The sequence below is a fragment of the Dendrobium catenatum genome, unplaced genomic scaffold (genome assembly GCF_001605985.2).
Source record: "Dendrobium catenatum unplaced genomic scaffold, ASM160598v2 fragScaff_scaffold_1427, whole genome shotgun sequence".
NCBI classification, from domain to species: Eukaryota; Viridiplantae; Streptophyta; class Magnoliopsida; order Asparagales; family Orchidaceae; genus Dendrobium; species Dendrobium catenatum.
Window position 1 is genome coordinate 1,239,138 of NW_021319889.1, and position 62,825 is coordinate 1,301,962.

Sequence of the window (62,825 nt, forward strand, 5' to 3'; positions counted from 1 at the left end):
CAGAGCTTGTGGAGAAGTAGCTGCTTTCTTTATTGCAATGGGGTAGAGACCCTGTTTACATGGACCGGTGAGAAGAACTTTGTTGTTCTGCAAATCCTTAAAAGTGAAACCATCAGGAGTAAAAGTAATAGAAATTTGATTATCAGAAACAAGATTGGATATGGATAGAAGGTTATGAGATATGGAAGGTATATGAAGTAATTTGGATAAAATTAACTTACGATCTGGTGTTGGGAGCAGACCCGTACCCGAGTGAGCGATCGGGATGGATCGTCCGTCCCCAACCATCACCTGATCAGAGCCATGGTAGCTTGAACCTTGACTGAGTTGATCGTTCCGATTCGTCATGTGCGCTGACACGCCTGAATCCAAATATCAGTCTGTGGATGTGGCCTCTGTTGAGGCAAGCAGCGCGTTGTTTGTGTCATTGTTGTTTCTTGGTGTAGTGTAGTTTGGATCATGACGATGCCAGCACGCATCCGCAGTGTGACCTCTTTTGAGGCATATTTGGCATTGAGTTGAGGATTTCGATCCTTGTTTTGGTGTTGTACCAGAGAAAGATTGATTACGACCCCTGCCCCTACAACCGCGACCTCGGTTTGCATATAACGCAGTTGTGGGTTCTTGCTAAATTGCTAGACGCAGTGTGTCCGTTTGAATGTGAATTTCCTCGCTGATTAACATTGCATACAGGTTATCAAGCTTGAGAGGGGTCTGTAGTGTCCGGATAGCCGTTTTAAACGATTGATATGCAGGTGGAAGCCCATTCAGAATATGGAGGATGATATCCTCAGTGTCAATTGTGGAGCCAGCAGAGGCAATGTTGTCCATGATCTTCTTTATCTCGGTAAGATAGGTTTGCATAGTCATGTTTTTCATGGCTATGTTGTGTAACTCATTCTTGAGTTGCATGACCTTGTATCTGATCAAGGGCGATAGTGATGCAACTCAATTTGAACCTGCCACAACTACCAAAGATATGAATGGTCACCAACAGCTAAAGCAGGAATAATTTTGTGATGAGCAAGTCAACTTTTCTCCAACCAGTTTTTTCTGCTACATCATATTCTTGAGCTTCTCTTGAATGAAGGCACTATCGATGGAGCAGCATTTAGCCTGGATTATTTTTCATCTGAATTTAGGGTTTAGGGTATGCATAAGTGAGGCCCATAGTATTGATTCTTTTTTATGTAAATTTCTAGCAAGTACTGTATTTTAGTTTGTTCATTGTTTCAACGAATGATAATTAATTTTCAAGCAAGTTGCATCCCTTTTTCCCTTTTTGTGAGTTATTTTCATCATTCAAGATTTCTTCTTATGAAGCTCATAAAAATTTCCTATAACATTACCGTTTTGATAGGTTGCTCATGTGTATATAAGATTACAGTAGACAGTGGACATTAAGGTTCTGTATTTAAAAAAAAATTATAAACGTTTGTGATGGTTATAACGGTCACAATATTTCAAAATTGTAGTGGTTATAACCACCACAATCCTAGAAATCAATTTATTTGTGATGTATTTATCCACCACAATTCTGAAATATTGTGAGAGTTATAACTACTGCTACATCCGCTACTTCCTCAAATATTCCCCGTTGGTCTTTAAACTACTGTGAATGTCGTTGCAGCGCATTGCAATTACAACGGGGGTGCTTCAGTTTTAAAACCTTCGGGAATGCAATATGAGAACAAGGGTCATTTCATGTCATCTTTGGGTCTTCGGGTAAACCCGTCGGGTAAACCCGAATCCAACCCGATTTTTAAAATGGGTCAAAATCTCAAACTCGAACCCTACCATATGACAAATGGGTTGACCCGAATCCAAAATTTTCTGGGTCAAGTCTAGATCAAGTTTTGTGTCGAGTCAAATATTGTCACCCCTAGTTAAAACATTATTAAATTGGATCAAGGCGGAGATTATTTGTATTTGGTCCAGTTTTAGCTATTATGTTTCTTTGGTTTATCTTACCCTACTATTAAATTTTTAACTATTTGATAGTGTTATAAGTAGAGGTTAGAGTTTTCCGTAAAGAATGGGAAAAAACAATAATATTCAGTTCTGTTTTTACTGTAAATTATATTCTCCATCTCTCCCTTCCCTTTCTCTCTCTCTCTCTCTCAAGGTGGAAGAAACAAGAAGTAGAATTTTCCTCTAATGTTTTCACAACATAAGCTAATAGAGAACATGTTGCTTGGAATTAGCAAGGCTGATGTGCTTGCAAATGATGGAATTTCAGAGTGCCCGGCAACTTGATTTTGTGCAAGAAAACATCCAGAGGTTGGAGAAAGCCTTAGTTGGTAAGCTTATAGGCAAACGGCTCCCACAATTTCTTCTACATAACGAGCTCAAGAAGAGATGGTCCCATTTGGGTAAATTTGAATCTATTTCCATTGTGTCGAATTATTTTATTTATCTATTTGAGAAGGTTGAAGTGAGGGATGCTATCCTCTTGGGAGGCCCTTGGATCATTTCTAGACACATTATAGGCTTCGACAAATGGTCGCCATCTTTTTCACCAAATTCAATGCAAGAATTACATTCACCAATTTGAATCTGGTTTCTACACTTGCCACTCATGTGTGGGGATCATTTAAATATCACTCGTATTGCTGCCAAGGTCGATGGATGCGTCGACTACTTTGTGTGCTAGATGTGCATATGTAAGGGTTTGTGTTTGAGTTGACCTCGCACAGAGACTGCAACAAAGAGTTTGGATCATCGGCATTCGAGGTAATTTTTTTTCAAAAAGTGGAGTATGAGGGCTCTCTCATATTTTCTTCAATTGTGGGTTCATTCGTCGAAAGGTTGACTTGTGCTCAACCATAAAGCAACCCTAACCCGCCTCTATGCCATCACCACATCAATCTGCTCTCAATATTCATCCTGGTGATGGGAAATTCAACCCCATTTGCGCCCAAACAGCTCTTAATGCTAAAGGTATCAGCTATGAGCAAAAGCCTCAACCACCAACTTCACAAATACCTCTCCATAGTGTATAAACACTATCCAAACAGCAACATGCTGCCCTTCCTAGCCATTCTCCCAAGCACCATTTCAATATCAACTCTCCAATTCTCAGTGGGGAGACAGGCAAACATCTAGACAACATCATTGGCGGTAGGGGTGTCAATATTTGACACGACATGAAAACCCGATCCGGAAAATCCGGGTTGGACCCGATCCGATTTCAAAATGGGTCGGGTTCGGGTTGACCCGACGGGTTGGGTCCAGTCCGAGTTTCCAACCCGTTTATATACCCGGGTCGGATTAGGGTCGACCCGTTTGAACCCGGGTCAGTTCCGGATTCGACCAGAATCCGACATGTGACCCGAAATTGACACCCCTAATTGGTGGGGTCGTGCTCCCCTTAGGTGTGCAATGAGTTCCTTTTATTTCATTTGTATTGCGCCCCACAAACTAGCCAGATTTCTAATTAATGCAACACTCAACTTTCAAAGCAAAAAACCTCTGCAACAAAAAAAACCACACTATGCGATCCTGCAAGATCTTTTCTAGTGTTTTATACTGCTACAAAAGCTAAAAAATAAAAATAAATGTTGTGAAAGCCTATATATTTCTGGTACTTATGCGAAATTATTATGTGTGGTCATCGGATATTATCTGGAGGTCAATCAGAATGCGACACATCACCAATACGTCACTAATATGATGTGTATCGTTATTGTGTACCGTTGTGTATTGGGTGATGTGGCGCATCCTGATTGACCTCTAGAAAGTCCAGTAACCTCACGTAATAATCTCTGGGTACTTAGACTACACATATAATTTTACCAAAATTTTATTTTCTTATTATCGAATTAGATCTATATAGAATTAGTTATATATTATCTTAATTATACATAATTACTATATATTATCTTATTCTTTACAATTTTAAAGTAAAACTTATAGACTTTATATATTTGACTTAAAGAAAATAGAAAATAAAGCATTTATTAAAATTCATTCTATTTCCTTAAATTCAAAGCATTTTCACTCATTTAGCTCATCCTCATATATATTAATTTTATAAGAAAAATCCATGATACCAATATTTTTTTCTGCAGCTCATTCTGATAATTAAGAGATAAGGAAGCAATGGTCCTTTAAGTTATGCCCTTAGAGCCCAAACCAAAAACTTTTTCTTTTTCTTTACTTCTACTATTCAGCTCCACGCCTCAACACCCTAAAATAGGATGACTTTAGGTCAATTCCAACCGAATGTCAAATGACTGAAGGTCAGATTAAACGGTATTTTGCGCCAGGTGAACATTGCGACTCTATTGGTGTCAAACTATTCACGAACATCAATTTTTATTCGTCATTTTGTTTGTTTGGAGTTTCGTTTGAGAAAGGATATATCTGATATATTCTTTTTTGACATTAAGAAATGGAGTACGGTTAGAGATCAGTTATTATCTTTTGGAGTGTGAAATGAGTATTTTGGTTGGAAACGGACTAAGACGATACACCTAAGGGCTCATCTCCTGTGATGTCTAACTCAACATATCTCTTAGATCTATTTACTTATCGTACGAAAGATTAATATTATTAATAGCCGTATAATGTTCAATTATTAGTATTTTTATTATGATATATTTATACTAATACAAACGCATTGTGATCTACTATTGACCACTTTTGTCTTTCATGTTTTTTTAATATTGCTATTTGTTTTAAAAATAAGCAATCAAATAGTCTCTAAATGTAAAAACTATAATCGTTTGAGACAACCTTCACATTATGTTAATTTTTAAATATTAATCATAATTTTATTTAGCAATTGCTTTCTCAAAAATTTTTACAGTTAAAATTACTATTTGCAATAGAGTAGCTAAATTATTTTGCTCATAACAAATTTACAACTAACTTTATAAAATGTTACGGTCGTCCCAAATAAACTCTAAAGTAAGGCTCATCGACCTCAATTAGAGGCACTATCGAGAATGCAAAAGCACTAGTTAGAAGAAAGCTGTCTTTCAAATATTTCGGGGTTGAGTCAAACACTACTACTTCGGATTAAGACTTGAAATGTAAACAATTAAAAGTTACATGATAACACCATAAACTGACCCGTAGTCTTTGATTCTATCTATTGTTGGGCATGAGACATCAATGGGAGCAATTATTAGGTCCTTTCACTGGATGTAGAGGAAGGTTCGGTTTTAGGCAAAAATAGGTCAAAAAGTGCAAATACCGAGTTTTTCAAAAAACTCGGTATTTTTTCAAAAATCTCGGTATTTGCACTTTTTTAGGCAAAACCGAACCTTCCTCTAGGTCCTTGCACCGGACCAAATAAAAATCCCATCAATGGAGGTTGAATAGAAAACAGCAGGCTTCAACATGCTTGATTCGGCTTTTTTTGTCTATATATGACATACCTTAAAGGTTGCATATTAAAGCAAGAAGGGATCAAAAAAAAAAATTTCTTTTGGACATTTTGGCCAATTAAGATAGAATCACACATGCATCGTATACATAAGATTTGAACCCAAAATCACTTTGTTGGTAGCATAAACTCTCAACCAACAGATCGAACTAAGTTGCGTCAAAGGCATCAAAATTATTTAACCCTATAGACTCTTACAATATATTATCTTTCATCGACGACAAAGTCCTTGCATAAAGTCTAGAGACACTTAAGCACTCCACATTATTTATTTATAACTATAACAACAATAAAAATTTTGTCTTTATACATCGAACAACTATAATTTTATCATCAAATGGCTATCAAAAAAGAAAAATTAAGGAGCATTTTACTGATTGACAACACATCTTTTGTTGTCTTCTTACGATATAATATTCCTAGCTAGCTCTTCTAGATGCAACTTTGCCTGTGCTACATGGTAATTATTTATTGTCAGAAATCACGAGAAATTTCTTATCAAAATTTTAATAAAAAATTTCTTGACTTCAATTATTGTTACATGGATATAAAATTAAGAAACTAATACATCTCAATGTAGAATAAAGAGATGATATAAAATAAGTTATTTCTGAGAATTTCTATGCAAGAATGAAAGTTTTTGTCCCTTACTACTTATGTTGGCTATCTAACACATAGTTAATTGCATCCTGCAATCCCTTCCATGAAGACCCTCCTTCCTCCATAGCCATTCTAGCCTTCTCCTTGAGCTCCTTTGCCCTCTCCCTCATCTCATCCCCTTCCTCTCCTCCCCCCATCAGCCTCTCCAAAACCTTCTCGACCTCCCCCCTCGTCACTTTCACCGCAACCTCATTATCATCTCCTACACCAAACAATTTCGGCTTTTCGACGCCAACTGCTACCCCAATTTTGAGAACATCCACCACTAATTGCTCATTTAAAAATTGGTCAAAGAAGTGTGGCCATGTAGCCATTACCACCCCTGTCGCTATTGCCTCCAGTGTTGAATTCCAACCACAATGTGTCACAAAGCCCCCTACCGCTACATGCCCCAACATCAGTATTTGTGGTCCCCAACCCTTTATCACCATTCCTCTTCCCTCCACCCTCTTCTCAAACTCTGTTATCCACTCCTCCACCCCTGGAACTTGCCTCTCAGCAACTTCAGTCACAACCCAAATAAATGGTCGACTCGAAGCTTCCAACCCGTAGCCCAACTCCATGAGCTGGGCTATGGTGTTGCGTACAATGCTTCCAAAGCTAACGAGCACCACTGAACCGGCCTTTTGGTTGTCTAACCACCGGAAGAGGAGCTTATTGTCAATAGACGAAACTTTCCCGCGTGTCGCCTTGGCATCAAGCTCTTCCTTATAAAGTGAGAGTGGCCCAATAGGCCACACTGGCTTGCCTGTCACTTCGTGATATCTCTCAAAGTACCAAGGCTCAAGCTCGACAAAGCTATTGACAAGCACACCATCGGCCGATTCTTCTGCCACCCTGACGGATTCCATGTATTTGGACCAGTTAGGGTCCGAGCGCATGACCGAGGTTAACTCGTGCTTGTTGACCCGAACAGGATGTGGGAGACCTGGAAGCAAGATAGGCCCGCTTGATGTTTCCTCCATCGCAACCTCAAGCTCAACCCTATGTTGTTTGATGAGGAGTCCACATAAGAGGAAAAAACATGATGGGCCATGAAAGATGAAACGGGGGACATCAAGGGTGCGGGCAACATCGGCTGTCCAATGTTGAAGGTTGTCAGAGATAAGACATGTTGGCTTTGGCCATCGAGCTAGGTCAGGGCTATGCAGGTAGGTCTCAAGCGGTTTGCGGAGGAGAGATAGAGCATTCATGAATGTGAGGAACAAATCAGCGGACGGAACGAGTTCGGCGCTCTCACAACCATCGGGAAGACCGACATCCATAGCTGGGAAGTAGAGCTCGACAAAGCGGATCGGAAGGGCAGAGGCGGCTGCCCCATCAATAATGGGTTGAATGCGGGCCAAGTTGATCGGAGTAGTGGCAAAGGTAACAAAGGCGCCACAGGCCGCGAGGAGCCTAGCTAGGTCGACCATGGGGATCATGTGGCCCTGTGCCATGAGAGGCACGAAAAGAAAGTGGAGGGATTTTGTGTTTGAACCATAGACATCGGCTTCGAAGCTCATGGTGGGCGGTGCCTATGTGGCTGAGGGGAAGATGATATGCTCTGGTATCCTGTGGTGGGAAGTTGAAAAGAAGCTGCTGAACTTTATAGCCAATGGAGATTAAGCTTTTTCAAATAATTTAAATGAAGGATTATCTGACTAGAACTCTCAACATAGAGGTTGAGTGCTTGACACTTCTAGGGAGAAACTTCACAATTTAGAGTAAAAAAAACTCGTTCAAATACGCCGGCGGACAAAAGAGACGCCGACGACACTTTTGCTTGGCCACAAAGCTCTCTCAATACAGTGACGGCTGCGTATTCCTACGCACCGTTGTCCAGCCTTTTTGCTGTTTGATTTATCAAGTGAAGAAAATTAAAATTTTACTTCTTATATTTTCTTAAAATGCAAAAAAATAAGAAGCTTCGCCATCATTAAATTTTAAGTGCTTTTATATTATATATTACGTTGAAAATTAGGTTACAAATCAAGATGTTTTTATTCATTATGTAGCACGAAGAAATATTTGTATAACCTGTGGTGTAAGTGCAGCTGGTGGCTGGCTAGGGAATTTTTATCGCCTCAGGTTATCTGATGTAATTTTACGTTCGGCATAGACTAATCAAGCGCCACGTAGCAGACGTGAGGGAGAGGGAGGAGGCAAAGGCCTAACTTAGATTGTTGAGTAAACTCTTTAATGTTTTTGTTTGTCATGTAGTGTGAAGAAATATCTGTGGAATTAATGGTTGAAGCTAGGGTGGCTAGGGAGACGCTCCACCAATTTTTTTTTTATTTTTTTTGTGTGGAGTCCTGATGCATTTGTGTTGGGTAAGATGAGTAGGAGCAAACACCACAATAAAGAAATAAATAAGAAAATAAAAGCAGCGGAAAAGTAAAGAACAATAAGGTTTAATATGGAAAAACTGAAAATAAGAAGAAAAAAAAACCATAGAGTCATACCATGTCAAGAAATTTATACACACTGAAAATTGGAAGAAATAATTATATATCTCTCTTCTCTCTTGCTCCATCCTTGTTTATCTTCTCACATGCACAATTTTCAATGTCTATGCACTCAAAATACAAGAGAAAACCAAGTAAAATAATCTCAAGGGATGCAATCCTTCAGAAAAATGAGAAAACCTTACAATCGGTCTCGCAGTGTTGCGGCGCCATTTTGGGGCGCTATGCCGCTCAAGCCTCTATCTTGCACCACTGCAGCACCATATCTATACATCTGCGGTGCTCTGCTCTCTGTTGTTCAGCATTAGGGCGCTAGGAAACACTGCTCTTGGGGCTTGGGAACACAGCATCAGGGCGTTCAGGTACATAGTGTCGGAATGATGTATGAGAAAAAAAATCTCAAACCCAAGTAGAGGTGTAAACCCCCCGCACCTCAAGCATACACAATAAACTTTGAGATCTTAGACAATATAATAACCAGATTGATCAACACAAACATATTCCACAAATAAAAATTTGGACTCCAATTAAAATTGGTCATGTCGCTTGTACACATGATGTGTATCATACACATCATGTATAAACAAGGTTGTGCATATGCTATGTAGATACTACATTACCTATTTTGATTGAAGATCAAACACAAGCTAGGTCGTGTCGGGACTCCGCACATAATAATTTCTCCCACCACCACTATTTTTTGAATAAGCTCTTTAATTTTATATAGTACATTAAAATATCTATCAATCATCAAACCAACTATCCATTAGTTTCACAAATTAATTCAAATAAACAATGCGTAATAACAATTTTTTGAAAGGGAAAGCAGGATTTCAAAAAATATGTAAAAAATGGCAAAAAGAAGTCTAGAAGATCGTGCAAATTTGGAATTTTGATGGGTATCAAGTACAAGAAATTATTTCATACGGACGCCGAACACCGTCCGGAGGCCAACTAGAATGCATCACATCACCTCTTCGCTCGATACCGCGACTCGATACCGCTAGCATGACTGCACTTAATTCACCTCTGAACATAAAACTAAGTCGACCTCCGTATAGAATAATTTCTCATCAAGTACTGAAAAAGTTTCTCACAAGAGTTTCGCTATAAATATTTATTGTCCTAGAAGCTATAGAAAGACAACATGCTAAAAAGCAGTCATATTTACAAAAAATTATTAGGTGTGGAGTGCACACCACCCGCACAAGTTCTGGGTACCTAGCGGTACCCAGCAGTACCTAGGGGTACCGAGTGCGGGTACCGCTAGGTACCCAATACTTATGCGGACGGCTCTACCCGTCCGAACTCTACACCTAATAATCTCTCCAAATTTACACCGCTCCGTCAACTAAGAGATAAAAGACACTCTGTTTCCTTTAGGTGGGGGTGTGGCTAGCATCCATATGGTACCAACATCTGGATCTAACTCTAATAGCTTATATGTCTATCACAACATCATTTTCTAAAGTTGTAATATCATTCTCAACGATATATATTGTTGTAATTCGGGAGCCATCATATATTTCGATCATTATAAATATTATTGGATTTTATTTGCTTATTCTTGTAATATATATTGATTTTTTTTTTTTTATATATGTAGTGCTAACAATTTTAGGTAAACATATATGATCAAAGACTGAAGAATCGACTCAAAACAGTGTAGCGTCAATATAAAATCAGAATGTATGTTACATAGTCTGTATTTTTTTTTTATTGAGTCTATTTATGTATTAGATGTATGTTGGCTTAACGGCTGTGTACACATATACAAGAGAGATTAAAATTAAATATTTTAATTTTTCTATTAATAATATTATGCGATTAAGATCGTACTGTATGAACTATTCAAACATAAATTAATTAAAAATATCTAATTAAATGAGATTAATTAAAATTGAAGTATAACTAATTGAAATCCTACCATGAGTATCAATGTTGCGAAAATGACATTCTTATAATAAAAGGGAGATTTACATACATACCATCCTATATTATTCTATTTACATATTTAACATCTAAAACTTTAATATTACATACATACCATCAATAGTTCATTTTCATATAAAATATGAGTAGTAGAAATGAAATATATGAGTGATAGGAAGGAAATATGAGTGGTATATTTGATATTAAACTAATATAGAGTGGTATGTATGTAATATTAAAATTTTGGATATTAGATATATAAATAGAAAGATATAAAGTGGTATATATGTATGTAAATTTTCCACAGTTCATAATATAAGAAATTAGAGGAACGAAAGAAATAAGAAATTTCAACAAAGTTGGGCAGACTTAACAGACGCTAATGCATCTGGAAGATGAAGAATGGACTTAGACAGATGGCTTCCTATACATGTTCAGTGTGTGCATTTGAAACATTTTGGATGATTTTATTTATGAATTAATTAAAATAATTAATTTTATATTATAAAATTTTAAAAAAATGAAGCGATTAATTAATTTCTACACCAAATTAAAGTAAATCAACATTTTGGTGTAGAAACAAATTTTGATGATTTACCTGTTGACCCTAGATTAAGAAAAAAAATGTTGATTATAATCCAAATCGATAGAGATACAATGAGAAGAACTTACTAGAGGACTTTATTAGTCTCGGGATCATGAATTCTCGCGTATACAATTTAGAAATAAATTACGTAAGTGTAATCTTGCGTGATGTAATGAGTACAAAGCTTGCGAGGGTGATTTAAGCATTATTCTCAAGCAACCATAAACTAACATTATTAAAAAAAAAATTGAGTTATTTTATTCAATTATAAATATACAATTTAAAGAGCTCAGTAATAAATTTTTATGAGATAAATATTGAGTTGGTTATGTGTGTGACATGTTTGAATTCAAGTAATTCATATTTAACATTTGACAAAAAAGATTGATAAGTATGAAAAAATTTATCCATCATATTTTTCAGATATAGATTTCATTATATTAGAATATACAACTTAAAACTTTTATCATTGATATGAAATCTCGTGATGCATTTAACAATTTAAGAGGCACCGGAGAACTTGCACAAAAAATGATGGAGAGTGCTTAAACAAATGATATTTATCTTTTGACATTCTTCCTTGTAAAGTTTGATTTAATATTGTCAATTGCTACATCAACGATCGAATGAGTATTCTCTGGAAACTCTGCTATGAAGATTGTAAAGAATCAGTTACACAATCATATGGGAGACTTTTGGATAAATAATTGCTTGATTATTTGAATAGTATTGATAATGAAGTAATTGTATAATAGTGTAATAAAATATAAAAACTTGAAGGGAGAATTTATATGTCATGTAAGAAGAATATGAAACGTTGTTGTTTTTTTTTTTTTTTAATGAACAGTATGTGACCTTGAATGTAAGTTTTTATTATTATATAATTTATCTTTTTTGATAATAAGTCTAACAAATGTCAATGTCGTTCTAGCTCAAAACTGGATGAAAAAGGTTAAAGATATTTTTAAGATTCAAACTTTGTACTCCCACCGCAAAATTTTTTGACTTCGCCACTAATTATAACCATTGCAAAATATCAATGCAGCTTCTCTAGCAACAAGGTTGATTACAAACACTTGCGAATGCAAGTACAATCAAATTGTGCATCATGACAACAATCTACAAGTATAAAAATATACCAAAGAAAAAGAAGGAACTAAAAAAATTCCACATTGACACTACAACAAGCAAATGACAATAATGTTTCTTTGGCCAAAGAAAGTACAAAAAAATAGTATATACATGTGTAATAAGTAGTTTATTTATTTTATTCTATTTTTAACTTGTTTTGGATAGATCCATTCTATATTATAAATTTGGTCTACCCAATTATTTTAAATACATCTCCTATTGTAAGAAAAAGGTTATAGAATGAATTGTTTTTGGCTTTCTCCCTCTCTAAACTCCTACACAAAAAGTGAGTTTCCCTTCTTGATGTGGATCAAGAAGCATATCATAGGGTGAGAAGAGGGAAAGAAGAATGGTGAAAAGTTAAGAGGAAATGCATTGAAAGGCCAACATTTTATGTGATCAAATCATCTAAGATGACTCTCTCTAATCTTATCTACTCCAACCTTTTCACGTATATAATCGTTCTGCATTTTGTCTCAAGAGTAAATCCCCTCAGCCACCTGAGCATCCCCATATAAGGTGACTCTATCTTCTCAATTATTTGATTATGTTTTGTCTGGCAAGAGTCATCGATGGAGGCTGAACGGGCTTCAACATGGCTTATTCGACTTTTCTTGTCTATGGTTTCATTTGGGATAATTTTCTTACTGCTTCTTAAAGCAGCTTTTTAGTACAATAACTAAAAAGCTGCTTTAAGAAGCAGTAAGAAAGCCGTCTCAAACAAAGCCTATAACACCTTAAAGATTGGATATTAAAGTAGGAAGCCATCACAACTATTTAGCCCTTTTGACTTTTATGATATATAATCTTCATTGAAAACACAATCCTTGAATAAACTTATTGATATATATATCAAAACATTGAACGTTCTTTTTTTGTTATAACAATCTCAATTTTATTTATATGTTCATCAACAACTATAATTTTATTATGAAACGGCTATCAAAAAGATAAATTAAGTAGCAATTAACTGATTGACAACACATCTTTTGTTCCTTAGCACTTCCAGATGCACTTTGCTTTTGTCCCATGAAAATTATTTCCTTTCATAAATCACAAGAAATCTCTTACAAAAATTTTCTTCGCATCAATTATTTTTACATTGAGATAAAATTAAGAAACTAATAAATCTCAATCTAGAAAAAGGAATGATAAGAAGTTACTTATAAGAATTTCTATGCATGAATGAAAGTTTTTGTTCATTGGTACTTCTGTCGGCTCTCTAACACATAGCTGATTGCATCGTGTAATCCCTTCCATGAAGACCCTCCTTCCTCCATAGCCATTCTGGCCTTCTCCTTTAGCTCCTTTGCCCTCTCCCTCCTCTCATTCCCTTCCTCTCCTCCCCCCATCAGCCTCTCCAAAACCTTCTCAACTTCTCCCCTCTTCACTTTCACCGCCATCTCATTATCATCCCATAAGTCATGTAATTTCGGCTCTTCAATGCCCACTGCCACCCCGATTTTGAGTACATCCACCACCAATTGCTCATTTAAAAATTGATCATATAAGTGTGGCCATGTTGCCATCACCACCCCTGCTGCTATCGCTTCCAATGTTGAATTCCAACCACAATGTGTTACAAAGCCCCCAACCGCTACATGCCCTAGAATCAATGTCTGTGGCGCCCACCCCCTTATCACCATTCCCCTCCCCTTCATCCTCTTCTCAAAATTTTTCATCCACTCCACCACCCCCAAAACTTGCCTCTCCTCTACTTCCTTCACTACCCAAATAAATGGTCGACCCGAAGCTTCGAGCCCGTAACCTAGCTCCATGAGTTGGGCTATGGTGTTACGTACTATGCTTCCAAAACTTACGAGCACCACTGACCCAACCTTTTGTTTGTCTAGCCACTGGAAGAGGAACTTGCTGTCAATAGATGAAACATGCCCACGTGTTGCCTTGGCATTAAGCTCTTCTTTATAAAGAGAGAGCGGCCCAATAGACCACACTGGCTTGCCCGTCACTTGTTGATATCTCTCGAAATACAAGGGCTCAAGCTCAACAAAGCTATTGACAAGCACACCATCAGCGGATTCTTCAGCCACCCGGACGGATTCCATGTATTTGGACCAGCTAGGGTCTGAGCCCATAACTGAGGTTACTTCATGCTTGTTGATCCGAATGGGATGCGTGATTTCTGGAAGCATGAAGGATCCGCTCAATTTTGCTTCCAATGCTACCTCAAGTTCAACCCTATGCCGGTTGATGAGGAGGTCACATAAGAGGAAGAAGCATGATGGACCATGGAAGATGAGACGTGGGATGTTAAGAGTGCGGGCAACATCAGCTGTCCAATGTTGAAGGTTGTCAGAGATAAGGCAAGCTGGCTTTGGCCATTGAGTCAATTCAAGGTCTTGAAAGTGGGCCTCGAGCGGCCTACGGAGGAGGGATAGAGCATTCATAAATGGGACAAACAATTCTGCTGACGGGATGAGATCGGCGTTCTCACAACCATCCGGAAGGCCAACATCTATAGTTGGGAATTGGAGCTCAACAAAACGGATCGGAAGTGCAGAGGCGGCAACCCCATCGATAGTAGTTTGAATGCGGGCTAAATTGACCGGAGTAGTGGCAAAGGTGACAAGGGCGCCACGGGCCGCGAGGAGCTTGGCTAGGTCGACCATGGGGATCATGTGACCCTGTGCCATCATAGGGACAAGAAGAAAGTGGAGGGACTTTGTGTTTGAGCCAAAGTCATCTGCTTCCGAGCTCATGGTGGGCGATGCCTATGAGGCTGATGAGGGGAAGATGAGATATGCTCTGTTATCCAGTGGTGGGAAATTGAAAAGGAGCAGCTGAAATTTATAGCCAAAATAGAATGAGCTTTTTCAAATTATTTAAATGATGGATTAACACTTCTCTTTAGAAACTTCACAATTTAGAGAAAATAAGAACTCTTTCAACAAAGTTGGCGGACTAAAGAGACGCCTTTGACACTTTTGCTTGGCCGCCAAGTTCCCTAAGTACAGAGACGGCTGCGTATTCGTAAACAGTACTGATGTCTAGCCTATTTGCTGCACGTTTGTTTTACCTAGAGAAGAAAATTAAATTTTTATTATTTTTAAATAAGAAAAAAAAAAACTAAACCCTAAACTTTGGTGACACTTAGCTTAGCTAACCAACTTCAGTTTAAAAAAAAATTAAAAAAAAAAAAAAAAGCTAACCAACTTTAGTTTTCTATCACTTGTTTATTAACAGTGCATGAGTTTAAAGTATTTAATATTTTGAAGAAATTAATACAATTTGAGTTTAGGTTTAATTCATACAAAAATAAAAAAAATCAAATTAATAACAAAAATAAAAATATATTAAAATTATAAACAATAATTAAAAAACAAATTTAATTATTTTTATTTTAAATAATATATATTAAGAAGAATGTTAAATAATATTTTCCAAAATTTATAAACTTTATATGTCAAATAAATAATATATATGTTGATTTTTCTATTGCTTGTTTATTAACCATTAACATCCATCATATTTTTTTGGAGCATCATATCTACCATATTATAAGGAGAACAATCAAGTTGACTGCTTGATGTTAATGCGCGCTTATCTTCATGTTCGCCTTATCTTCACTCAGATTAGGAGAACCAACAAGCTAAATGCATGGCATTGTTTGGTCTCTAATGTTCCTCAGATATCGTTGTCATGAAATTAGTTCATCTCCAACGGAACTCAAAATGCATGTATGCAGTTCGCCAAATGCTCCAATCGAAAGCCAAAAGTCACTCTCAATTTCTGACGTGAACAGTGAGACGCTAATATTGGCATCACATTATTCACCAATGCAATTTTTGTTTTTTGAAAAATTCTAAAAATTCAGTTATTAATTCTAGATTATTAAGTCTAGATCTTTATTGTTAATAATTAAGAATTAATAATTTATAAATGCAATATTTTTTAGAGTTTAAAATATTTTTACGTAATTACTTTATTTAAATTAGGTTACTCCTATTTATGTGTTCTAATGTAATAAATATTTATTTTATTAAATGCATATTTATATTCCGAATTAATTTTTCGAGGAAGATTTGTTTTTATTAAAAAATTTATATGTAGTTCTAATTTGAAAAATTGATAAATATAAAAATATGATTAAAAATAAATATAAAAATAATATGAGAAAGAAAATAAGTACACGTAATATTTTTGTTGTTGTTAAGAAATAGAATTTGATTGGAGACGAGTTAGATCATTTTCAACCGAAAAACTCATTTTCCACTCCAAAATGTGATAATTCATCTCCAACCGAACTATATTTCTTAACACAAAAAAAGAATATGCTGTGTATATTCTTTCTCAACCACACGTGCTAGCCATTTTCCCCTCCGCTTTCTCTATTTCCGCTGAAAATGAGATTGTGATTAATGCGACATCAATATTGGCATCGCACTATGCACGAACCAGATAATGGAGCACCTTTTGTCGTTCGATTGAAGAAGTTCTCAAACGCCAAACATGGGTATAGAGTTCAGTTGGAGATGTCTTTACTACTTTTAGGACTATTACTATATGTTGGAGTTAAAAATGAGCTTTTTGGTTGGAGATGGCCTTACAAATAACAGAAGTCTAACGTTTGTTTTCATTATTGCTTGATCTCACCTTCTATAAGTAGGACCGAGTTAGCTTCTAATTGTCTCTCGACCTTTAATGTTCCTTGTTGACAAATGCCAAGGATTAATGTTTGGCTCTTGTTAGCTAGCACTGACTATCAATGCTCACCCTCAACTGATCGCCATTGCCTAATGACAACTTAAACATTTACCAACTCTAGAGCTATCATACATGTTAACTCATTATCCAACTACCAGGAATGACCATTTGTATTCTGCAACTTAGGCTTCGTTTGGAATGGCTTTCTAAGCAAAATTTTTATGCAACTTTTTAGCATAAAAATTTTGCTTTTTAAACTAAAAAATCGTTTTAAGAAGCAATAAAAAAATCGTCCCAAACGAAACCTTAGACTAGTTGAATCATTTCATAGGCTAGCGAATATGATTTTTCTCTTATTCTTTCATGTAAAAATCCTCATATTTCCTGAAATGTGCAAGATTTTTACTTTTTTAAAAGGTATGAATGTATGATGATAAACACTTCCTCTAACTCTATGAATATTCCAGCATAGGATAGTTAAGACGATGTTTGCAAATAGAATTTTGTTGGAATCTTTACATTAGCATTCTTGGAATGATTGAACTAGTTATTTTTCTCTATCATTCATTGATGTACCAAGGCAACCTTACTTCTCTCAAAAAAACTACACAAAATGCTCGAATGGTTATCCCTACTAATAAAAAAAGTTGGCTCCTAATTAGAACAAAAATGTCATCATGAGGGATGTCTGCATTAATGTCTATAAAGTTGTTATAATTGAGAGTGAATCATGATCTAACTTTCAGCTCTTTAGGGCTTTCTACATGTAAGAGAATTTTCACAAGAAAATTTTACAATAATCTAATCTTTACATATAATCCATAAGAGGGCTTAATAATCTCTTAAAAAAAATCAAAGGGTTTCCAATTTAGGTGCCCGAAGTAATACATAGTTGTTGTGTGTCGGAACATTCGTGATGGAAGAGAGATATAGAGTGTTTAACGTCCTAACCTTTTACAAAGATCTAGCACACACACAAATAAGAGAGAGGTGCAAGAGTTATAAGAGATACCAAAATTTTTACTTAGAAAAACCTTAAAAGGGGAAAATCATGAGGTCTGACACAGTTAAAATAGTTTTACTAGTGTTTGTCGTTGATTACAAATGATGTCTCTCATCAGGAGAAAGTGTTGGCACAATATATTAAATATACATTGTGTATAACACATTATATGGTTAGAGTTGAAAGAATCCAATAACAATGGAGTTATTCTAAAGGGAACGTTGGCTTGTTCATTTAGTTGGTGTGAGCATAATAGGGAATATCAGAATAGCCCTCAAGCTTCAAAGTTTTTTTTATCACATAATAGATAACAACATCCCTTCTCTCCGCCAAAGAATCTCTTATCTCCTCCAACTGAATTTCACATTTCAATCAAATAAACACATATTCAAATGCATTACATTAAATAAGATATAATTGAAGTAAATTCAGAACTTGTTAAAGTGCCTTCAAAGTAGGCAACATAAAACCCTACTAAGATGAAATTTGCATTTTCAAAAATTAACCAAATTATCAGATATCATGTATAATAACATTCTGATTTTAACTAAAGTGCTACTTTTAAATGTCAAGAAAAATTTGAATTGATAAAAATAGCTATTTTTTAAAATCACATTATAAAAAATCTCAAATAAATATTTAAAACAACCAGAACAGTCATACTGATAACATATCAAAAGTTATAATGATAAAAGTTACTAGAATCTAATAAAATTGAATTTTTGTAAAAACCAATTTATAAAATATTTCAAAAGATCAAAATTGACCGAAAAAAAAATCCCAAAACACCAAATTAGTGAAAATTGATATAGACAAAACATAACCAATCATGATTTGAGCAACTTTTAAAATGGGGTCGATGCCTGAAAATGACCCAAAGTGACTCAAATTGGAATTTCTCTCTCCTAAAACCCTCTATATGTCTCTCTAATTCTAATTCAGCTACCCAAAGAAACAAAATAGAATGAATAGTAGATTTGAATATTTTTTTATATTAAAATTTGTTCTAGCATTGCAGTGACCTATGGTGCTGGCGACGACACCACCCTATAAAATTCACCTCATCGCCTCCCATAATGGGGGTCGGAGCATTGAATTAAACACAAATTTTCTCAAGACTTCAGTGTCAGTGCGCTAGAAACACAGTGCCGGAGCGCTCTAAAAAAATTTCAATTTTCTCCAATGCATTCAGATCTATGGAACTCACTCCAGAACACATGCACACCCTTTTTATACATGTATCGTTATCTCATTCTCAAACACGTACAAAAGTGTTCAAATTATAAAAGTTCAAATATTTGTATTTTTTTTCATTTCGGGTTAGAATAGGTTCAACTAAATAGAATCTATAGATACCACACCACAATGGTCGGAGGGACCAGGGTCGGGCGACTGAGGTTGAACGGACCATTGTCGGGTGATAGAGGTTGGTGCGATCGTAGTCGGATGACTGAGGTTGAATGGACAATTTTCAGGTGAGAGAGGTCAGAAGAATCAATATCGACGGACGATAGAGGTTGGGTGGAGACCCGGAGCTGACGGTTTGACAAAGGACTGATGGAGGTGGACGAGTAAAAGTCCCACACCGGTGGTCGGGCAGTGCGGATTCATAGACGGAGGGGTCTGGGCTGAGTTATAGGACTCTTCGAGCTTCAAAGCTCTCTTGAGTCTGTAGCCCAGGATCCACGCCTTTAATAGTCCCATTCATATGTAGAGTTGAAGTCTGTTTATAGATTTTTAAAATGTCATGCTCCATAAATATAGAGAAGATCTAGGACAAATTCAAAGTGCTCTATCGGACAGGACCATATTGATTCCCTTCATCATAGAGTGTTCATTTAGCATTTAAGTGTCTTAATAATATTAAAATTAAGCAATCATTGGCTCATTGGATTGGTCTCATTGAGCTGCTCAATTCGATTATAAGCATGTTATATCTGTATATCATTTTAGTTATTTAATCAATGCTCTAATGCTTCTAAAAATGCTTCGGTCCCTTGATTTGGATTTATTTCAGCTCGGATTTGACCGATTTTGGTGTCATTAGGTTCGTCTCACTAAGTCATTCAATTTGACTATAAGTTTGTTGAAATCAAAGTTTGGATAGTCCCAAATTTAATTTTGGAGGTTTTTCAATTGACGCCGGAGCTGAGCCATTAGTTGTGTTAACTTCAGGATAATTCAATCCATTTGGTAGCTTATCTGGCTACATAGATTTAGTGCTTTCATTTGTTTTGTGTAGCATAGTATGTTCCTTCTTTTGGGCTATAAATAGTTAGCCAATATCATGTGATAGAAGATAGATTTTGAGATGAATAAGAATTGAGTAATTTTACTCTTTTTGGGTTTCTGTATCCTGAAAGATTTCAGGTGGTGATCCCTCCCCCAAGAAGGAGTTCTTGGTCGCGTCACTGGATTGTCGACGTGGATTCGTCGAGACCCCTCCGGTCCGGTGTCATCAATTTAAATATGTATCAAGATTTGTGTCTGATCAAGGTGATTTTTGGTAACGTATCAATAGTATTAGACAAGGTTACAATTAAGCGCTCATATAAGAACAAGAGGTAGACATGATTTTCAATTATCTAAAAAAAAAACTTTAAAGGGTACACCAATTGAAGAGTCAAAATATATATAGTATTACAAAAGATCCTTGTCAAGACTCCTTATTAAGCAAGTGGTTAGTAAGATCTCCACTTATTCAAAAAAAAAACTTCAAAGGCCACATCATTTTAAAAGTCAAGAAAGGGATTTAGGATTTGGACGTTATGATGGCCCCCTAATATTGAACTTATTCTTACTATAGCTTTGCTACAATGACTTACTATCATAGAAGTTATAGAAAGACACGTCCAAGTAAGATATAAAAGCCACTCTATTTTATTGTGTGATGATTACTACTATAGAATCGAGTCTACTTGAAATGACTTGAATCAAATATAGTAAGGATCGCATGTTTATTTTGCACTCACTAAATATATGCGAGTTTTTAAAATACTATATGTTTAATTAAGTTTAAAAGAGTTTAAAGTTGGATTATAAAGGTGGGAAATGTTAGGTGTAAAAGGATCCTTGGAAGCGTTGCGGCGCTGCCTTCTTTGTTTATATTAAAATTGGGTGAGGGAGTGTTGCAGAGCTGAAAGAGGAAGTGTTCTGTCGCTTATCTATCTATTTGTTGGAAGGCTTTGGGAGTAGGCATTGTTGCGCCAAGTTATCTGCTGGGGCATCTAGATTAGTCGATGGGAGCACAATGGTGCTGGTATAAGTGGTGTTGTGGAGTTAGGTAAAAATGAGAAATTTATATATAAATATTTAAAACCATTAGCTAATTTATTTTAAACCCCCATCTCAATTGACTGGAGTCTCCAGAAGAAGAAAGGAAAAAAAAAAAAAGAGAAAAGAAGAGAGACAAGAGGAGAAGCTTGATTTTGAAGGCTACAGAGTTGATTTTTTCATCAATCTAGTTGAGAAAACTGTTCAACTCGAGGTAGGCTTTTGATATTTTATTTTATATATCAATTTCAATGTTTGCACAAGTAGATTTGGGATTTTATGTTATTTTTTCAAGTTTGAAACACTTTTTTACCGTAAAGTTTTTGATATGTTGTAGAATAAGATATTATGATTATTTTGTTAAAGAAAATGAAGATTTTTACTGTGTAGTTTTATTTGTGCATTATTTTAAGTATTTTTATGGGTATATGACACTTTTGGGATTGACTACAAATCATTGAATGCTTTAAAATAATGTTATAAATGATCACTATTGAGTATATATGTAAATTTTATTTTTGTCCTCTATTGAATTATCTTACATGTGGTAATTCATGTATTTTTATTTTTATGTTAAATGCTGCACATACATGTTGAGCATATTAATATTTAAATGTGCATGGCATGTAGAGGAGGAATGGAGGTAATGTATGTGGCAAATATATTATGTCCTATGAAATACAAGTGGAATTAGGAGGACCTCTTCACACATGTATATGTATATGTTTTCCTCCATCTATGTCCTCTTTTTTTTTATGATTGAATCTACTTCGACAATTGAATAGATGTGAGATGATTAAGTAGAGGTATAGATGAAAATAGAGTTATAAAGCTAATCAGGCTATTTTGATCAAGTGAAGTTATAAGTGGAACAAAAATTATAATCAGATGTAGAGATATGTGCATTTCATGTTTCATATGTTATATATTAGGTCCATCATGTGAAATGTCCTTGTTATCATTTCTAATGAGTTATAATGAACAAGTTTAAATAAAGTTAACATTATTGTGTTTTTCACGTTTAAAATGTTACAACAACAACAACAACATCAAGTCTTTGTCCCACTATGTGGGGTCGTCTACATGAATCCTTTTTCACTATTGTGTAATGTTAAAAGTTAAATTCTCATTTAAATCTAATAAAGAAATATCATTTCTAATATTTTTTAACCAAGTCTTTAAGATCTACCTCTACCTTTCTTAACATAAGTCAAATTTAATACCTCAACTTTCCTAACCGGGTGATTGGAAGGCCTCCATTTAATGTGACCAAACCATCTAAGACGACTCTCTCTAATCTTATCTTCCACTGGAGCTACTCCAATCCTATCATATATGCTCATTTTGTATCATATTTCTAAAGGTAAAGCCACTCATTCACTTAAGCATCCTCGTATTTGTAACACTTAACTTAGTATTATGCTTGTCTAAAGGCCAACATTTTGCACCATAAAACATTGCAAGTCTCACCATCTTGCATCTTATAGAATTTTTTCTGAAATTTGAGGGGGACTTTTCTATCGCACAACAAGCCCAATGCATTCCTCTTTAACGTTTAAAATGTTGGTTGTACATTTATAAGCATGTGAATGATAAAGTGTCATATCAGTAAAATGCTACTTTGATTTAGCCTCCTCCAAGGTTGCATAATCTCTCTTCCCCTGCCTCCAATATCTCCACAATTCTAAAAAAATATAGTATAAAAAGAATATTTTGAGTTGTTTGGATAAATATAAAGTGCAAGAGAATGATTTTTTCTGTTATGAATGTAATGTAAAGTTAAAATATAGACCGGGGGGGGGTGGTGGTGGTGGAAATCGGCGATGGGCGGCGGCGGCGGCCAGGTGGTGTTTATCGGTGGCCAGCGAATGATAATGATGGCGTCGATCGGAGGTGGGTGGAGGTGGTGGCATGGTGGTGAAGATAGGTGGCAGCAAGATGTTAAAGATAGGTAGCGGCAGTGGTTGACGGCGGTGATGGTTGGAGGCTAGTGGAGGCGAGCAGCGATGGTGGGTGGCGGTGTTGGGCGACAAGCTTACTTGCGGTGCTAATCATTCTCGCTCAAAATTTATCGAGTTTGATTTACCTCAAAAAAAATGAACTAGAATGATTTACATTACATTTATTTTTGTTTTACTTTGAATTTTTTTTTTTCATCCAACCAAACACTAAATTATTAAAACCCTTGCATATGAAATGCTTGGCATCCTAAAGTATTCCAACCAAAAAGCCCAGCAATTTTGCTTGCCCATTCTATATGTTAAATATCATTTTAGGAAAAGGCAAAGCTAGTGCATAATATATTAGAGATTGATAAAATTAAAGTCCAACTGATAGTACGCTTAGCATAAAAACATTCTTTTGATAATTAAGTCAGTTATGTATGCATTTTCATGAATTAAAAATATATTTGATTATTTGCATATGACTCTTTTTAATGAAATATAAACTATATATAATTAAAATACATCATGAGGATCCGATGGCCCTTAGCCAGAAGAGGGACAAGAAGAAAGTGGAAGGACTTTGTATTTGGATTGCAGTCTTCACGAGCTTCAAAGATCTTCTTATCAAACTATCAGATTCTTCAAAGCTCAGGTTTTACTATCGAGTAGTCCACTGTTGAGGATGGAGGAGCCCTCTTCTTCTCTCTTCTCGATTCTTTGATTCTATCTTTTGTCGGGAATGAGTCGTCCATGGAGGCTAAATGGTAAACAATGGACTTCAACATCTTTGATTCGGCTTTTATTAAAGCAGGAAGCCATCAAAATTATTTAACCCTTGAACTTTATAGTATATAATCTTTCATTGACTACACGGTCCTTGCATAAACTGATAGATACAGCTATATCTTCCAGATGCAACTTTGCCTTTGCCACATGGAAATTATTTCGTGTCACAAATCACAAGAAATCTCTTATAAAGATTTTTTTCGCATCAATTCTTTTTACATTGAGATAAAATTAAGAAACTAATATATTCAATGTAGAAAAAGGGATGAAAAGAAGTTACTTATAAGAATTTCTATGAATGAATGAAAGTTATTGTTGCTTGCTACTTCCGTCGGCTCTCTAACACATAGTTGATTGCATCCTGTAATCCCTTCCATGAAGACCCTCCTTCTTCCATAGCCATTCTGGCCTTCTCCTTCAGCTCCTTTGCCCTCTCCCTCCTTTCATCCCCTTCATCTCCTCCCCCCATGAGCCTCTCCAAAACCTTCTCAACCTCTCCCCTCGTCACTTTCACGGCCACCTCATTTTCGTCCCCTATGCCAAACAATTTTGGCTCTTCAACGCCAACTGCCACCCCAATTTTGAGTACATCCACAATCAATTGCTCATTTATAAATTGGTCATAGAAGTGCGGCCATGTTGCCATCACCACCCCCGCTACTATCGCTTCCAGCGTTGAATTCCAGCCACAATGAGTCACAAAGCCCCCAACAGCTACATGCCCTAGGATCAATGTTTGTGGCGCCCACCCCCTTATCACCATTCCCCTCCCCTCCACCCTATTCTCAAACTTTGACATCCACTCCTCCACCCCTAGAACTTGCCTCTCCCCTACTTCCTTCACAACCCAAACAAATGGTTGACCTGAAGCTTCAAGCCCATAGCCTAGCTCCATGAGCTGGGCCGTGGTGTTACGAACTACGCTTCCAAAGCTCACGAACACCACTGACCCAACATTTTGTTTGTCTAGCCATTGGAAGAGGAGCTTGATGTCAATAGATGAAACTTTCCCACGTGCCGCCTTAGCATCAAGATCTTCTTTATAAAGTGAGAGCGGTCCAACAGGCCACACTAGCTTGCCCGTCACTTCATGATATCTCTCAAAGTACAAGGGCTCAAGCTCAACAAAGCTATTGACAAGCACACCATCAACGGATTCTTCTGCCACTCTGACAGAATCCATGTATTTGGACCAGTCAGGGTCTGAGCGCATGGCTGAGGTTACTTCGTGCTTGTTTATCATAATGGGATGCGGGAGACCCGGAAGCATGAAGGACCCGCTCGATGTTGCTTCCATTGCAACCTCAATCTCTAACCTATGTCGATTGATGAGGAGATCACATAAGAGGAAGAAGCATGATGGGCCATGGAAGATGAGACGTGGGATGTCAAAATTACGGGCAACATCAGCTGTCCAATGTTGAAGGTTGTCAGAAATAAGGCAAGTTGGCTTTGGCCATTGATTCAAGTCAAGATTTTGGAGGTGGGCCTCGAGCGGTCTGCGGAGGAGAGATAGAGCATTCATGAATGGGAGGAGCAGATCAGCTGATGGGATGAGATCAGCGTTCTCACAACCATCGGGAAGGCCAACATCCATAGTTGGGAAGTGGAGCTCAACAAAGCGGATCGGAAGGGCAGAGGCGGCGGCCCCATCAACAACAGTTTGAATGCGAGCTAAGTTGACTGGCGTAGTGGCAAAGGTGACATGGGCGCCACGGGCTGCAAGGAGCCTGGCTAGGTCGACCATGGGGATCATGTGGCCCTGTGCCATCAGAGGGACAAGAAGAAAGTGGAGGGACCTTGTTTTTGAGCCACAGTCATCAGCTTCCGAGCTCATGGTGGGCGATGCGTATGAGGCTGATTAGGGGAAGATGAGATATGCTCTGTTATCTTGTGGTGGGAAATTGAAAAGAAGCAGCTGAACTTTTTATAGCCATTAGCCAATGGTGATTAAGCTTTTTCAAATTATTTAAATGAAGGATTGTCTGACTAGAACTCTTAACATAATGGTAGAACGGATTTCTCTGTAGAAACATCTCAATTAAGAGAAGTAAAGACTTTTTCAACGAAGTCGGCGACGCCTTTGGCCTTTTTGCTTTGGCTCCAAGTTCTCTTAATAAAGGGACAAATTTTATGACCATATATATTATAAATTTATATTAATAAAATAATATGAACATTTCTAGCCACTGGGACAAATTTTTTTTGTTTTTTTTAAGTAATTCATTTTATAAAAACTATTCTTTATAATTTTACTTAGAATTTTAATTCTATTTATACTTTTTATAATTATAAATATGTAAGGGACTCTATTTATCTAATTTTATAAAATTAAAAAATATATATTAAATTTATATATTTTTAAAAACTATAATATTTTAATACTTTTATAAATTTTATTCTTAACATGTATTAAGTCACCTAATCAAATTATAAGTAAACTTTTATAAAAATAATTTTATTATATAATTATTAAAAACCCAAAAAAAGTGAAAATAGAAATAAATTTTTAATTGTGCTAGGCCATCCCAGTTATTTCCTTTTAAAATTTTTATGATTTTATTTAGTTTATAGTATCATTTAATTAATATTTAATAGTACTGGTAATTAAAAATTAATATATATTTATAAATATTAAAAAAAAAGAAAAAAAAAACTAAAAAAGAAAAAATAAAATATAAAAATTTTAATCAAACTATATATTTATAAATAATGCTATAAATAAATTTTATAAATATAGAAATTTTTTAATGGAAAAAAGATTTATTTCATTTATTTTATTTTTTATTGTTTCTCCATTTTTTTCTTTTTTAATTATTTATTAGTAAAAAATAGTATTTTTATATATATATAATTTCTAATCTGTACAATATATATATATATATTATATATCATATATAAATATAATTACTCTAAATTTATATTGACATTCATTTATATGATTTTTAAAATTCAAGAATGATTAAATTTTAATATAATTATAATATTAATTTTAAAAATTGTAAAAAGTATAATAGAATTAACAAATTATAAAGTTATATTTATTAAAAATGATTTTTTTTAAAGAAAAAACTCAAAAATGATTAAAGAGAACAAAAAAAAGAAAATAAAAAACAGACAACACATAAAAAAAACAGAAATAAAATATCAAATAAAAATTAAAAAAGAAAAATTTTTTATTTTTTAAAATCAAGTTGCTAATACTTCGACTGTTTTTTTTTTTCTTTTAATTTTTATTAACTTTTTTTTTCATTTTTAAACATAAAGTTTAATTAGAATTTATATATATTTATAAAAACTAAGCTAAAAAAACGAGTAAAAATGAAAAAAATAAAACAAAAAAATGGAAAACGAAAATCTTAAAAGAGCACGTCGTGAGCTAGTCGCTAGCTCCGTTAGCGATTATATGTTTAATTTAAACTAATATTTTCCCCCAAAAAAAATGTTTATTTTAATAATATAAAATTTTAATCTATATTTTTATAAAATTTGTCACAGATAATATATATAGTGACAGCTGCGTGCTCGTCAGCGCTGTTGTCCAGCCTAATAGATTTTTGTTTTATCTACCGAAAGAAAAATTAAAATTTATTTGTTTTTTTCTTACATGGAAAAAAAAAAAAAAGGTTCGCAGATCAACTTGAGTGACTTAACTAACCATTTAAAAAATTTATACACGTATCATCAACCACATAATTATTTATCAGATAAGTTTTATTAAGAAATAATTATCAATTTTTTGTCAACAAATTTATTGAGGATTTAATAAAGGCAATAAAATGGATTAAAATTCTGTTGTTCTTTGAGATTTAGATGATCATATTGCACATGGTAATACTTGCATGTTAATTTTACATGGGTTGACAGTTTCAATCTGTCAAATAAAAATTCCGATCAAATCACACATTGCAATGTACAAGATCCTGTAATTCTCTAAGTGGCTTATCTAAAAGATCTGCAATATAATTAGGAAGTCGTTTCGGTTCGATTCTAGATACGCACGAACACGCATGAAGAAGACCTGCTCACCCTCTCTCTCATTCCTCTTGGCCGAACAGGAAGCACGCACGCGGGAAGGTTGGGCTCAATCGCTCAATCCCATCCAAACCGCCACAAGCAGCTCGTCCCTACTCCCGATCTCCCTATCGCTCCATTTTGGACTCATGAAGCCAGCCAAAACAAAGACAGATCGGTGGGTCATGCTGAGTTGACTCGGGTTCGAAGCGGGTCGGATTTTGGTCTGAGAAAGTTACCTATTTTTAAAAAAATGTTTTGGGTTCTAGTCAGGTTAACTAGTGTCGGATCGGGTTCGGACAATTCCAGGCTAAATCCGAATCCGACCCATGGCCCAATTTTGACAGCCCTAATCAAGGGTGGCTAGCATGCTCATTTCATGGAGTAATTTGCTACATCTTCTCGCCTCGTCTTAAAAAGGACAGACATAGGAGAGCTTCATTATATAATTAATATCTCATAGGCACTAACAATACACAATTCCAGAAAATGAAGAACATAACTTGAAAAATATATGTTATAAAACTATTGATTCTCAGTTAAGCATTGGAACATCTAAATGGATATAATTCCTTTGAAATTAAATACATTTCTCAGCCATCAAATAAGTACTTTTATCTTGAAGACTTCACAGAAAAATAAAAGCAATATTTCAAAATTTAATTAGAGTATTTTACAATTGAAGCTCATTAAAATCAAAATCTTCATAATCTCTTCATATTTTATGATATTTTTCAAATGCTGGCAAAAATAAGAAAATTGGTTGTATGTCCTCTTATTGATCGATTGATTAAATTGATCTTAACTATGTTAATATTTGATTGAGATTTAAGTATTAGTTTAGGTTTTAGTTGAAATTTTTTCATCACCCTCAAGATTCAAAGAAGAGTTTTTTTTTTTTTTTTCCTCCAAGAATTCCAACAAAATTGTATGAGAGCAAGGTGGAGGCGATCAAGGGGAAGGAGGAAGTGATTCTTGTATTCAAGAAAAAGAGCAAGAGCGGAGGCTTAGACAAATCAGGCCGGTGTTTTGTGGGTGTGCCTAGGAATGGGCGCATGCAAGCAAAGGAGGCTGGGTCGCAGGTGATTGAGTCGAGCTCATGGGTGACCATGTCGCAGGCATGGGTGGCGCAATCAGTCGGATCGGTGTCGTGAAGCGCAGTCGAGTGCAGGAGCTGAGACAGGCGGTTGTGGATCGCGTGAGGGCGGGTGTTCGGCCATGGTGCAGGGCGCATAAGCGCATGCTAGAACAAGGTGCACACGGGTGTTGGGCGAGCCCAAGCGGTGCTGTGGGTCTATGGTCGAGCCAAGGAGAGGGCTCCCAGTCATGAACTGTAGCAGAAGCAGATGCATTTACAGTGAACCCAGCCCTTAAGATGAATGTAATTTATGAAAAGTTCAACTCATTTCATGCTTGAAGTTATCAAATAGGTATTTCAACTCTCTTTTAGGGTGAACCCAAGCCTCACGATGAACGCAACCTTATCTTGACCCTTAGGATAAACTTGTCTCCTATAATGAACTCATCCAAATGACTTAATATAACTTTGTATGGCTACTTTTCAGAACTTTCATAAGCTTGTTGAAGTTAGTTAGCGACTTCACATGTACCGACTTCTTATTTTAGAAATCATTAATGTGTGCTTAACATAGTCAAATAAATACAATTAGCAATTTTTTTATGGCAAGCCTTTACTTGACTCTAATAAGGTTGTTTAAATGCATTTATTTAATGTAATCTTCTTATAGAGCTATTCCTCTACCCCACTTATAAATAGAGGGGTTCCAAGACAAATCTGTCTCAAGTTCTACATTTTCTAGCAATAAGAAAAATGTAGCTTCTCATGCCTTTATGTCTATCTTCATCAGTAAGGTCATATACAGCTTGATAATAAATTTGAATTGAACACTTTCATTGAAACAAAAAAAAAAAAGATTTCAAATATAATATGCTCAAAATACTCTCAACCAAACTACTCCTAAGAGATTATTTATTTTTAAGTATTATGTGCGTAAAACATTTTTAATGAATTTAAAATTACGGTATCTCTCCAATACTTAATGATTATCAGACCGGATATTACATATACGATCAATTTGTTATGCCAATCTATGCACAGTCTAAGCTCTCAGCATGAATACATACTCCAAATACTCTTGAGATGCATCAAGGGCACTTTGCAGTTTAGGATTCCTATTTTAGATGGTCCATTAAAATTGAAATCTTTCTCTGATGCCGACTGGGCAGGAGGCAAAGAATCTCATCGATCCACATTTAGTCATTATACATTTCTAGGTAACACTCTCATATCTGGGAGTGTTAAGAAACAACACACGGTTGCACGGTCCTCAACTAAAGCAGAATATAGGGCTCTAGCTACAACAACAACATATATAATATGGCTTAGAGGACTACTTCATGATTTTCACATTTTGCTACAACATCCAATTGATTTACTTTGTGAAAATACATCAGCAATTGCACTTGCAAACAATCTAGTCTTATATGCGAGGACAAAACATATAGAGATTGATCACTATTTCATTCGAGGTCATATATATAATAACAAAAATACATATCACTCTTGTATCTACTAAAGATAATCTTGCCAATATCCTTAAAAAACTTTTTTCAACAGCAATATTCAAGCAGCTCAAGCACGAGCAGGGGCGGAACCCCATTGGAGTCAGGGTTGGCTATCACTCTTGTGTCTACTAAAGATAATCTTGCCAATATCCTTAAAAAACTTTTTTCGACAGCAAGATTCAAGCAGCTCAAGCACGAGCAGGGGCGGAACCCCATTGGAGTCAGGGTTGGTCCCCCTCAAAAATTTTTTTTAAAAAATTTGTTAAAAATTTTGTTTATATGATTTTTAAGGTAATTTATATCTCTTCATTCATTTTTTGATCTTTATTACTAGAGTTTTTAGGCAATTGCAACTCATGATACATGCTTAGTTTAATCCCACTTTGCTAATTGTAATAATAGAAATATATGCTATACATATATAAGGAAGATATATAAGCTACAGTAACATGAATAATATATAGCGGCATATCCACTTTCAATTGTCTGCATTTACCATTTATTCAATATATATAGTTTTTGGACCTTGTAATAAAATGGAAATATTGATAGTAATAATATTATTATGTTTTCTTACTATTTATTTATTTTCTTTAATACAATTAATCAGTTCTAAATATAATTTGATCTGATTGTAAATAAATTAGTATTGATTGTATAAATAAAATAAAAGAAAGAGGAAAAACCATTAATTTTTTTTTTTTACTTTATATCTCGGGATGTAACACATTTCTTATTAGATTGGAAGGCACGACATCCAAAAAGAACTCGCTCATAGTGAAGGTAAACTATCTTTCTCCTTTCTACGTATTTATTTGTTCTTCTTTCACTCACTCATCTCAGAGTCGCCCTATTTCCTGTTTCACACAAATAAACTGACCCTCGTCTCTCCTTCACTCAACCACTCTACGCTTGCTTGATCTCCCACGTCGTTGTTTTCGAGCCAGACTCCAACAGCTGTACTCTAGCATTTCTTTCCTCTCTACACTATTCATCCGCTCGAACTTCCATTTAATCAGACACATGAGCCAACGGCCCTACCGTCGCTTCCAATTCCTAGCCTGACCTCCCAATCCGCTCCAAGCTAGAGTCACATATTCCGACTACATGCTCCTGAACTAGCCACTGTTGCCCCAATTAGTTGTCCAAATCTATTTAACCGCCTACGACATAGATTTCGGCTACCCATCCCTTCAACCTCTCGAGTCCAACCTGCAAGTATCTTTCTTTCCTCCCCTCAAATAATGTACACCAAACCAAATAATTTCTAAGTGTTCAAAATATACTAATTTTATTTTATTATGCATACCCCCAATAAAAAAATAGTTCATCCATATTTACTTTACAGATAATTAAACAATCTAAAAATATTTATTTTGTACTAAATTTACTTTATAGCAACTAAGCATCCCCTTAATAAATTTTGTAGCCCATTTTCGTTTTTTTTTATAAAATAGCGGTTTTTGTGACGCAAAATTGTCCGCCTAGTAGGTTCTTATTAAAGTTACTTTAACCTGCGGATCATCATATCGAAAACCCTAAACCCTCGCAGATGCTTCTAGAGCCCGACCAGAACTCGCTCTAAAAGAATATCTTAAACTTCCGGCAGCCGCTTTATATCATCCCTCCTCCGCACTCAGACGTGCAAACCCTATACTAAACTGACCATTCGCCGCTCTTGTTCGCTCTTTCCACCTCTCTTGTCAACTCTCTGTCTCTGCGAGAATCTATAGGACAGACTTTCGATATGCATCGCTTCGCCTCGAGCATCGCCTCCAAAGCCCGGTAAGTGAGGCTCTATCTCATCAATGCGACATTTTGGTCTGGATTTTTTCTGATCAGTGGTGGTCGGATCGTGTTTTGGTTTTTCTTCATTTTGCAAGGGTTGCTGGCGGCGGCAGCAGCAGCAGCCGACAGGTGAGTTTTTTTCATTTTATGTCATTAGAGTCAGCATTTTAGAATTTTTTGTTGTTATCTTGGTTTTAATATGAGTTGAAAAATGCAGTTTGATTCGAGATGCAAAACAACGCTGCCTGTTTCATTAAGTTGCGGTTTATTTATTTGTTTGTTAATTCGCTTTGTTTTGCTTGTTTTGTTGCAGATTGGAAGCAGGTTTGCCTGGAACAGAAACTATGCCGCCAAAGACATAAGATTCGGGGTTGAAGCCCGCGCTTTAATGCTAAAGGGCGTGGAGGAGCTCGCTGATGCTGTTAAGGTGACTATGGGCCCTAAGGTATGGTTTCTCCCTGCTTTTCTTTAATTAAAAACTAGCTACCTTAGCTGCCATGTCTGTTGGGGTAGTGATAAGCGAGTAGAATGGCACACGTTGAATCATATTTAGCTTTTTCATACCATACGTTGTTTACCTTGCATTCGAGCTTGAGCCAAGCATTCACATATATTTTTGTACTTCTTTAGAATTGTCTATGATTGGGCTTAAATTGTACTTGACTCTCTTAAATTAATAGAATTTGTGGTTAAAGCAACCAATAGATTAGCTCCTAAATGAACCAGATTTACATGAGATCCCATATAATTGTCATGTTAACAAGCAATTTAATAGGTATAATGGAACATGTAATTAAAAAAAATTGGACTTTAGGGAGGATGTATGACCTCTAATAGCCACCTATGTTAGATGTTTTGTTATTTGCAGGTACGGGGCTCAAGGACTATTCACCTTAAGATGTAACTATCGTATGTGATTCCCTTTCAGCAAAATGTGGAGCACATTTTAAAATAATACTGTACCATCACGTTGTACTGAGCAATCTTTGTATTTTGACTTAGGAAATATTGCCTCCATGTTATCCTTATGATTCAAAACAAATGCCTCAATGTTTAAACTTTTGTTTTGTCAGCGCAACCTCAATGCATAGTGCCATTGACAAATGATTTTTCAATTCTCATATATCGATTTGGCAACTAATTTATACAAACATCACTTAAGACCTCTCCTTCAACCAACTTGTAGAGGCCAAAATTGTTTTCTTTTTAAGACCTACATCCTAGACTTGCCAAGTATCACTTAAACTCCACCCCTCCCCACCACAAAATCTTACATTTTCTCTTAAGTGATTCTATTTTCCTTTGCATCTTGTCTTACTTTTATCTTCTTTCTCAATGAAATTGCCAACTTTAGATCATGCTTTTCAATTTCTTAGCACACACCTCTTAGTGAACATCACATTAAGGTGTCTAATAACCGTCTCGAGGCTACACTTTAATGGTTTGAGTGAGGCTTGTGCTTTGCTTTATTAAATAGTATGCCATGAGGTGATTGTGAGAGAGGGTTGCAATTTATCAAGTATTGAGTGATCAAGGAGATTGAATGATAGGAAGCACAACGGGGAGGGGAGGGTTGTGAGCAAGAAGGCTTGCGATTTTGTGTGAGTGGTTGATTGTGATTGATTGACACTCTTTAATTTTTTTTTATTAAGTATTGATCACAAATGAATTATTGCTTGCGCATCAAATGTTTTTATGAAGGTTTAAACATGTGATATCAGGAACTGTGGTGCTTTGCCTAAACAAAGTGAGGCATAAGCCTTGAAATAGAAAAATTAAGAGCTCATAAAATTACTAGAATAAAGTAATATAGCATAAACTAATCTTTGTGGCTATTTCACTTTGGCAACAAAGTATTTTTATTTAACTTCATTTTTACAATAAGATAATTTTCTACAATTAATGTGGTATAACTTTTTTTGATACAAATAAATAAATAACTAAAATTAAAAATTGACTTAAAAAAATAAAAATTAATTCCAAGACTTTTGATTGACTCTCTCATCTCTTGCACTTGACTCAAAGTTGGTCGTCATCTCTTTTGCTCTTACCATGTTTCACATTCACACAAACACCTTGATAGGAAATACTTGTGTTCGCAAGTAACTCTAAGGTAATACTTGAGTTCGCAAGCAATCCCAACCCAAATCGATATGCAAACAGCAGTGAAACGGCTGTTTGTAGCAGGAAAAACAGCAAAAACCTGCTGTCTACAGCAGGAAATCAGCACAAACCAGGGAAAACCGTGAGAAGAATCAATGCAGGACTTTTATTCCACTAGAAGATGCAACAAAATAGAAAAGATACAATTGATCCTCAATTCGAGAGGAGGATCGATCTCTCCCAAATCTCTAGACGCTGCTAGAGCCCAAAGAAACCTAAATCTAAGAGATCTCAAATTTCAGCCAAATTCAAGATGCCTCAAACCCTAGAAAAATCAACTACTTAATGCATACAATTCAAAAGGAATTCCCTAAACAGTCCCTGCAATCAATTTCCCTCCTAAACTCCCTCAAATTTCCTTCCCGAAACCGTCCCGCAAGGCGCGCGTCTCGCGCGGCTTCCGCCCAGGCGGAAGCTTTCTCCGCTGTTTTGGCGATTTCGCCCGTGAACCGGTCCCGCCTGGACCGGCCGGACCGGTCCAGTGGACCGGTCTAACACACCTGCTCTCACCTTGTTTCACATTCACACAAACACAAAATAAATCTCCTCTAGCTATTGATCTCTCATGCTCAAGCACAAGGAAATCGAGTCAAATACGCTGTTTTGGGCTGAAGAGATATACTATTTAGGTATGTAAATTATGCAAGTATGAAATAATACATTATTATAATATATTGTTATAATTTGTTTTATATGTGGTCATTGAGGCACCGCCTCGATAGCCTTGTGGCATGAACTCTTAAGGATCCCTCACCCACCAAAGAATGCAAGGAATTGTTTGTTTAGAGAAAACATGTTGCTCACTAGCGCTTGCACATTGTCCGCATTTAGTATTGCTTTTGTGTACTACGATTTTAATTACCACATTTTGAAGTAGTGGCCCCAAAACGCTCTAAAATGTGACCATCATAGCATTTATAGCATTAATTGTTTGTTTCCTTATGTGAATCTTGTGCTTTATAACATATAATGTGCTTTGAATGATGAAAATCTTACGCCTTAGTTTTCCCTAAAATTTGATAGCCAAATTCAACTTTTTATGCTGTTCAAAAGGAAGGTTTGGGAAATAAAATAATCAAAAAGCAAAACTGAACTTATCAATTCTCATCTTACTTTACATTTATAGCTTCAAGGCAGACAGGCTTTGCGTCAACTTCTCATCCTTTTTTTTATTTCTTCTCTTTCACCTTAGCTTATCTACAACCTTTTTTCCTATCAACCTTACACATGGCCACTTATTTCTTCGATTATTTACCTTCTTTTCTTCCCATGTAATAAAAGTATTTCACCTATTATTTTATTATTCATTTATATTTTAATAGTTAACCACAACAATAATTTTATGATTTTCAGTTTATCTTAACATCATGTGCTATGTATTTGCTACTTAAATCATTTTAAGTTTGTTCCATAGTACTTGCGGAATGCGATAATATTATATAAAGGTAAAGAGATATTAAAGTACTACTTTTTTTTTGTTAATGTGATCATGCTTTGATACCTTGAATTAATGTGACTAATTGAAAATTGTTAAAACTTGTATTTTGTTAGGCATGACAAATCCTTTTGTTCATTTGTTTTCCATGTGAATGAATTTAATTTATTTTAATCGGTTGCAATAAAATCCGTATTAGTTTCATTTGTGTCAGTTGAAGTATATCTCTCAGCAATTTACTTTATTAGTTTGATTTAAGCTTTTTTAACATCGTTAATTGATGCTGCTCATGTTGCCCAATGTCCAGCCGATATTCAAGTCCAGCTTGTCAGGCACATAACATACTGATATGCCTTTGATACTTGAGATTTATCTAATGCTAATACTTGATGAGTATCTAAAGGTGAGTTATTTTGTTATTAAGGGGCGCAATGTTGTTATTGAGCAAAGCTTTGGTGCACCGAAGGTTACGAAGGATGGTGTAACAGTTGCCAAGAGCATTGAGTTTAAGGACAGAGTGAAGAACATTGGTGCTAGCCTCGTGAAACAAGTGGCCAATGCAACTAATGATGTTGCTGGTGACGGTGAGTTATATAGTTGCATAACTGTTTTCTGCTTTTTGAGTCTAGCGTTTTTTTTTTTTGCAGTTTTCATCTCATATTATGGTGCAGATTGTTTGTGCTTCTGCTTTAATTGGTTTTCAAATATATCTCCATAGACTAGCATACAAACCTATCATCAATTCTTAAAGACGCGCATAAAATGTTTCTAATAAATTTTACAGGAGAACATAGACCATTAATGTAATGCCTGAAATTTATTAATAAAATTATTATGAGCCAATGGACGAACAAAGTTAAGCTTGTCATGTCATAGGGCTTAAAAAATCAGTCCGAACAGTCTTTGAAATTAAAAAAAAAAAAATGGATTGCTGACTTGCTGTCTGCTAATACGCAAGGGAAACAAGTTAATGGTGCATATTTAAATTTTTTGGTATATGTAAATTTTTGGATAAAGAAATGCAAAATGATAATAGCAATTATAATAGTTTTGGGATTATTTTTCATTTTATTTGGGTGCAAGAAGATTTATGAGTTTTTGGTGGGCCCCAAATTGATTCGTAATGGAGTTTACAATTTATTTTAATATGAATTTCTATTTTTTTAGTCAGCAATTGGATTAAGTGGCTAATCAAAATGAGTTTCTAATTGAACAAAATTAAGCAGTTTGTTTTTTTTAACTCGTTAATACTTTTTTTTTTTTGCATATCTCACAAATTGGGTATTTTTGTTATATGTTAAGTTCATTAAACAACTTATGGCTAAACTTGTGATTTTTCTTTATTGTGTATAAATAGAATTATATTTTATAAATGGATTTATGATGCACTGTTTGCTTTAATCTTGAATTGCAGAAGAAATTCGTATTGCTTTTTTGTAGTTTAGATCATTACTTTAGATAATATGCAATCAATTATGAATTTTCAATTCACATGGCATTTGCAAATTTATGTTTCACTTACATTTTGTGTAATAGAGGAATTAAGTTAATGTGTCATACTTTAAAACTATGGGAGCTAATTATGGAGTGTAGGTTGTGGCGTGATACTAATGTTTCTCAAAATAAATTTGGATTCATGACGGGTAGGTTTACTATGGAAGCCATACATTTATTGAGTGGTTTGATGGAGAAATATAGAAAGAATAATGAGGATCTACATATGATATTTATTGATTTAGAGAAAGCATATGATAAAGTTCCAAGGGAAGTGCTAGGGAGAGTTCTTGAAAAGAAAGGAGTTAAAAACGCTTATATTCAAATCATTAAAGATATGTATGCAGGAGCTAGTACTTGTGTCCACATGAAAAAGTTCTTTTACTTTTTCTCTCTCTCACTTATCTGTCGAAGTGTTAGACATACGTATTCTCTCACTCTACTGCCGCGTATATTCTAGCCCACAACAATGCTATAATTTAAAATAATTATAAACCATCTGTCATTGAGCATGCCTCTTATTTCTTAAATGTCCTTGTATATGTCAATTGTCCAAATTTCTTGCCTTATCTCTTTTATCCCCACAACTTCGATTCATGCATGACAACACTACCATAGTATAAATAGGTTTTGAGCTTTTACCCATCCATCTGTGAGCACACTCTCAGAATATATTTAGAAAGGAGAAGAGTTGTTATAGAGAGAGGGAGAGAAAAGCCTAAACATAAAAATCCATATATGGAAATCCTCTTTTGAAGGGTTCACATGAGTTTTAGTTTTTAGTAATAAATTTGTTAACTTTTTTTAAAATGTTTTAGTATAGAATTTCATAATTGTGCAGTTATGACGCCCATATGATATTTACTAGTTTAATGAAAATTTTGCTAGATTTAAATAGTTAATTTCATGTCTTTTATGCATACATCTTAAATAAAAGTTTAATGTTAATTGAATGATACCCATTTTTTATAAAGATTTTTATCGCCAACTGCACTCTGTTTAAAAGTCTAGGAGTGATAGGCTGTAATAAAAATACTTAATTGACAAGAAGTAGCTTTTGAAAGGCTTTTGAATGCTTCTTTATGTGTAATGGCTTGAATCTTATCAGGGAACTCTAAAGTTGAGCATGCTCATATTGATTTACTTTTGTAATGGATGATCATTTGGGAGGGAGTTTCAAGAAATGAAAATCCGTGATGTTCATCTAAATATGAGCTAGGCTGGGTCGAAGCAAATAATATCTCCTAATGTATATGATTGGTGTTACAATTAACATGTCATTTGTCTCTCAATTTCAGATTAGTTACCACTTCGAAGTGTTGGCATAAGATTTCTCAAGCATTTGGGATGTTTGTGTCACACACAGGATATCTATGCATTAATCTTATTCATAAACTATTATCGTTACTTATTAAGCTTTATAAATCTCAATTTGACAATATGAGACCTTACTAGTTTTTAGCTTTTTTTTTTTAACTATACACAGGTACCACATGTGCAACAGTCCTTACTAGAGCAATTTTTGCTGAAGGATGTAAGTCAGTGGCAGCTGGGATGAATGCAATGGATCTAAGGCGAGGTATTAGCATGGCTGTTGATTCTGTTGTTACCAACCTTAAGAGTAGGGCAAGAATGATCAGCACCTCAGAGGAGATTGCTCAGGTTTTTCCTCCCATATTAGCTGTCTCTCTCTCTCTCTTCTCTATAGATCCATATATATATATATATATATATATATATATATAGACACACACACACACAGATGCCATCTGATCATTCTTTTATGTTTCTTCTTTTTGTGGTCATTGTTTTCTGCTCCTTCCATTGTTGAGGTGAGGTAGATACTATGGTTTTCATGCTATAATTTTTCATTTAAAGGTTGGTACAATTTCTGCAAATGGAGAGCGAGAGATTGGAGAACTAATTGCAAAGGCAATGGAGAGAGTTGGCAAAGAAGGCGTCATCACAATTGCTGTAAGTTGCTTTTGAAGGCTTACTAGATTTCATATTACTTGTACCTTGGAGACTGCTGATATATAAGCCCTTAGAAATTTGTATTCATGAATATGTTTTGATTTATTTGATGTAAGAAAATTATGTGGTGGAAAGGGATTTTCATATTTGTTTGAGTGGTGCCTGATTGAGCTTGAATATAAGAAGGCAGATGCCTTTTTCATGTCTACCATTAATTTAGACTTTATTTTAGATTTAACCTAGTTGAAATTGTTTCTGACAAATTTGTGCATGCGTGGGATTATTATTCCTCTTATATCCTTAAAAGATAGGCTAATTGAATTCATATTGTGCTTACAAGTTATTACCTTTGCTTGAATCTATATGAGATGGTGATATTTTCTTTAGATCTATTATTTACTTGTTGAATTAGTGCATTCAATGATTACCAGTGTCAACTTTTTTGGCCGTGGCTTTCTTCATTTATTGATCAATGTACTAGAATGTACTAGACTAAGATTTGTTTGGGACAGTTTTTTTACTGCTTTATAAAGTAGTTTTTAGTAAAAAAAAATTCTTAAAAGGAGCAAAAAAATAGTGGCTAAAAATTATTCCAAACAAAGCCTAATGCACATTGATATAGATACCAGAGAATGACAGACAGGTCTTGCAGGAGACATATTCAGCATTATAATAGTCAAATCAATATTTAATTTTGTAAACACCTGAGTGAAATGATATGCTAACTTTTGGCGTTAACAAGAAATGATGTAAACTATTATGAATGAAAATTGCTTTTTTTTTTTGGAAGAAATTCCCTTTTTCCAATGTTCAAATGGTATATGTATTAAATAATTCTCATATGGCTTTTTATTTAAAGGCCCGTGCTTTTTTTACTTCTAATTAGATTTCTTTTATATTTTAAGGCTTACTAAGTTGCTGAAGTTTTCTTCTAGAAGGATAGAAAAGGTTTTCATAATTGGTATGTACTAGTTTACTGGTACACCTAATCATGAATCTATCTTCAATTTCCCTTTGAAACAAATCTATTATTTGATTGTAAAGTTATCTCCGCTCTAATGGTTGAAACATTAAATTGCACTATCATATAATGCTTAGTAGATGAAAAGCCTTGAAGATGTCATTTTGCTTGATTTTTTGATAAATTTATGGTATTACATACTTGAAAGGTGAAAAATATTTTGTTGCTTAAGTTTCATTTTAGAAGGATAGAAAAGGATTTCATAGTTGGTATGTACTAGGTTACTAATATACAAAATAAACAACATCAAGCCTTTATACCAGTAGATAGGATCAGCTACATGAGTCCTTTTTCTCCATTGTGTCCTGTTAAGTGTCATTTTTAATATTTTCTAACAAAGTTTTTTAGGTCTATCTCTACCTTTTTTAACATAAGCCAAATCTAATACATTTATGCTCCTAACTGAGCCATCGGAAGGCCTCCGTTTTATGTGACCAAATCATTTAAAACCAATGTTTAAAATTGCGTATTCGAGGATTGAGGCGTTTTTCATTCGTGAGGCGAGGCGTAAGCCTCAAGGCGTTTTGAGGCGTAAGCCTCAAAATCAAAAGATTGCGTAAATATAAAATGATAAATTTGTTATATGCTAATGAGTGAATAATATAAAACATAAAAAAGCATAAGATATGAAGTGAAATCAAAATATCTCAATAATAAGACAATATGAAATATAGATAAACTCAAAATTATATCTTTCTGAAATCCCAGTATTATTTTCATTAACACATAATTATGAATTCCAAAAATAAATAGCAATGATATATCACATAAGAACTCATAAGTCATCAACACTGTCATCACTAAGGGGTTTTTCATTTAAATCATTATTATGGTGAACTGCTCTCTCCCCTTCCTCCTCTCCTATAGAGTCCAATGTCGGGCATTTACTTCAAGATTTATGTAAGTTTTAATATATATAGCGTGAGGCGTAAGCCTCATGCCAGTGAGGCGAGGCGGGCCTCAACCAAGTTGAGGTGCAAGCCTCATAAAAAAAACTCGAGGCGTAAGCATCGAGGCATTTTTTACTGGAATTGCGCAAAGGCGGGCTTCAAGGTGAGCCTCATATTGTGCAATTTTAAACCATGTTTAAAACGACTCTCTCTAATCTTATCTTCCACTAGAGCTACTCCAACCTTTTCACGAATATGCTCATTTCGGATCCTGTCTTTAAGAGTAAAGCCACTCATCCATCTAAGCATCTTCATCTCTGTAACACTTAACTTAATATTATGCTTCTCTTTTAATGGACAACACTCTGCACTGTAAAGCATTGTCGTTCTCACCACCATCTTATAGAATTTTCCCTTAAGTTTGAGGTGACTTTTCTATCACACAAGCCCGATGCATTCCTCCACTTCAACCTTCCAACTTGAATTCTACTAATAATATCACCATCTATTTCACCATCACTCTAAACGATAGACCCAAAATATCTAAAATATGTACTCTTATTAATGGTTTGATCACCCAAAGTCACAATCCCCCTGCTAGATTTATTACTATTAAAATTACACTCCATATATTTAGTTTTAGATCTACTCAAATGAAAATCTTTAGACTCTAAGATTGATCTTCATAATTAAAGTTTACCTTCAACTCCCTCTCTAGTCTTATCAACAAAAAGAATATCATTAACAAAAAGCATACACTAGGGAACTAATATACCTTTGAAAAAAAATCTATTTTTTGATTGGAAAGTGATATCCGCTTACACATTCAATTGCACTATAATATGATGTTAAGTAGAGGAGAAACTTTGAATATGTCATTTTACATGATTTTTTGATAAATTTTATGCTATTGTGTACTTGAAAGGTGAAAAATATTTCTAACACATTTGGTCTCATAACTTGTTGAGGCTTTTAATTATGCTAGAACTTCCTTATACATATCTTAACGTATTCAACATTGAAATTGCTTTTAAATCTTACTTGTATGCTTGTATGTTTGATAGGAATGATTCTGTTCACTGGCCTGAAAACAAGTTTACTTAAAATTCTTTTTGAACTCGCAATCCATTGTACAGATTTTCACGAGTACTGGAGTTTATTAATACATTTGGTTAATGGCATGTTTTATGTTATGGTTATGCATTAATTTTTTGTTGCAAATGGACCATGAAATATTTTAAAGTTCAAAAATATATTTGAATATTTTGTTATATTGAAAGTTGAATTATTAGAGGATGGGACAAGAAATGATTATAATCAGTATTGTGTCCATGTTTTTTTCTATACAAACGGAATTGAAACATTGATGCTGATGCATTCTAGCTTACATGGAAACTAGCATGTGTGTATGAGGGGTGGATGTATGTGTTATTACTGAGGTTACTTGGGTTTCTTACTGGAGTTAAGTAGCCATGCTACTAACCTGAATTTTCTTTTCACATGTAAATGCTGCTCTTTAATTAAGTATTGGATTATATAGCCTTGAAGAGTTGTTGGTGCATGCTAATAATTTTGGTTAAATCTGATTTCGCTTGAGCATGGAAATTATAATGATTCTAGTGGAAAATTTGACCTGTACTTGTGCAATATGTCGGATAAACCTTACTGCACATTTAATTAATGTGTGAACATAATAGTTATGCATTAAATTTTACTGTTTTAAAGGTTAGCCTGGATTGGAAGTTAAGTACGATATGCTTTGCATAATTAACCGTTCTATTAGGAACTACAGCTTCTTATTCTTTTCATAATGTTTTCTACTCATCTCGGTATAAATAAGCCATATAATCTTAGATTCTTTTTTGATCAGTCATGCACCGAACTGGAACTTGCGCTTTACTTTCTCTTCACGCTGACAACTTGATTTTTATGGCGCAAGTAACGTCAGATTTGGTTTGTAAATTAGTAGATTAACTGTATTTTGAAATACTCTCTCAGGATGGCAAAACTCTTTACAACGAACTGGAGGTGGTTGAAGGAATGAAACTTGACAGGGGTTACATATCACCGTATTTCATCACTAATCAGAAAAACCAAAAATGTGTAAGTACTACTCTATGACATTGTCAATTTGAAAGTGATTCTACAATTGATTTTGTATCTTCATTTCTAGGAATTGGAAGATCCTCTTATTTTAATCCACGAGAAGAAAATTTCAAGCATTAATTCTGTGGTGAAAGTTTTGGAGTTAGCATTGAAGGTATTTTATTTTATTTTTCAGCTTCATTTCCATTTTTCTTTTTCAAACTATATGAATAAATACGAGTCCTTAATAAATTCATTTGATTCTCTGTTATCTTTTTAATGCAGAGGCAGAGGCCTTTGCTCATTGTTGCTGAAGATATAGAAAGTGATGCGTTGGCAACATTGATCCTTAACAAGCTTCGAGCTGGAATCAAAGTTAGTTTTTCCCCTAGTCTTATTAAACTTCTAGTGTTTTTGAGTGTTTTAGGAAATTTTCAATGGATAATTTAGCCAAATTCTTAGGCGGCTCTCTTGTTCATTTAGGTTTGCGCCATCAAGGCTCCTGGGTTTGGAGAGAACAGGAAAGCTGGTTTGCAGGACCTTGCTGTTCTCACTGGTGGTCAGGTGCGATAATTCACTGGATATGTTGATATATTTTATCTCACTCATTACCGGTTACGCAAATCATTATTTTTGCTTCTTGGCTTGTAGCTCATCACCGAGGAACTTGGCATGAACCTTGAGAAAGTTGAACTTGAAATGCTTGGGTCATGTAAAAGGGTGAGTACGACTTTCATTATACTTTTATTTTATTTCAATTTTTCATTTGACTTCCACTCTGCGTACAGTAGTAACATAGTTGGGGTGTATGGCAACTGATCTTTAGTTTTCTGTTATGTTCTTACAGCTCATTTTGCCTTTGGATAAATCCTTTATTTTGGAAATCTTACCAGAAATATTAGTGCATTCCAAAAGCTTTTAACGAATTTGTCTTCCTTTTCATCATGCTCTCTTGCTATCCTCATTGTATATTATTTTCTCATTATTTGCAACTATAAATGATCTTTTGATATTTCAAGTTTCTTAGGGACTGTTTGGGGTCATTTCTATTTTTTGTTTTTATTTTATTTATCCATGTTTTTATATAAAATAAAATATATTTAGTATCTTCAAATGTGTTGTTCTTGTTTTTATGGAATATTAAATAAATTGATTTATAGGATAGTTGTAACAATTATCGATAAGACAAAGGCAGCAGTGGTGGTTGGTTGTGATGTCTGTTTACTTTTTGCAGAATTATTTAAAAAGCATCAAAATTATTTTGAGTGTTTTTAAATTAATTGGATTTGTTTTTAAGTATAATGAACAAAAATAGTTAAAAAGTACGCTAAATATGCATGCTTTTTAGAAACCAAAATAAAAACAGAAGTGATCCCACACAGATCTCTTCCCTTTATTCTTTCTGATGTGGTTCGCCTTTTTTAATCTTTTTTTAAAAAATTTGCTCATCACAACAAAAACGTAAATCTTTCTTGATTTTACTGCATCTGGTAATGTTTTCTTCATATAATCTTTGGGTTAAGTAATTTATGTTCGAGTCTGATACATGCAATAGAAAAATGCTGCACCGTGTTTGCACTTATTTCATGTAATCATGATAAGAGTAAACCCAATATTGTAGCTTGCTATCTGTGAGATCGACTATTTCGTAACACAAAGTAGCTATAAATATTCCTAATTGAAAATTTATCATCCTCTCCCTCTCTCTCTCTCTCACAAGCACGCACCCAATATTGTAGTAAGCAATGGATGTGCTACATATGAACCATATATTGATGATTGCAGAAGGACTAATGCATGCATGTACACAGTTTATATGTATTTGTCATTGGCCTATAGATGTATTTATCATTGACCTATATATGGTTAAATATCTCTGCTATTTTTAGGATAATTTATCAACACTTTTAAAAAGTGTATTAATATAATTGTACTAGAAGCATAACTGGATGACTGATAATTTCAGGTGACAGTTTCCAAAGATGATACTGTTATACTTGATGGTTCTGGTGACAAAAATGCTATTGAAGAGAGATGCGATCAGGTTTTTGCAATATTCCACTTGTTTCTTCATGTTTTTTTTTTTTTTTTAATAAGAAGGTGGACATTAACATGTTACTAATGTTCCTTTATTCTGCAGATAAGATCTACTATTGAGTCGAGTACATCTGACTATGATAAGGAGAAGTTGCAAGAGAGGTTGGCTAAGCTCTCTGGTGGTGTTGCTGTTCTAAAGGTTAGATTTCTTTCAAAATTGGTACAAGATGAGGAAATGCAAAAGCTGTATGTCTATTAATAGCTACCGTTGCCCTTCATCCATATTATCATCCTTGTATCTTCCTGTGATCACAGTTCCATAGCCAGTTAAGTCCTGATCTATATGATGGATATCGAAAGTTTATGATCTATTTGACTCATTGCTCAGTTGTTTCATGGTTGGTCCTGCAACTGTGGAGGCGAATTTTTAGCTTTCCCAGAGGATTGAACCTTGTCATATTTTTGGTCCTGCAAAATACCTGAGTTTTTGGTGTGTTATTTTCATGGTCATGTTAATATGCTAATATGATGGTTGAAGATCTGTGATTATAAAATGGGTTTACTTGGTTTACATATGTTTTGTGAGCACGCTCAAAATTGTATGATTGCTACCCGACTCTATGATGGCACGGATCACAATTCCATATATTTCCTTTTGTTTTTTTTGTTAAATTTAGGAATTTGGATTGTTTAGGTGCCATCTAGATGGTTTTACTGTTTTAGATTATAATATTGTTCAGTTGAAAATGTTCATTTTTATCAATTCAAGGCATTCATTATTTGTGCTTGCAAATCTCCAGATAGGAGGGGCAAGTGAAGCTGAAGTTAGCGAGAAAAAAGATAGAGTAAATGATGCTCTGAATGCTACCAAAGCTGCTGTTGAGGAGGGAATCGTACCAGGTTCTAGTTGTGAAATTTGACATGATCTTATCTTCTCTTGACCACTAAGTATGTGTTCTAATACTTATTGTGCAGGTGGAGGTGTTGCCCTCCTCTATGCGTCCAAGGAGCTGGACAAGTTGCATACTGCCAACTTCGATCAGAAGATAGGAGTGCAAATTATTCAAAATGCTTTGAGGGTAAGGAGAATTTTAGTATTTCTGAAAAGTGAGATTGATCTAGTTTTTCCAATTTATTACTGTTTAGGTCATCTAACTTTTTTTTTGGGTCATATTGCAGACCCCAGTGTACACTATTGCATCAAATGCAGGTGTAGAGGGAGCCGTGGTTGTGGGAAAGCTCTTGGAGCAGGATAGTCCCGACTTAGGATATGATGCAGCCAAAGGTTGTCACTCTTGAAATTTCTATTGAACCTGTAGAAATTTGTTCGCTAATGCTTTTTTTTAAACACAATTCTCATTTGATGCTGTTCTATCCAGGTGAATATGTTGACCTGGTGAAGGCTGGTATTATTGATCCCCTGAAAGTAATTAGAACTGCATTAGTGGATGCTGCAAGGTAAGTGATGATCCTTTTTATCTATCCCACCCATGCCAATTGATGTTCAATTGTTCAGTGAAGGAGTAATGGGAAATTTCCAAAATGTTGCATTCTTGGGCATTACTTCTGTTACTTCTAACAATTTCATTTTATTTTTAATTATTATATAATGTTAATTTCTTGAGACAATTCTGATTTTCATTTAATACATGCCTGAAATATTTTCTCAACCAATATATAACATGATATAACTTTTTTTTTTAAGTTCTGCTTTGCATAAATTTGGAAGAAATTTATCTTTAACATGCATTCAACTAATATGGATTATAGTACATTCTTGTTTCTTTTATTTATTTTTAAGAAATTTATCTAGTGAAGGAGTAAACGCTTAATTGACCGCAAATAGTTTATTAATTCAATTAGTCATTATAATAATTCAATTGCACACATGGATCTTTATTTATAAAAATAGGGTTATGAGGATATGTCCAAGCATTTAAAATTTGTCATATTTACTTCTATCAAATGTTTAAATTTAAATTTTTTTTATCCATTAGAAGAGAAAAATGTAATAAATAAATGATTAATTTTTAAAAATTATGAAAAAAATGGTTTTAATTAAAATTGGATCAAATTGGCTTGAAAATGAATTTGATTTAAATATATTATGGCCTAATTTAGTTTTTTGTAACTAGATAATAGTAATTTGTGTTTTTGTGGATTGATTTGGAATGTTTAGAAGAGGCCATTTTGCTCAAACTCTGTTGGAGCGAGAAAATTTTGGCTTTCTCGTATGCCACACTAAGCTCTGTGAATCATCTCTTTTCCCCTGGGGCATTTTGATCTCTTTATACTTATGAGTTCTTTATCAATTTTACTAAGCTTTACCTCTTTGTGTTTTCATCTCTTTTTGGTCTATGGGCCTGTTTGGTTTGCATGTATTTAGGGTTTAAAGTAATCCAAATATAGGGGTATTAAAAAATTTTGGTGTTTGGTTTGAACTTAAGTAAAATGTGAGTGTAAAGGAGTATATTCCAAATACCTTAGATAGTGCATTTTGAGTGTATTTGAAATTCCTCCAATTTGAATGATTTTCAAATGCACCCACGATTTTATTGCCAGCCTTAATACGATCATTTGAGTTGATGCCATATCAGCTCAAAATTGAATCATTCATAGTTCTAGGTAGGGTGGCGTGGGTGTGGGAACAGAGCTTGCTTTGTTCGAAGATTTTTAAAAGATTGTTGCAATCTTCTTACTTCAATCTTTAATTTTTTTCTCTCTAATCAAGTTTTTCGAGCTTTCTTTAAATTGACAAAGATTTGCATCACTTGGCTTTTCACTTGATATTATAAACTTGTTCTTGACATTTTTCAAGTATCATTCCATTTGACATGATATTCTTAACATCCAAGTAAATAAATAGAACTAGAATGATTTCATCTATGAAAGCCACGATTGTAATAAAATTTCCTTTTGTAGAAGGGAAAATATTAATATTTAAACATTCCTTGATAAGATTGTATGCCTTTAATGTTGAAAATAAACTAATAAAATATATTATGAGATAAATCCAAAATTTAAGTTGTAAGGGAGTCTCCAGCCAAACTCCAAACGACTGTAAGGTGTAGCTGGTTTGTTCCATTCGAACATCAAAAAAATTGTTAATCGGTGGAGGGTGAACAGTGCTACGTAGGGGTGTAAACGAGTCGAGTCAAGTTGAGTATTTGCCTTATCAAGCCTAGCTCGTTTAATCCTTATTGAGCTCGAGCCTTATATTGAGCTCGATTAGTGGGCTCAAGATCGACTAGTTTAGAAAATATCAAGCTCGAGCTCGACTCGAAAACTCGAGCTCGTTTGAAAAGCTTGAGCTCGAGATCGAGATCGAGTTCGTTTGAAAAGCTTGAGCTCGAGATCGAGATCGAGCTCGTTTGAGAATCACCAACGCATGTGATGCGTATTATTATATATTTTATCGAGTAGCTTGATAAGCTTTCGAGTCGAGTCGGGTTGATCATTTGAGCTCGATTGTAGGCTCGAGCTCGAAGCTCGATAAGCTGGGCTCGCGAGCTTGTTAACGAGACGAGTTCAAGCCGGCTCACGAGCCAGCTCACGAGCCGGCTCGGTTCACTTACACCCTTAGTGCTACGCTAATATTGTTGTTGCACTATTCACCTACGCGATTTTTTTTTGTCTCAATCGGATTTGTTGAAGAAATGCACGAAAAAGGAGAAAGATGGTTACCTTCGCAGAAGTGTGCAAAATGGAGTTCGATTGGAGATGGGTCACGACATTTTTGAGTTTCACTGCATTTTGGAGTGAAAAATAGGATTTTCAGTTGGAGATGCCCTAACTTGAAATATTCTACTACCCTAGAAAGGATTATTCACCCATCCTTATGTGAAAGTCACATTTATTATACCCTTGGCCACTTTTTTCAACATTTGCATAATCTACATATTTCTTATCATACAATTCAATATGCTTTATAACCTCATTATGTGTATTATGTACCGTGCAAATGTTGTAAGAGACTCAAAACATAAATCCAATGGTAAATGAACAAGATATATAGAATATTTAGGGTTTAGGCCTAGAATAATTTCAAATGATCTCTCATCTTTTGTCATGCCTATTTAGGCTTTATAGTCTTCTCTCCAATTCCATCTATACCTTATATAACCTCACTTTCACGTTGCAGTGTTTCTTCTCTAATGACCACAACAGAGGCTGTGGTTGTGGAGCTGCCAAAAGATGAGAAAGAAGCTGCTTCCTCTATGGGTGGTGGTGGCATGGGTGGACTTGACTACTAATATTCACTCGTCCTTGCAGCAGTTTCACATCGAACTCTACAGTATGTATTGGATAAAAGGATTTCTTGTTACTTCTCCAATTTGTCCTAATTTAGGCTAATCAATTTTGTTCTGAGGCCAACTATTTATTCAATCTGGATTGCTGGGTTTTCCTTCTGTGGCTATAACTATGAATACCATCTTAACTTGTGGTTATGCTAATATTGATTGCATCATACCAATGTGGAAATAAGAAAAATGGATTCTGAGTTTTAATGGCTTGGTTTGGATGTTTTTGGTCAAATTTTGTTCATGGTGGATTCTAAAATAGTTGAATTTCTTTTGAGATGAATGAAAAAAATGGAATATACAAAGAATCAATTAAAATTTATATTATCTCAAAATAAATTCGATAATTTTAATTTTATCTTGAGCTCTTTGTTTCTATCACAGTTAAATAGCTTATGGTTTTGTTTGAGACGGCTTTTTTGTTAGTGTCTAAAACAGTTTTTTATTATTGAATTTTTTTTAATTAGAAATTTTTGTATATTGCACAGAATAATCTCTCAACTACACATTAATCTCATCGACCTAAATTGGCTTTGAAGCCTGTCCAACACTGGCCTATGTATCAGTATCTTAACATAGATTTTTATTTTTGGGCCATTGAAATTAAATAGCTTTAAACTATCTAATTTTGGCAAATTCAATCCAACCACCCAAAATGAATTGCAGGACTCTTAATAGTAGTGGTTGGATGGTTTTAAAAATGAAAAAAAATATAATCCAAAAGAAGACCAAACAAGCTACTACTCCTCATAGTTTTTGTCTATTTAGTTTCCCGAAAAATTTTGCAAATTAAATGCATAGTAATAAATTTGATCAACTTGTTGTCATTGAGGGCCTACTGTTTTGAAGAAGTATTTGATGGCCGATTCTGGGGAAGTCTGTCTGTGCCAAATTCCTTTAAAATATAATTGAGGTAAAGCAAATCCTTTGAACAAGTCATTGAGAGGATTAATTATTCTGTGCGGACACGGAATATCGTTCCGAGATCTATCAGAATGTGCCACATCATTTCTTCACTCGGTACTGCTATCGTGACGCATTCTGCATTCGGTCTCTACACAAAATAATTTCTCCATTGAGAGAGGCCATTTTCTAAGGGTGGAAATCAACTAATGATTGATTGAAAGCGATGAAATTGTATAATGAGTTTTATAAGAGAGAGAGAGTCATAATATGCACTAAAAAAATTAGAGTAGAAGTGAATGAGAAGTAAATTTTTTTAAGGGAGCGTTTCAAAAAATAGTCGGCCCTTGTAAACTTTTTAAGAGAGTTTCTCTCTCTATGTCCTAGTTAACCCCTCCTTATGTTCCTAGAGTTAATATATTGGCAATTGGCATCCCTACTTTGATGATTTTTGCAAAATATAATAGTTGTCTAGAACTCGGTGTTTGTGTGGAGAAAAAATGTTCTTGCCATTTAGTTTGTTTAGAGGTGCCCAAAAATTTTGGAAAGAAAGAGTTGAATAGTGACATAGTAATAGGTGAAGATGAGTTTACAAATGGGTGAAGTGTTGTAGAACTGATGTGAGTAGAGATGAAAAGTGGGAGTTATATGAGCGAGAGCGTGTTAGAAGGAAGAAAATAAGAATGAGCGATACATAAGATAAATTAAAGCTTCAATGAGTTAGAGGGAGATCCAAAGGAGTAAGAATTTACAACGAGCAAGTGGTGCAAACCTAACTTATAACCATGTTAAAGACGAAGTATCACGATGTATTAAAACTTCAATGAGTTAGAGCGAGATACAGAGGAGTAAGAATTTACAACGAGCAAGTGGTGCAAACCTAACTTATAACCATGTTAAGGACGAAGTATCACGATGTATTCATTCATTAGGAAAGCTCCCCAATGTATAATAGAGAAGAAAACATATACAACATATAATATCAAACAAATTATCCCTCTAAATATTTTCCTATAGTAACCTAATTTTTCCTCTTATGAAGGAAAAAAAATTTAAAAAAAACAATACTTATGAAGGAGTTTTCCATATTTATTGTAAAAGGAGCCTTTATTAACACTCAACTTATAGCTAAATTTATCAAATTTAGTCACAGCTGTACTAAAGTCACATTAATTCATTCTACTCTTGATTTTATGTTATTATTACAGTCCTATTGTCATATCTTATTTTAAATATATTAAGTTCGTTTTAATTTATTTAAAAAATAGATAAATTTGGGGCAGTGAGCAATGTTTCCATGCAATTAATTTGGAATGCTCCAAATTCAAGCGAATAATAAATTCCTCATAAAACGAGTTAAAATACTTTAAATTTATTACTTAATAAGCATTTGACGCTTTTTTTTTACTTTCTATCCCAAAAATTATGGGCATTGAAGATCAGTATCTTCTTCGCAGAAGCAATCGAATGGAGTGATGGTTACTGCTCATGTATGATTAAAGGGCATTGGTGTAGGCTGGGATATTCACGGCGGTAGAGTGTGTAAATTTTTTGTTTTAGCAATGCAAGAATATTCAATACACAAAGATATAGTTGAAGATAGAGAAAAAAAATACTGGATTTTTTTTTATGTGGATAACCCGAAGAGGGAAAAACTTTGGGGCCTCGCTCAGGTGAAAAGATTCTACTAAATTTAAGTGAATTATAAAGGTTGATTGATCTCTTAACTCAGAGGTGGTGCAATTACAATAGATTTGAGAGTTTGGAAAAAGTCGGACGATGGTCAAGAGAAAGTCCGAAAACAGTCATACAGTAGTCCAACGACGGTGGGTGGTCGGGTGGAAGTCCAGTAGCGGTCAATGACAGGGGGGTAGTCGAATGGCGGTCGGGCGGAGGTCCAATCCGGTCAGCTGATGGAAGTTCACCTGCGGTGGTGCTTAAGTGGAGCTCAAGATTCTTGAAGCTTCAGTGCTCTCTCCAATCTCCAGCCAAAAGTCCTCCTTCATGTAGAGTGGAGGTCTATTTATAAATTTTTGTGAGTGATATACCCTATAAATATGAAGAAGATCTAGGGCAGATTCAGAGTGTTTCATTGGATGGCCCATATTGATTCCACCACTTATGAAGTATTTTTTTTCAGCATTTAAGTGTCTTAATGGTCTCAAAACTAAGCGATCTTGAGGTTGTTGCATTTGTCTTGTCGATCCACTTGATTCGACTATAAGCATGTCATATTTAGTGATCATTTTTTCATCCGATAATTATTTTAACCTTCGAAATACGCTTCAGTCCCTTGATTTGAACCCGTTTGGGCTGGGATTGGATCTATTTCGGGGTCATTGGGTTTGCTTCCTTGAGATGTTCAATTTAGCTATAAGTTTGTTGAAATCAAAGTTTACATGATTCCAATTTTAATTTTGAAAGTTTCTAACTTGAATATACCTCAAGATTCGTGCCTGATCGAATTAATTTTCAATGATGTATCAGTCATGACTTCTAAATTTTTATAGGATTGCTTGAATCTTGGGATCACTTATTATCTGTACAATTGAGTTCCATTATTAGACCAACTCAATTCGAGCATCATTACATGTGTATGTCATCCGCCGCCAGCTCTAATCGAATGCAAAACACCTCGGCAATTTTACGAGTTGAATATGGTGATGTCAATATTTGCATTGCACTATTCACAGATGACTTTTATTTTTTTTTTAATACGAAGAAAATTTGGTTATTAAGTTTAGGTTCTTTATTATTAATTTTTAAAATTAATAAATTATAAATGCATTATTTTAAATTTTTTAATGTAATCCATTTATTTAAATTAGGTTATTCATTTTAAATAATTTATAAACACATTTATGTGCTTTAATGTAATTTTATTTCATTTAATAAATATTTATTTTATTAAGTGCATAATTGTATTCTGAATTAATTTATCAAGTAAGATTTATTTTTTAATAAAAAAATTATATGTAGACCTAATTCAAAATTTTGATAAATATAAAGATATGATTACAAATAAATATAAAGAAAAAAGATGAGAAAAATATACTTAGAATATTATTTTTATGTTGAGAAACAGAGTTCGATTGGAGATGAGTTATTGTATTTTGGAGTGTTAATGAATTTTGAAGTGGAAAATGAATTTTGGAGTGTTAATGAATTTTGTTTGGTTTGTAATTTTCCAACCTTTTTTTTTCTCTTAGAAGCTGATTGGTTTGTTGAAAAATAAATGAAATGTATTTGAAATGTTTTGGTCTTGTTTGAATAAGTAGTAAGCAAATGCAGAGGATTCTTTTATTATTATTTTTTGCTTGAAGTAAAATGATTGCAATGTAAACTCCAAAGATGTTAGTAGTTAGTGGTTGGTGGTGGGGGGATAGTTGTCAAACAACACTAATGGGAGGGCGAGTGGTTGCTAGTGGCGATTAGAGTTGGAGCGATGGCTAGTGGGGGTGGGTGATGGTGACAATGGATGACAACCCATGGTAGGCGGCGGTGGAGGTTAGTGATGGGGGTGGTGCAAGCGTTGACTATTGTGACTGGATGTGGGTAGTTGTTGTGGTCGGTGGTGGGTAGTGGGCAACGACATTGGCCGGAGGTGGGCGGTGGTGGCGATGGTAGTGGCTAAAGATAAGCGGTGGCCAATGACGATGACGGAGCTCATAGGTAGTTGTCATCAACTGTGACATGGTTGGTGGCTAGTAACGACAACAAACAACTAAATATGGCAGTGGCCGTCGAGTGATGGTGGCGACCAAAGGTAGGCGATGGTTGGTTGCAGTAGATGTCGATAACTAGAGTGGCGATGGCGGTCGACAGACTAATTGGGTGGTGATAATGGCTATAAATTTATAGTGCGTTTGGAAATATCTAAAATATGAAGAATTTCAAATACATCAAAATTGAACTAGGAAATAAATTTTAAATGCATCAAAATTTTATGTTGCATTTATTTTACTTTAAACCAAATATAAATATTCTCAAAGCACGTGCATTTGAAATACTTTGCATTCATTTTATTGCAAATCAAACAACTACTTAATAGAATTGTATTTTCTATTTTGCTTCATCTCAATAGTAATTTCTTTTTTGTTCAAAATTTTAAGATTTTTTTTTAAAATTTTTCTCCTAAAATTACTTATGACCTAGTTTTATTTTATCCAACTGCAAAAAAAATCCTAATTCAGCTCCTAATAAGAACTAAATACTATTAATGAGAGAAGAGAATTCTTTTTTTCTCAAATTTATTAATTAATTAATTTTCTAACCTTTTTATTGATCTTTTTGCTAAAGCGTGATTTCTGATTATATAATTTTTAATATAATTAATTTATTGAACTTTGGCTGTTATTATTAATTAAATAAATAAAATATATTCCGTACCATATTAGTTATTACTGCTACAATGGTGCGAATATACAAGTTATAAAGTCCGTGCGCGCTGTTATTTCGGCTTAAAAGCTGAAGCCACCCTACCCACTGATCTTGCACACTCACATCGCAATCGAGAACTCTGTAGAGTCGCCGGTGACATGCTAGACAAGTAGCCGACGTCGAGCCCAACTACAGGGAAGAACCCTTCGCCGACGCCAGATCTTGATCTGTTTGGGATCTAGAAGTTGACAGATCGCAGCTTTTGGTAGATGCCCAAAAAATCCCATTCTCTCTCTCTCTCGCAACAAGTAGAAGGTTGCAAAAGTTTGCTTTTGGTTTCTTTACATATTTTCTGTTAATGGATGTCTTTTCCGATCTCGATTACTGGAGCATGCTATCGACATTAAAAAGTTTTATTTTTTTTTCTTGAAAGTTTTGGAGTTGGATTTAAACCTAGTTCACACGACTGCATTTGTCCTTTCTGTCATGGTTATGTGCACGGATGGGTGTTTTTTGTGGAAGAAATTTCGCATAAATGCGATCCCATGCTGTTTTTAATGATTGGAAGGCATGATCTTTATGAATGATCTGAGGATTTGTTGTTTTTTTATAGTGTTTTTGCTTGGATCGAACCATTTTATCTCTCTCACTCTTTCTTTGAGGAAAGCTTCCCCAGGTATTTATATATTTTTAATTTCTGTCAAAAGATAATCAGCTTTCGTCATGCTGGGGCTTCCACCGGCGAGAATCTTTTTCGGCTTAACTTTTTTCATTCTTTCCAAATTTGCTCAAGCTTTCTTCCTTTTCTTGATTCTGATTTTAAATTTTTTCTTTCAATTTAAACTGTTCGATTTTATATTTGCGCATCTACTTTTCTTGGTTTTTAAAATTTTCCCCTTTTTTCCCCTACGATGTGCAGTTTGGATCTTTCTAAAATCTACATCTCAGACTACCTGATTCTGATCGTGATGTTCTAGTTTGGTTAGAGCTTCACAAGTGGAGAGCCCCTCTGCAGTCCTCTAGAGGAAAATTATCTCCAATGTAAGCCTGGTGAGTAATATAGCTGGTCATATCATAATCTCCAACATAAGAAAATTAAAAGGAATAAACCATTTCTGTCGATCTCTTTTATGATTTTTTTTGGCCAGGTTGAAAGATGAATGGTTTGGAGATAAAAAAAGCTTAGGACAAAAGTGTTATAACCAACATGTAAAGGAAACAAGTTCAATATGTTTGACGTGAGCATTGGTGTGGTTAGAACAAAGCTGCTCACTGATAAAACGCAGGGAGAAGGTAAAACTGTTTTCTTTTTCTTTTGTTGTTGTCTTTTTTGTTCCTTCCTCTTTCCTTAAGTCTTAATTGCAGTTGTACATCAAGATGATGTGATTTTATGATTTTTCTTATTTGGAATCCATGGGGTACTTTAATTTCTATGCATTAGTTATTATTTAGTTAGGGCATCTCCAACCGAAAATCCCATTTTCCACTCCAAAATGCAGTAAAACTAAAAAATGTTGTGATTCATCTCCAATCGAACTCCATTTTCGCGCTTCTGCGAAGGTAACCGTCTTCTCCTCTTTCGCTCGTTTCTTCGACAAATCCAGTTGACATAGAAAAATTGCGTAGGTGAACAGTGCCACTCCAATATTGGTGTTGCATTGTTCACCCTCTACCGATTAGTAATTTTTTTGCCGTTCGAATGGAGCAAACCAGCTACACCTTACAGTCGTTTGGAGTTCGGCTGGAGACGCCCTTAGTAAGCTTCTGGTTTCAATATAGCCGTTTGAATAAGATGTTTTGAACAGTATATTTGTGGGATTTTTTAGCCAAGTTTACTCCGATTGTAATTTACACCGACTTGAACTCTGTTTATTGACTATAAGGCAAAAGAATTACATGCAAAATATTTCTATTGTTAGGTTCAAGGTGAAATTGATTTATATTATGTTGTTGTTCACTATCTTTATGAACTATTTGCAAATTGATATTGCAAATTTGATCATATATAAATTTTAGGGCTTCACTTACATTGCAATGTTTTTATATTTTTTCGTGGCTACTATCTCATGATTTATGCAACCAGAGATTTTGAAGCTATTCGTTTGATACCATTCACAAGTTTAGGATTGTTAGCATGAATTTTTTCAGTATCAGGTTATCCAGTTCGCAAGGACCAGCCTGATTTTGTGAAGAAAGCAATTAATATAATTGGTTCCCAGGTATGCACTGAAATGAACTGTATATATATCTTGATGTTGTAAGAACTATGCCTTAAACGAAAAGCTAATATATGTTCTATCTTTGGTATGATGACATGTAACTAATTAGTTATGGAAGAGAGCTGGGAGGAGGTTGGGTGAAACTTCGATGAAGATGCTAATAGCACAGGAAATGTCAACTGCAATAGAGTTGAAAGAGAAACCGCCCAGTATTGTTGCAAAATTAATGGGCCTGAATTCATTGCCAGTCCAGCAAAAAATTCCAGCTTGCAGAAGGAATTTGCAAGAGACTGATTCTCACCACCGGAAGCAGCAAGAAAGCAACTTTAATCAGATGAAGAACAGGAGTGACTTGCACATCCATGAAAAGAAGTATAAAGATGTGTATGAAGTTAAGAACCAACTTTCAAGCAATGATCAAATGGGTAATGAAAATCTTCATCATAGAGACTATCATGGAAACTTGACAGAGAAGAGGATGGCTCTTGTTCACCAGAAGTTTATTGAAGCAAAGCGCCTAGCTACTAATGAAAGACTTCTCCAGTCAAAAGAGTTCAAAGATGCTCTTGATGTGCTAAATTCAAATAAAGATTTGTTTCTCAAATTGTTAGAAGACCCAAATTCTCTATTCTCTAATCAACTGAAGGACCTCCATCAAACTACTTCTTTGGGGACCCAGACCAAGTGCATAACTGTACTGAAACCAACAACATCAATTGATGTAGATCATGAGAAATGTGCAAGGAAGAACCGATGTACAGGCAGTGAAGAGATTAGGGACATTGCTGGACATGACTTGAGCTCTTGTTTTTTTCTTCCGAAGGCTGAAGCTGTATCTCCACCCACCAGAATTGTGGTTCTGAAGGCTATCTCTGCAATGCCTCATGAAGGACAGACCAATCTGGTTTCTCATATTTCATTACCAGTTCGAGGAAGTAGAAACATAAACGGAAATTTGAGAATTGACGAAGATATAAGATCAAGTGAAGCAGCTAATAAAATTATTCATAAAATTCCAAAAGATTCAAAAAGAACACAGAAGGATGAATACCGAAGAGCTTCAGTTCTATCCAATGGATATGTTGCTGATGAGAGTTCACCTAGTAGGTCTGAAACTGATTACAGAGAAGGGGGCAGTGACTGCAGTGACTCTGAGTTGGTGACTCCAACCTCTCAGAATTCGTGGGTACATATGAGATCTGATAGTCCAGGGTCCCTGTCATCCTTCAGCCATGCATCCTACTCGCTCGAGTCATCAGTGGGCAGGGAAGCCAAGAAACGGCTTTCAGAAAGATGGGAATCAGTAACATCAAATGATAGTAACCATGAACAAGAAAATTTTAGAAATAACTCAAGTACGTTGGGTGAGATGCTTTCCATTCCTGAGTTAAAGAAAGAAGAAGAGGGGACTGATAACCTGGCCATTTCGCCATTGGGTTCCTGTGGTCAAAAACAGGACGTAAGCATGGCGCAGGAATCTATTGAGCATTCTCCTAAGAATTTTAAGAGTTCAGGGTCCCTTCCAGCTTCTCCATTCCATGAAAGCATTAGGGAGAATGAAAAAAATTCTCTCTCACTGTCTAGGAAATCTTTTCTTCTTAAAAAGACTCCAGAAATGAAAAATGAAAGATCAACTTTTAAGGAGAAAGTTTCAGGTTTATTCTTTTCCGGGATGAAGAAATTGGTGAGGGTCAAACCTAACCTTTCCACTTCAAGTCCTGATGGCAGACTCCACTCAGCCAGTTCTTCAAGTATAAAAAATGGCCAACCAGAACCTTCCCTTGATAGGATATCTGATGAACACGCTTCAAAAACTTCGGAGGACAAATTTGCCAAGTTTTTATCTCCTATTTCTGTCAGTGATGCAGAAAAACATGGGAATGCCTCCCTTAAGGTGACTAATATGCATACATTTTTCTTCAGAATTCTCGCTTGTGCTTCGGTTGTAGAGGTGCTTGTTGTAAACAAACAGTAGATTAAAGCTAAAGCTTTTTGTGCTTCGTTTTGTTTTCTCCAATTCACCTTATATTTGCCATGTTTTACATTTAACCATCACTAATTCTTTCTAAAAGCTGCAGTTGGATTGTCCATTTGGTTTGTGAAATGTATTGCAGCGTAGATATTAAATGCACTTTCACCTTAATCCTTTAGAGATTAAGCAGTTTCTTCCTAGGTATCCGTTGAAAAATGATTTCTTTAATTTCTTCAGGGCAATCGCTCAGTGGAGAAACTCTGGAAATCTGATGTCTCCAGAGAGAACTCCAACCTTCCTAGTCACTTTTCAGTGTCAGAAAGACCATTTCAAGAAGATTTTTTCAGTAATGCCTCCCATTCTTCTCAACGTGCCATTACTGGCAATCCACGTGAGTGTTTATAGTTTGCTTGCCCTTCTTTATTTACATGTTGCATATCCTTTCATAGTCTGATTTCCATGACTTACTGAATTGCAGAAGCACTCTCCAGATCCCCCCTTATCAGTTCAGTTAGCCGCTCCTCAACTTTGGAAAATACACACTTTGAAAATTCACTATCAAACTCCTTGAAGCTTTTTAGGCTTTTCTCCAAAGAAGATGAGGAGCATGAACGCCTTGATTTCATCTCAAAGCTTCTTTCTTCTTCAAACATTGCTAATGAAAGGTCCAGTGCTTTATTAGCCAAATCTTACTCTCTCGATAGTCCATTAGATCCAGTTATGTTGGATGAGTTCTTGGACCGGAAAGGTGAAGAAGCCAAATGCCGGGAGAGACGATCAAACCAGAGGCTGTATTTTGATTGTGTCAATGGTGCCCTTAAAGACATTTGTTGCTGTGCTTTAGTAAATGCATATCCATGGTCCACAACAGCTACCAGGACTCAAAATCATGCTAAAACTAATCAAACAGTGACAGATGAAGTTTGGTGCCGTTTAAAGGTTTGCTTTTCTGAGGAAGAAAATTGTAATCCAAGCAAGGCTGAAAACAGTAAACAATATTTAGATTATTTGGTGAAGAAAGAGGTAGCTGGAAGTGGACTGGCTGAATCAATGTGGCTGGAAATGGATGAATTGAGTAAAGAGATAGGTGAGAAGGTGCTGGAAGAGTTGTTTGATGATACTCTGGCTGACCTATCTAATTAGGTTTTGTGATGAGTTCTGTAAGCTTTTTCTTCCTTTCTCATTTTTCTTGTATATTGGCAGTTTGACACCTAATTATTGCCAGCCAGGGGTCACTGGCAATGGACATTAACAGTTCATAGTATCATACATTTCCCCAGTTGTAAAACTTGGCATTTTAATTTTTAACTTACAGTTGGTAGCATTGCTCTGGTTTTAAATGGAAGTGCCTAGATGTAAAACTGCTGCTGTTATGAATAATTGTACTTAGTACTGATTATAGCTGTAAATTTGAGTTTATGATGGTTCATTTTTCAACCTTGCAATCCAGATACCTGATATTTAACTAGGAAAACAAGTTCCAATTGGTATGCTTATACATGAAAATTCATGGCTTCACTATAACCGATTTTATATATTTCTTTTCATTACTAAGCATAAATGAATGGAGAATGAAGATTCATTAAGTTGCTTGATTGAGATGATGGAGAATGAAGATTCAAAAATAAGTGTAATATTAATTATTTGTAATGTATAGTGGAGGTAGGTTTAGATCATCTCGAACTGAATTGCATATTATTGTATGCAATTCGTGAATCACTGCATTCAAACTCTAAATCTCACGTCATAAATCAGTAGGTGAATAGTGCGACTTCAATATTGGCGTCGTACTGTTTACCTATGCCAAAAAAGCGATTACCTTCGCACTCTGTTTAGCTTCGCAGGATGCTCACAAAACAGGAGAGATGTTTATATTCGCAAAGAAGCGCATGAAAAAAGAAAAATGGAGTTCTATTAGAGATGAACCGCTGCATTTTGAAGTTTTACAACATTTTATAGTGGAAAATGAGGTTTTCGGTTGGAGATTCCCTTAAGAGGTACTGTGCTTATTTGTTTGGTATTTTGATGCTTCTAACAGCTCTAATCATTAATCTTCCACTAAACCTCTTTCCAATTATTAGATTAGAATTTAAATGAAAAGAAAGCAACATGTTGCTTCCTTTTGAAGGAAATCATCTACCTGTCCATGAATATATTACAAGAGAATTTATTTCTGCTTACCTGCTCTTCAGGTGATCTTTCCAATTATTAGATTAGAATTTAAATGAAAAGAAAGCAACATGTTGCTTCCTTTTGAAGGAAATCATCTACCTGTCCATGAATATATTACAAGAGAATTTATTTCTGCTTACCTGCTCTTCAGGTGATGGCTTAAGGTACCTATATATAGTCATGATGCTGGGTTAAGAAAGATTTTTAAAATGTGGCAATTTATACCTAACTATGAGCATAACAGCAGCACAAAAATAATTATAGATGACCTTTCTAGTTTTTTTTTTTCATCAGAGCACTAAGATTCTGTTTGCTCATGTAAACAATCACATTGGGTAGTTGATGACTTAGAAAGTGACAGGTTTTATAGAGTGTACTGATGCTTTGTTTGTCTGTTCTTATTATGATACTATTGCATTGTTGATGATTTATTTTACTTTGTAAGGGTTTTTGATTATGACATGTGAGATTGGCTTTTTTCCTGCTTCTTAAATAATTTTTTAGTATAAAATTAAAAATTTTATACTAAAAAGTCGCTTTAAGAAGAAGTTAAAAAGCCGTCCCAAACAAAGCCTGAGTTATGTAAATTTCGATAGTTTTAATGAGATGCAGTGTAAGAATGTAGTTAGTGTAAATCTAAGGTTTCATTTGAGACTGTTTTTTTATTATTTTTAAAGTCAATTTTTAGTACAAAAAAAATTAATATATACTCGAAAGTTGCTTTAAGCAGCAGCAAGAAAGTCGTCTCAAATGAAGCCCTAAAAAAAATTGTGTACTAAAAATTGTTTTAAGAAGCAGTAAGAAATTGTTCCCAAATGATGTCTTAGTACTCCGGTTGTAAAAGGTAGTTTTAAACTATAGAAATTTTTAAAAAATAATTTCAGTAAGACAATTGTAGTCAATCAAAATTATGATTGCTGTCTAAAAAATAAGAAAGTTAGAAAATTGTCCCAATAAATTTTAAATCTCATATTTTTTGCTTCATACTTAGGGTCTGTTTAGGATGACAGCAACATTTTATAAAGTTGGTTTTGAAATTGTTGTAGAGAAAACAACTTCACTATTATTATTGCATAAGTTATTTTTTGCCACAACAATTTTTGAAAAACAATAAATACGCAGTGCCCAAATAAAATTTATGTTTCGTTTGAGATTTCTTTCTTGCTGCTTCTTAAAATAACTTTTTAATATAAAAATTAATTTTTTTGCACTAAAAAATTATTTTAAGAAGAAGTAAGAAAGTGATCCCAAACGAAACCTTAATTACTGTTTAAAAATAAACAACTAGAGAGCTGTCAAAGATAACCTTAGGCCATTCAAAACAGCATAGGTAAGAACCAGAAACTACTAATACAGTGAAAACTGAAGCCGCAATAAAATATAGTATTTATGTTTATGTATTTATTTAATTAAATAAATTAAATTTAAGTTAAATAAAAATTAATTTTAATTCGACTAAAAATTGAATAATTTAAAGTCGAGTTTAATCAAATGTTTATTTTATATTTTAAATTTAATATGAGCTTAATTGAGATTCAATTCACCTTAATACTTAGTTTATATATCATAT

At 34.7% G+C, this 62,825-nt stretch overlaps 5 protein-coding genes across 7 annotated transcripts in view; 2 read left to right on the forward strand and 3 right to left on the reverse strand.

The window, feature by feature from the left end:
- The window catches only part of LOC110099670, a 12,049-nt gene extending 4,453 nt beyond the window's left edge, over positions 1 to 7,596 (reverse strand). The window contains exons 1-2 of the mRNA XM_028700004.1: positions 6,047 to 7,596; positions 692 to 922 (exon numbers count right to left, since the gene is read on the reverse strand). Of these exons, the coding sequence (XP_028555837.1) occupies positions 692 to 922; positions 6,047 to 7,557 (1,742 nt within the window). The 5' untranslated portion in view covers positions 7,558 to 7,596. The remainder of the gene's footprint in view (positions 1 to 691; positions 923 to 6,046) is intronic.
- A 5,591-nt stretch (positions 7,597 to 13,187) lies between these two features.
- On the reverse strand, positions 13,188 to 14,842 carry LOC110099663 (UDP-glycosyltransferase 73C5-like). Its single transcript, XM_020826877.2, has one exon. The coding sequence runs from the start codon at positions 14,803 to 14,805 to the stop codon at positions 13,348 to 13,350; it is 1,458 nt and encodes a 485-aa protein (XP_020682536.2). The 5' UTR covers positions 14,806 to 14,842; the 3' UTR covers positions 13,188 to 13,347.
- An 8,705-nt stretch (positions 14,843 to 23,547) lies between these two features.
- Positions 23,548 to 25,748, reverse strand: LOC110099660 (UDP-glycosyltransferase 73E1-like). The gene has a single exon (XM_020826875.2). It carries the CDS (start codon positions 25,656 to 25,658, stop codon positions 24,144 to 24,146), a length of 1,515 nt encoding a protein of 504 aa, XP_020682534.1. The 5' UTR covers positions 25,659 to 25,748; the 3' UTR covers positions 23,548 to 24,143.
- Positions 25,749 to 31,986: 6,238 nt separating this feature from the next.
- Positions 31,987 to 49,820, forward strand: LOC110099667 (chaperonin CPN60-2, mitochondrial). Its single transcript, XM_020826887.2, has 18 exons — positions 31,987 to 32,206; positions 32,305 to 32,338; positions 32,523 to 32,654; positions 36,232 to 36,391; positions 38,788 to 38,963; positions 39,180 to 39,275; positions 43,185 to 43,289; positions 43,360 to 43,446; positions 43,557 to 43,646; positions 43,755 to 43,835; positions 43,923 to 43,991; positions 45,238 to 45,315; positions 45,412 to 45,507; positions 46,109 to 46,208; positions 46,284 to 46,387; positions 46,488 to 46,593; positions 46,688 to 46,766; positions 49,450 to 49,820. The coding sequence occupies exons 1-18, from the start codon at positions 32,169 to 32,171 to the stop codon at positions 49,559 to 49,561; spliced, it is 1,743 nt and encodes a 580-aa protein (XP_020682546.1). The 5' UTR covers positions 31,987 to 32,168; the 3' UTR covers positions 49,562 to 49,820.
- A 5,140-nt stretch (positions 49,821 to 54,960) lies between these two features.
- On the forward strand, positions 54,961 to 60,444 carry LOC110099666. Of its 3 annotated transcripts, none has more exons than XM_020826883.2 (7): positions 54,961 to 55,157; positions 55,812 to 55,942; positions 56,041 to 56,185; positions 57,041 to 57,111; positions 57,221 to 59,005; positions 59,321 to 59,474; positions 59,562 to 60,444. In XM_020826883.2, the coding sequence occupies exons 3-7, from the start codon at positions 56,122 to 56,124 to the stop codon at positions 60,224 to 60,226; spliced, it is 2,739 nt and encodes a 912-aa protein (XP_020682542.1). In that variant the 5' UTR covers positions 54,961 to 55,157; positions 55,812 to 55,942; positions 56,041 to 56,121; the 3' UTR covers positions 60,227 to 60,444. The 3 variants fall into 3 exon arrangements, with proteins under 3 accessions (XP_020682542.1, XP_020682545.1, XP_020682544.1); XM_020826886.2 differs by having other exon boundaries at positions 57,047 to 57,111; XM_020826885.2 differs by having other exon boundaries at positions 55,812 to 55,933.
- The last annotated feature ends 2,381 nt before the right edge of the window (positions 60,445 to 62,825 follow it).

What these genes read in the sequence shown, in the direction of transcription:
- LOC110099663 (XM_020826877.2), bottom strand. Translation starts at nt 14,805, where the DNA reads ATGATGGCACAGGGTCACATGATCCCCATGGTCGACCTAGCCAAGCTC.
- LOC110099660 (XM_020826875.2), bottom strand. Translation starts at nt 25,658, where the DNA reads ATGAGCTCGGAAGCTGATGACTGTGGCTCAAAAACAAGGTCCCTCCAC.
- LOC110099667 (XM_020826887.2), top strand. Translation starts at nt 32,169, where the DNA reads ATGCATCGCTTCGCCTCGAGCATCGCCTCCAAAGCCCG. An exon ending in TAATGATGTTGCTGGTGACG is followed by an intron (nt 36,392 to 38,787) that starts GTGAGTTATATA and finishes AACTATACACAG; the next exon opens with GTACCACATGTGCAACAGTC. An exon ending in CTGTTCTCACTGGTGGTCAG is followed by an intron (nt 43,836 to 43,922) that starts GTGCGATAATTC and finishes CTTGGCTTGTAG; the next exon opens with CTCATCACCGAGGAACTTGG.
- LOC110099666 (XM_020826883.2), top strand. Translation starts at nt 56,122, where the DNA reads ATGTTTGACGTGAGCATTGGTGTGGTTAGAACAAAGCTGCTCACTGAT. An exon ending in TGATAAAACGCAGGGAGAAG is followed by an intron (nt 56,186 to 57,040) that starts GTAAAACTGTTT and finishes GAATTTTTTCAG; the next exon opens with TATCAGGTTATCCAGTTCGC. An exon ending in TGCCATTACTGGCAATCCAC is followed by an intron (nt 59,475 to 59,561) that starts GTGAGTGTTTAT and finishes ACTGAATTGCAG; the next exon opens with AAGCACTCTCCAGATCCCCC.